This window comes from Aplidium turbinatum, chromosome 15 (assembly GCF_918807975.1).
Source record: "Aplidium turbinatum chromosome 15, kaAplTurb1.1, whole genome shotgun sequence".
Lineage (NCBI taxonomy): Eukaryota > Metazoa > Chordata > Ascidiacea > Aplousobranchia > Polyclinidae > Aplidium > Aplidium turbinatum.
This window is the reverse complement of record NC_137486.1, coordinates 7,268,102-7,329,049: the sequence shown is the minus strand read 5'-3', so window position 1 is coordinate 7,329,049 and position 60,948 is coordinate 7,268,102. Positions and strand designations below refer to the sequence as shown.

At 37.8% G+C, this 60,948-nt stretch overlaps 2 protein-coding genes and 1 long non-coding RNA gene across 4 annotated transcripts in view; 1 reads left to right on the top strand and 2 right to left on the bottom strand.

Annotated features, from left to right (window-relative positions):
- Nucleotides 1-22,975: 22,975 nt before the first annotated feature.
- Nucleotides 22,976-26,106, bottom strand: LOC145783871 (uncharacterized). Of its 2 annotated transcripts, XR_014290967.1 has the most exons (5): nt 25,726-26,106; nt 24,900-25,053; nt 23,902-24,154; nt 23,378-23,489; nt 22,976-23,108 (listed from the first exon to the last, which is right to left on the bottom strand). It is a non-coding gene; the product is annotated as an uncharacterized LOC145783871 (long non-coding RNA). The 2 variants fall into 2 exon arrangements; XR_014290966.1 differs by lacking the exon at nt 25,726-26,106 and having other exon boundaries at nt 24,900-25,288.
- A 6,317-nt stretch (nt 26,107-32,423) lies between these two features.
- LOC145784763 (uncharacterized) lies at nt 32,424-36,246 on the bottom strand. The gene is made up of 5 exons (XM_082596611.1): nt 36,043-36,246; nt 34,665-34,847; nt 33,678-33,838; nt 33,081-33,205; nt 32,424-32,611 (listed from the first exon to the last, which is right to left on the bottom strand). The coding sequence occupies exons 1-5, from the start codon at nt 36,244-36,246 to the stop codon at nt 32,424-32,426; spliced, it is 861 nt and encodes a 286-aa protein (XP_082452737.1).
- Nucleotides 36,247-54,340: 18,094 nt separating this feature from the next.
- The window catches only part of LOC145784206 (protein YIF1B-like), a 19,870-nt gene continuing 13,262 nt past the window's right edge, over nt 54,341-60,948 (top strand). Inside the window, exon 1 of the mRNA XM_082595981.1 lies at nt 54,341-54,455. Coding sequence (XP_082452107.1) covers nt 54,434-54,455 — 22 coding nt within the window. The 5' untranslated portion in view covers nt 54,341-54,433. The remainder of the gene's footprint in view (nt 54,456-60,948) is intronic.

The following is a 60,948-nucleotide window of genomic DNA, read 5'->3' as shown; positions in this document are numbered from 1 at the left end:
CATAAAAAAATGAAAATAAAACACAAAAGTAGAAAAAATATAAAAATTAAATTTTTATCTCTACATTAGTGGGGGGGGGGTAATTTTGTATTAGTTACCCCCCCACTCCAATTGGTGGGGGGGTAATCACCCCTGCGGCCCCCCCTCTAACGGAGCCCATGCTTAAAGGCCAAAATACAATGCAGTAGTGCACGGTGTGACGTGTGATGTTTATTAAAATGGAAATAATCAATGACCCATTTTATTGAAATACGTTCTACATGAACAATAAAAAAAAATATTCAAGACAAAATCATGAAACAAAACATAAAATAACTTCAGCCTATGCAGAACTAGGCTACTGTTAGTACTGTATTAAAAAGACAAAATGAAATTATTTTATCAAATCTGTAAACTTTTGCAGAAAAATGAACATGGCTCAGTTTACAGTAGGTTATTGTTCAAATTGAAAAATATCCATGTCAGGCTACTGGGCCTATTTAAAAAAATGGCCATTGGGGGTGAGCTATGACAATTCTAAGCTTAGCCTATAATCTTAAGACAAATTTTCTTTTACGTAGAAAAAAAAATCACACTCCAATAATTGTAAAAAGACTATCATTCAACTAGTCTATATAACACCTAATCAAATATACAATTGCAGAGTAGCCAATAGGGCAATAGCCTATGATGAAAAAATGAGTCATAGCCTATTTCAAATTTCAACAACACGCGTTCATGGGAAGAAAATTACCAGTTAGTTTTGCACTGGATTTACGAAGTGAGCAAATACTATTATATTGGCTCAATGAGGTGCAATAAACATGGGTTTCTTTCTGCGTCCTATCCGAATTCTTGAATTATTGTGGTCTAAGGGTCTAAATGCCCGGCTTGGCTTGAAAAGTTGTATTGTTTATTTGAGCTAAAAGTTATTGCTAACTATCGGGAGCAAAAGTATGGCGAAAAGTCACTTCAATCTCCGCTCAGATAGCTCAGTTTGTTTAGCGCCTGAATTCACGTAAGTTACAAAGAAACTTCTAGATTAAGCGGCGCTGGTTCGACTCTCAGGGTGTGCGCTTGAGTAACGCATATCAAGGACAGCTCTCCATTCGGCGGCACTTAATGGATGGAGTAATTCACAGACAACAATAATTTCGACAATCGAAAACTTCACTCTGTCAAGCTCGGTGACCGGGCTTGTATCAGTGGTTCAAAGCCACTATATGCATAAGTAGGCTAAGTGAAACTGCCAGGATTAAGCTCTCGAAGAAGCTTTCTCAGTTCGACGGTAAAAATTTCCTCAATCAATCACCATATAAACCCATTTATGATGACTCTAGCAAGGATTTAGGATAGGCCTATCACCACGTTTCAACTGTGCATCTTTTACATAATCGTGGAATGACTTTTTTGGCTAGACTCAACAGTCGTTGACATCCAAAAAGTTCGTTTATAATTGAATTCCAAAATACTGGTTCCGCTGCTGTCTACAACCAAAACGTGCCTTAGCCTACTTGTGATGTGCTTCTGTATTAGGGTATCTTGGCAAACAGGGCGTTTGGCATTTGCAGACTAGGTAAGCTATTGTAGACATCACACCAGATCACACTTGGCTACCGTATTAAAGGTGTTCGGTTCTACCTTTTCCAAGATTCTGATTCCGTTCTGATGCGGAGAGTACAAGTCCGATAATTTTGGAAATTTAAAGATCCTGACCTAATCCTGCCAATTTCTCAATAATTCTGTAAACACCTTTGATTCCTGGCGACCTTATTATCAGTGATGTACGCGCATACAAAAAATATTGACGCCGTCAGGCAGCGTAAACGCAAACGTTCAAAAAACCATACGCCATATGCGTCAACGTAACTTGTAAAAAAAAGTTGGCGGCGTCAGCGTCAGTGCATACACTAGCGTATACTCATTTTGTTTGCTAGGTGCCAAAGATTCACACGGTATAAACCACTCGAAACAAACAAGTTTTATTTTGAATTTCCTCGAAGAAACACAAGCATCTGAAAGTGTTCATCTGACATTTTGCTGCGTTTTGGTTTCAATATGTCTTTGCCCATTGAAAACATTCTTTCAACTTATTCAAAATTTGGAAAGTTTGATAAAAAAATTCAAACAACAGCTAAGACATTAAAAAGTATGCGTTGACGCTATGCGCTAAAAAACCGCGAAAACTTTACGGCGTAGCCTTAAGCGACAACTATCCAAAAAATGTGGCAGCAAGCGTTAGCGTAAACAAAAAGTCTACCGGTACGCCGCAAGTCTACGGCGTAGAATTTGCGGCGTATACGTACATCTCTGCTTATTACACACAAAACAGTCCCTTTCCAATGAAAAAATGAATTCTAAATGACATGTTAATGTGAATTACAGTAGAATCCATACCAATGTCATTTTAAACTTGGGTGCACACCGAAACTATAGCTAAAGCCTCACTTCATGTCATGCTCAGGCTACAAATAAAATATGGTAAGTTCACCAATAATTTTATAAGCTGTTTTCAACCTCTGATTTACGGCAAAAACTTTTTAATCCTGTCTCAGGTTGGTTTTGAATCTTCATCTTCGGACTGACAAACCCTTATTGATTGGTTATTCCTGGTGGTTTCGTATTTTTGTTCGCATTGCTGATAACAAAAGCCTACCACAACATTTCCAGCTCTCATTCGCAAAAAAATTGTATCTGTTAGACTGTTTGTAACACGTAGCTACGTTGTCGGTTATCTTCCAACCAATGGATTTATAAACTAATGCAAACGGACTGTTATTATCAATCTTTGTATATGATACATCAAGGGCTCCGGACACTTCCTGAGAGTGGGGGGGGGGGGGTAATTTAAGCAGGGGCGGGAACGATGTTTTGACATCAACAGGGGGCTTATTGGATTATCGCATCACATATACTTCTAGGAGGTCGCCACCCAGACCCTCCTTCGCATTATTAAAAGCTTCAGTTTCTTATACAGCGTCTTAGGCGGCATGGTTCGCGCCGAAGGCGCAAAATTTTTACCTTTTAGCACGATTTAAAATCGAAAAATTATTTCAACAAATCTAAAATCGCGAGCAAAAGCTCTTTAACATTTGCCACATGTTTTGAGGTTTTTAGACAATTTTGACTGGAAGAGGTGTCGTACGCAAAAATTCGTCTCTGTATTCTTCCTTGGCTCAAGTCCTCCACATTTTGCACTTCAGACGCTAAATGGTTAGATTTAAAACATCAAAAGCGTTAAGGCCAAAGTTTTCTATAACTTAATTTACAATTGCATGAATACAACACGATAACCTGTGCCATAACATCCGCAGTGAAAGAAAAAGTTTCAGCACCTAGGGCAGGGGTTTTCAACCAGGGTTCCGCGGAACCCTAAGGTTCCGCCAGTAAGTCTAGGGGTTCCGCAAGTTTACATTCAAATCCGAGAGTCTATTTTATTATTACTGTATATGGCTCAAGTTTCTCATTGAATTTTTTATCAGAATAAATGTAATTTTTTACAGTTTGTATTTTTATTGTAGGCCTACATAAATAAATGTGAACATGAGTATTTTAATTTTTTTTTTTTTAATCAAACGATGTTTTTGCATAAAGCAATTAAATTATTGAACCGGGGTTCCTCGAGCTTTTGGAATGTTTCATTGGGTTCCGTTCCACCAAAATCTAGAAAACCACTAATCTAGGGTCTAGGTCAGGGCTACTCAACTGGCGGACCGCGGTCCGAATCCGGACCTTCTGGATGTTGAAGGTGGACCTCGGGCTTCTGGAAGAATAACCTCATTGCCACATTTTAGGGCCTCTTTAAACAGATTTTCATTAGGGAAAAGCAATTTTTTGTGATTATTCATGGAGCTGGGGGCTTCGCCCCCACACTCCCCAACGCTTTGTGTCTTCTCTGATGTGCGATCCACACAGCTACATTACAAAGAAACACAATACATTTTTTCCTTTTTTATTTCTTTGTTTGTGTCAGACAAAAATCCAAGTCGTGTTACATACAACCTGAAAAGTGTTTCGGTGCTCGTAGGCTACATATGAAATACTCACCGGACCGCAAAAATATTCAACTTGTCAAAATGGACCTTTGCTAACATTAGTTGAGTAGCCCTGGTCTAGGCCTACATTCAATTCAGAAAAAAATAAAATAAAAGCTAAAATGCATTAACTTTTACAACAACCGAAAATATAAAGACATTGAAACAATGCAACTGTAGTGGGTTTCGTTCGTGAGTGGTAAAAGCGAAATTAAACAGTTTGTAGCAGTGAGAAACTATGACGTTACACATAGCGCATTGTGATGCGCAGCCTATATTTTTGACAGGATACATTGGCCATAGATGACTTGGCGTTTGCGATTCGGAGTTTTCAAGCAAAAACCTCAAAATTTGTGCAACAAAATAAAAATATGAAAATAAAATACAAAAGTAAAAAATATATTAAAAATGAAATTTTTATCTCTACAATAGTGGGAGGGGTAATTTTGCATTAGTTACCCCCCACTCCGATTGGTGGGGGGGTAATCACCCCCGCGGCCCCCTCTAACGGAGCCCATGTGATACATTATGACTCAGCTCTTCGGAGTTGAGAATATTTTATTTTGTTGTTACATTTTATGTGTGATTGTAATATGCACCATCTTGAGTCTGATGCAAATACAAGTAAGATAAATAAAATGGCGTATTACCAGAGCCACTATATATATTTCTTTATCACATATCAGAGCCACTATATTTGCATACCTTCCAAGAAAGTTCTGTGAGCTGACCCTATCTTTCTTAGGTGGCGCTCTAAACAACGACCTCAAAACATGACTTTCCAGACTATGTAGGCTGTAAAGTAGGATAGTGGCTCTGGTATTACAGTAACATTTCTCAAAACTGGATAAACCTATGAAAGCAGCCAGATTGTCGATTTTCTTGCAAATTTTGTCCAGGTGCTAATTCGTCACATATAACCTACGAGTATGGGCAGAATTTTCTTTTGTGTCTATCAGAATTGGTATATTTTTGTATTGCATTTGTGCAGTAGGGCACCCAGAAAAAGATTTATGAGGGGGCTAATTCAGAAATGTCAGCCAAGTGATTTGCAACAATAGGGACAGTGACAATAAGCCTATGTCTATCCCTTTGATTAATATTTAAAGGCACTCACGGCCCACAACCCACCGGTTGCCGATACCTGTGCCAGGGGTTCAGTGGAGCGTTCAAGCTCCCTCGAAAAAATATTTGATTTAAATATTTGACTACGAGGCAGAGCGAACCATCACTTATGATCGCACAGAGTTTATACTCTACTGTACAGCAGTAGTTTAAATTCAAATCCGAGAGTCTATTTTATTATTATTATTGTTTAACCCTTACGAGGTTGGGCTCCCTGGAGTCTTGCTCAGTTTGGGGGGGGGCTGTCGATTCTTCTTATGCTTTAGGAGTGATATCTCTGTTATTTTTTAAGGTACGGCTTCAAACTTTGGGATTCACTTTGTAAAGTTATTCACGCTGAGCATATCCGAAAATTAAACCTATGTGAATTTTAGAACTGCTCATAGACGTTGAAATGTTGAGGTGACTTATGACTTTTGGATTATTTTGCGATTAAAGCAATTGTAGCGTGAGTTTACACATTATTTTTTGGTAGAGTAATGAAGAACATGCATTGCCATGTTGTGATTAAATTTTTTTTACATAATCTCAATTTGAATCTATATTTTTCATGCAAAATAATAACTTTTCCCACGCTCAAAATAAAGCTCGCTTCTTGACTAAAAGAACAATGCTTCATCAATTACATGCAGTAATGAGATTTCTGAACGCGTGTCACACCAATTTGGATTATGATCTTGTGACCTCGGTTCCAAGAACAGCAACTCCTACGCTTTATTAACAAAGCTAAAACCTCAATTGCTAAGGTAACAGGGATCAGTTGTCAGTAGATGTAACAGAAAATATATTTCGCACTTATTCAGTGCATCGTCAGTTCTGATCTGAACTGACGATCAGAACTGACGATGAAACTGATCAGATCAGAACTGACGATCAGAACAGATCAGAACTGACGATCAGAACTGACGATCAGAACTGACGATGCACTGAATAAGTGCGAAATATATTTTCTGTTACATCTACTGACAACTGATCCCTGTTACCTTAGCAATTGAGGTTTTAGCTTTCTAGATATGGAACAGGGATCGTTTCAGAATAAGACTAGGTCAGAAAGCGAGGCAGACTCCGACGCAGCTCAGCATCAGCCAAGAGCAGTTAGCTACAGCTTTATTAACAAATGTAGACCAGCTGAAGAAGCAGGGTGGCGTTTATCAAATACTATTATGTAATCCACGAAACGAATGGAAGATCATGCAACAAAAAAAGCGGTTTAAATGCAATGTATTGTAGTTGCAACAGCGTCTCTCAATGTAAGTTCAATGTGAACTCGGCTACATACAAGGCTAGTACTAGGAGTAAGATTACCCGATAAAGTCGATGATGCTTTACATAAACAGAAGTCAGAAAGAAATTCAAAATAAAACAGTTACGGTTCATTAATTAACAGAACGTCACAACGCTTTTCATCAAAAGGAAAATCTGTAATGCCTCGGGTCATTTTCTTGTGGATTCAATAAGCTCTCTAAGATTCATATGCCACACACTAAAATCCAAACAATATTTAGATTTATTCAAAGTAGTATTTATTATGCGTCAAATCATTGTGAACCTGGAGAAATACTTTACAAAGAATTAGCTGCCTTTTTTTTTTGCCTAATGGGCGTTTATGCGATAAAAATGTCAGTTTGGCAGCAAAATATTGATAAGTATTTTGATTTGGTTACAGCAATACCGGACTGCAGCAATTGGCACAAGGCTCTTGCAGCAACGTTTTTCAACTTGATTCAATGGTAAAGCAACCTGTGTTCTGTCAGGTTATGTACACACAAATTCAGAAATATTTAAGAATATGCAATGAGGCACATTGAAATTACAAGTGGCTGCACATTTACAGTTCGATAATACGAGAAATTGAATACAACGCTAATACAATCATTTCGACGTGGATTCAACATTGCAAGACGATGTAAACATGCGCGGGTTTGCAATTAGATTACTTCTCTTCTGTCCTTGTTTGTATAAAAGTCATAAAATCAGTCGTTGTATCCGTGCTAAAATTCAGCTATGCTCAAACCGCATTATATTGATATTTTCTAAATAGAAAATGGATTTATAAAATATGAATACAATACTGTTTCAGCATATAAAAATGCTAAATTTTACATCGAGTATTACGATTAGTTTTATGACCCACTTTTTATACAAAAAAGGATAGATGATTTTGATGAGCAATCTAATTGCAAAACCGCACATGTTTACAAGTATTCAACGTCTTGATATGTTGAATCAACGTAAAAATAGCTATCTGTCTAATAAAAGGAAAAAAGGAAAATCTCTCATTGAGCTCCACGTTTTATTTAGGCTGTGGTTGAAGCCAAAGTTTATAAAACCGCAATCATTCAAATAGTTTATTCTGCGCAAAAGCAAACTTGACATACTCGTATGGAATGTGCAGGGCATAAAGGCTTTTCACAGCATTGACATTGGCCACGGTTTTTTGGTAGTTTATTTTTTGTGGCTTTGGCACCTTCTCAATAAGCAAACGCAGTAGTTGTCCACCGTGGGGACTTCGCTTTGCACGTGAATGAACCAACCCATCCTTTGGTCGATGATATCGGTGCCACCCTTTGTGAAGTCGTAAAGCTTATACAAGCCTGGCTTCTTTTTGCCGTCATCCTTGGTAATCCCCAATAGAGGTTGCATGGTCGTCAACATCAACACATTCCGCATGCCAGAATTCTTCGTTTTTACTACATAAGAATGTAGGCTGAGATCAGCCTCACTCGTCTGCCAATAAATTTCGTACGAAGATTTCTCCCTACCACTCACTTGCTTCACTTCCAGGGGTATTCCTCTACGTATAGCGTTGAGGGTTCCAGCTGACGTTATACCCCTCTCAAGCAACCACTGCGCGAGTGGTATGGAGGTGTAAAAGCGGTCATACAAAATATTCCGACCTTGAAGGTCACCGTGTTGTTCCAGGCTCATCACCATTCCTTTTACCAGTTCTTCTGTTCCACGAACGTAAAAATTAAATGGCTTTTCCTTCGGTTTACCTGAATAGACCGATGCCGCAAATGTGTATGGGAATCTGCTGGCGTTTACCGACTTGAACAGAAGGCCATATTTCGCAGGCTTGTTTGGATTATATTGCTTGAAGGCAATTTGTGTCCTCATGGGGTATAGCGTTTTGTCCAACGACAAGTAGTCACCTGGAATGACATGTTTGCCGCAGTTTTCGTTAAACATTTCGAAAACGACTCGAAATGCGGCCAACCGGTCATTCTTCCAACGTTGCGGCCTAGTATTTTGGTCGTCGAACGAAATGTTCGAAAATAAAAATTTAAAGCGGTTCTTGCTCATTGTTGCACTAAACACGGGATGTCCTTGCAGTTGATTGAACAATACATCCGTGGAATGACCAGCCTGTCCTAAAAGCCCCCGAAAATACTCCAATTCAACAAAGGCCAGCATCTCCTCGTTGTTGGTTGGGCCAAAATAGCAGTACCTGCTGTCATCTAAAATTCTCTCTCAATTGAGAAATGGGTGTGGCAATTTTTCTATTTGTTTCTTGAACAATAATGTTCAAAACGTTTAAAGAAAAAAATAGTTCCCATGCTTGCCGAGGGGTCTTGGCTTCTTTGGCTTCTCCTCTAACACCAATCGGGCCAGATATAATGTTAGCCCGGCCCCTTCTCCCATTGTGCACCGGTCTCGCATTAGACCAAGTAATGCTGACGCCGCCCTCTTGTCTGTTCTTTGGCTTTTCTACAAAAGTTGTATAAGACTTCAGTGTGTCAGGAAAACTCAACAGCATCGTAGTTGTTCATGTCGAGATAGGAATCTATGCTGTTCACCAGTCTTTTCGATGTTATAATCCGTCCTGATGGCGCAAACTCCGGTTGAACATCGCCCATGGAAGGTAACTGGTCGTCAATCTCGATCGGAATCGCTGTTGCGGAAGTTGACGGAGAAGAATCCGCTTCTTCATCTGAATCGGAGTGCCATAAATCCTCCAAATCATCCGCCTGGCTTTCGTCGTCAGAATCCAGTAAAACATGTTGCAATATTTCTTCAGCACTGAATCCTTGCCTTGCCATGTTTTATTTAAAAGTGAAAAGGACGTAATTTTTTTAATAATGGCATTGAAATACTAAAGAAAATGTATAATGAAACAAATTATTAGTCCCATAGAAACTAGTTAGAAAAAAACTGTTACACAGAATTATAAAAATCGAGAATAAATCAAAACTTTGCAATATAATAAATTGTCAGACCGTTGTTAAAAATTGTGAAGTGCACTTTACATATTTACTGATGATGAAACTATATGAATGCTATGGTTATCTATGGTGATTCAGATTAGCTTTTTGAGCAATGCTTCACGTTTATGATAAACTACACGTAGAAGGGAAATTCAACAGGCGTTTGCACAATATCGTCGTTTAGCGACGTAGATTCGACGAAAGCGGCGTAATAATTAGTAGGCCTACCTGGTATCAATATTGGCTGTTTCTGCAATGTTGCGTTATGACCATGAACGCCACGTGGCTTGAAAAACAACATTATAACGCTGAATGAAACCATGTGCATGAAACTGATAATCTATCTAATAAAATTATCTCTGATGTAAATTCAACGATTGGGCAATGGTATGTCTCAACAAAATTACCAAATATTCCATCATTTTGACGGCTAGAATGCATTGTTGAACCTAAACCGAAAAATATAGATGCGTTGTTCATTCATAATTTTTGATATTTGTTTATATGTTTAGTGAAAATAAGCTGTCATTCTTGTTATTATATTGAAAACGAAAAGAGCAGTTTGCAAAACGTCTATATTACCATGAATGCGGTTTCATCTATTTTGATTGTCCCTTGCTGTAGGCCTACTCAGGCAAGTTGTAATTATCACAATCTAACTTTTCCAAACTGTGAGCACTATATCTCGATGCGCATTTGTGTATTGTGAGAAAATTTTGATGGTGTCCAAAAATCAAATACTATTTACAAAATAACTCGGTCTCTTACAATATCCTCATATGTCACATCAACAAATACTTTCCTGACTTACCAATAGGCCTAACTAAGGTAATAAAGAAACATTCTACTAACGGACAGTTCAGTGATAAAAAAAATCCAAAAGTTTGATATTTCTTGCAAATGCAAACAATATAAGTTTTTCATAAAAAGATGAAGTTCAATAGCATTACAAGAATTCCATCACCATAATTCAAAAAGAACCTTTCCATTACTTGGGTTGACCCTTGCGATTACCCCGCATATGGGTTATGTTATGTACCACTATAGTTCACCGTACTGCCGATTGCCTAAAGCATGAAAAAAGTTGCATCTGTCTGCGGTTATAAGTTATATTTTTTTCTAAATTCAACTAAAACAGCTATTCGCATTATGAAACAGTTGAATAAGTGCCATAAATCAAACTATGGAATAAGTTTGTATCTCTATAAAAACGCCTGCCTGCAAAATGATACCATGTTCATAAAAATTACTAGATGTACATAACGCAATATACTTTATGATATTATATTTTCTGATTATACATTTCCAGTCCTTGTCACAGACTGCATAATGCTTACTCATTCACTTTCAATGTAACTGAAAGTAGTTGTTAGATAAAACCAAAAATCACACGCGCTATCAAGTAAAAGCGTTTTATTTTACATTGATTGGATTGGCTCAATATGAGATGGCTACTTCTAAACTACACTTATGAAGGCAGAGTCTGCAATTGCTTGAATTTTTGCAGGTGTTACCTACAATAAATAATGCGATTAATCGAATACAATTCTCACACAACTCGTGAATATGTCTAGTCAATCAGCGCTGACATAATGCTGGATGATGCATTATTGTTTATTGAATAATTTAGTAAATATGCGTAACTTCATTTGTTTGTTATTGTGAGACGAAACTAGGAAGAATGGAAATAGAAATGGATAAAATAAAGGTATTTTTATTCAATGTAAACGCGCTGCCGCATGTCATTATCTAACTAAAATATCTCTCGCCGCTAGCCTATGTCGATTCATCGTTTTCTGACGTCACGTCCATTCGATAATAAACGATTTCTTTCATGCATTCTCAGTTCAGTTTGGCAGTTACCCGCCTTTCCGTCGATTCAACGTTGCAAGACGTCGCATAAGTTCATATCTTTAGTTTGGTAAACGGAGATAAGATTTCATTGTGACATTGCTATGCAAACTTATATTTCACATGAGACAACTTGACAAGTAAATACACAAGTTTTCACAATTTATGACGAGTTATAGCACATGGAAATGTTACGCTACAATTGCTTTGCGAGGTACTGCATCGCGGTTTAGTTTATCAGTGACAGTGAACCTGGTACAAGAAGCCTCGAATATATTGATTCAACTAAGCTGCATCACGTATAAACGTGGTGGAACGATCGTCCTTTTCACAAAAGCGTGATGTTCTGGTTTATCCTACACAAATGAGAAGCGTATTGCATTTCAAATCTTTACATGTCGACTTGGAAATAAATGTTTACAAGTATATGTGAGAAGCTTTGGGAACATCGACGCCTTTTCTGCTTTTGATAGTGTGTCGGACAAAAGGAAAGATTTGAAACCAAAATCATAATATGTTACAGAGCAGCTTCTATAGTAGGCAATAACGTTGTAGCCTATGCTTTGTTTGATTGAAAGGACATAATTGTCTGCGAAAAACTATTCTCGCTCTAGATGCATTGGCACCAAGTCTTATGTTTAATTTTACGCAATTTCAACCGCAAGCGACGGTAACTCATCGTATCAAAGTTGAAGCTTTTCTTGTATCGACGTCGCTTATAAGCCGTGGTGAGAACAAAAGGTCCACGCATAGTGTCAACTTCCTTCACGCTGTGAAGCAGTTAGGATTAACGAGACATGGGCCAAATTAATTACTTTCATCCAGCTGGTGGGAAAATTTTGAACAATAGAATATGAAATATTTCAGAGGATGTGCTGAGAAATGCCTTATATCTCTCAATTTATAACCTTTATTCGCTCAAAATTTCAGCTCAATAGAGGTGAATGAAAGTTAGGAAAAGTCAAGAAATCTCATAGTCGCAGCCTCAGTGGTTTTAGAGATACAACTGTTGATGCAAAAAAGTTGAATTGACAGCCCCCCCCAACCTTCAAACAGTTAAATATAATCAAATATTGATTAGGTTTGCCACTACAGTAGAATTCGCCTATAGTGACACCTGAAGGGACGCGGAAAAAGTGTCACTATAAGCGAAGTGTCACTATAGACGAATGATGACGTCATTGATAACGTCACTTGTGCAGTATCTGCGCATGCGCATCCCATGTTGGTTTAATTCAAACCCAGTCAGCAAATCAATCCTTTATGGTTCAACCTCTGCATACGTTAAATCAATGTAAAAAGATGGATTTGCTGGCTGGGAACTGGCGAATGCTGATAAGGACAAAATATGATTCCAACTTAAACTGGAAATACACCGTAAAGTGTCCTTATACGGAAATTTTTGAGGCCAAGGGACATAAACGTGGTGTCACTGTAAGCAAAGTGTTCTTATACACGAAGTCACTATAGGCGAAGTAATTTCTATGCAAAACATTTATGGTTTGCAAACGGGACTTTGCAACAGGTGTCACTATAGGCGAAGTGTCACTATAGCCAAAGTCACTATAGGCGAAGTGTCACTATAGCCAAAGTCACTATAGGCGAATTCTACTGTACTAATAAATTTGCTACACTTTAACACGTCCGCTGCGATCCTGAATTTTCGTTGTTATCTTGTGGTGCGATTACCTTTAACTTTCTGCTTTCCCGCCAAATTTCGTCGACATGTTTTCTTCGCTTCAAGGAGTTCTTTCAGACAGTTTAATCGTTTGTATACCGCTGGGTCAAATCAAGTTTCTCATTGAAATTGTTATGAGAATAAATGTAATTTTTCCAGTTTGTATTTTTATTGTACATAAAATCTGAACATGAGTATTTTAATTTAATTTTATTAATCAAACGATGTTTTTTGCATGAGGCAATTAAATTATTGAATAGGGGTTCCTCGAGCTTTTGGAATGTTTCATTGGGTTCCGTTCCACAAAAAAGGTTGAAAACCACTGCTCTACAGTATATCTATGATGCCACAATTGTGCTTATTCCTCCCGTACTTATTCATATTATATCCTGTAAGCAAAAGGTATAAATGGAAAACATGCGAAAACTTCATTTTTGGTGGCGGGTTTTTATTTTGGAAGGGGGGAGCTTGAGCCTCTTTAGCCCCATGCTGGGTGCGTTACATCATTGGCGAATAATCCAGTCAAAAAGCATTAAAAATCTCAAATTTTTGATTTTTCTTTTTAGGCTTGGCCAAAAGTAAAATAGAAGGCTATCGTACCGTAGGCCTATGTAAAGTTTATGAAATAAACATTTAAATAACATGATGCGTTCTACTGGTGCAAATTAAGCTGTGCAAATTAATGTGCAAATTAATTAAACATATAAAATGAAAATTTAACTTGTAGGCTAGATCTAATTTCTTGTAGAGGTCATGATGAAATCAGAGAAAAAAGTGCCTCAAAAAAAACATTGTCTCAGAATACTATATTGTAGTTTGGTTTATTTCGTTGAACATAAAACAATAAAAAATGTGCCAAGCGGGTGGCGCAATGCAGATCGCAGTGTGGAAATTAACCTTCTAACAAACACGTAATTTTTATTTGGTGCAGTGTGAGATTGCACAACTAGAAGCCGCCATGGCGCATGGACGTTTAGGCTACAATACAACCCATGGATGCTTAATTGCTTAACCATAAAGTGGAGGCTAGCTTTCCCGTGATTTGTCACAACCTAATATCCGCCATTTTCAAGTTTTCGAGATAAACGACTTTTTGTGTTTATAGCTGTAAAATTAACAAGGTAAAACACTCGAAGTTGACTTTTGGAAGGCTGGAGCGGACAAGCAAACAAAATTTTTATAAATAAAATTTAAGCCAGGTTTTTGTTTGTTTATTAAAATATGGCGTATATTTGGTTTTGCCAGATAACTAGTTATAAAAAATGTATTAGGTTTGTATGCTAAAACCTAATATAAGCTCGGTGTTGGCTTTAACCACCTTATTGGTTTATTTAATGTTGTGCTTTTGTATGGAAAAGCTTAATATAAACTAAATGTTGGCTTTGACCACACTATAATTTTATGATTTTGAATAGTAAAGCCTAATATAAGATTATTGGCTACTAAATTGCCTTGGCAGATTTTTTACTTTGACGTTTAGTGTGAGTACAGTACCCTGAAATAAATAAATTGTGGATTACTTTGCTCGTAGTAAATATTTTAGAAGCATTAACATACATTATAATTGAACTAAGTCGTTATGTTGATGCCTCCTTGATTTTTCAAGGAAATTTTTGCTACTTGCTGTGATATGTTGGTTTTAAATCACAGTCATAACATTTCAGGAAGATAATGAAATTTATTTGTCGACCGGATAATGGTGTTATTAAAATAACCAAACTTCTAGTTAGGCCTGCAGGTGGAACCGCAAGGCGTCGTTACCGTTTTAGTTATTCCATGGATAGTTTCTACGTAGAGCCTAAGCGTAGGCTAGCGGTAGGCGTACTAAAAATAGCAAGAGTCAACAATACAAACCTAAATCAAACCTAAAGTAAGCCTTTGAATTTCTCACAGAACTGTGTATCATTTCGTCACTGTAATCTGTAGATAACTTTGCTGATATCAGAGAAGCCTGCTAGGTTAAAGGCTATCGCCGATTTAAAATCAGTTGCTGGTAGCCTACTTAATTACCATGCATTTATTTAAGGCCACCCTACTACAGTACATTGGCTACACAGCATCTGGATTGGTTGATTAGAAATGACCAAACACACTGGGTAGCGTACTCCCAGGCCTCTGCTTTCAAAATTTTAATAAACTTATGCAAGCTAAGCTATTTAGTGTAGGCTACCGCAAAGTCAACTAAGCCATCAGTTCACCAGTAGGCTACCGGTAGGCTACGAAAAGTCAAACTGTTCGGCGAAACGTAGCCTAAATGATACGGCATTTTATGAAAAGCTAGTGTGCTTGGACGAACATTTTTAAGCTGCATAATTAAGCTTACCTAGTGGAGCCTATAGTGCTTAACAACATTTCAACCCAATCTACTTTATCGAATGCTTTTAAATCCGCTTGACGCAACTCTAAGAGATGTAAGATGTGAAGTAGCCTGGCCTATTCTGCTGAAATTTTGCCGGTCACGTGACAATTTCCTGTTACTTGATTGGATAGACGAATATGTTAGGTTTTAGAAAATTATTCTTGCACAGATTGGAATATGTTAGGTTTTACACACCAATTATCTCGTAAACCATACTACATTGGAGCACAATTTTTTGTCAGGAGATGCATGAAGTCTTTAAACGTAGAAAAATGCAAAAAAGTTATTTTTGACAAAATGGCGGATATTAGGTCTACCAAAATCACGGGAGAGCTATAAGCTTGAGTGGTTGACAGAAAAACGTCGTTGAAGTCGGGTTTATTCATTTCGATGTTGACACGTGGAGTCAAAAACATACAATGTAGAGCAAATAATTTAAATTCATCATTTTAGCAAAAAGTAAACAACTCTTTAAGATGTTCTAGAAAAAATACCTAATATGCTATACCAACAATGCAGTATCGGAGCTTGAAAAAAGTTGAAGGAGCAGAGTTTAACAAAGCAAAATTTATAACATAAAAAAAACAACGCAAAACTAAATGCCTGACAGAGTAAATTGGCTTGGTTGGTTTGGTTTTGAATCTTTATCCTCGGACTGACAAAGCCTTGATAAGTTATTCCTGGTAGTTTCGCATACTTGTAGAGGCTTTTGACGCAGGGTCGGTTACCGAGATTGACAGAGTGAAATTTCCGATTGTTGAAGTGTTGTTGCCGGGGAATTATTCCATCCATTATGCCGTTGCCGAATTATGGCGTTTGCCGAATTATGCCGAATTGTGCCGTTGAATGGAGAGCAGTCCTTAAAATGCGTTGCTCAAGCGCCAAAGGTGGGCAAAGTTAGCCTACTTTCAAAAGTAACTGAGTTACAGTTACAGTAACTTGGCCAAAATAGTAACTGAGTTACCGTTACAGTTACCGATTTTAAAAAGTAACTAGTTACCGTTACTAGTTACTTTCAGTTACTCACAAATCTGAACATAAAATTCTGCACCTGGCCAGCTCTGCACGCAAGTCCAGTTTAGCCGCAATGTTTGATATATAGTGTTAGAGCCATCCATGCCAACATAACAGCACTAGTACAAAACCAACAATATTTTATTTAAAAAAAATTACTCAGAGTGGCTTAGCCTATCTGTTTATTTTCTTTGAGAAATAGTAGGGACGGTACATTACGGGACGCGCAACTCCGTTGTTCCTTCAACATTAGAAGGGTCAATTGCCAATTTAACATATTTTTTACGCTTTACTGCTGGCTTGCTTTCAACTAAAAACCTTAAATTACTTTAAAACCAACTTCGCTCTTCTTATATAACCCATAAAAAGTAAAATATTTTGTAAATTACAAAAAAACGTAACCCTTCTAGTGTTGCGGATAAGCCAAAAGCGGATGAAGTTTCGCATCCCTATGATCTACAATCCCTAGAGAAATAGGAGCATTTCAAAGTGCTCGTGACTTAGGCCTGCCCTTTTAGGCTTTAAAATGTCCTTGCCCAATCGTCATCGTTGTGTGAGCTTCTGGGGCCGGGAGTCTATCTTTTTACCGCCCCAGATTCCCGATGTTTCTGGACTAGCCTACATTGGAAGGCTACTAGAGAGCAGCCAGTCTTTGGTTTCATCATCCATGACATGCAGACCTTCCACTCCGTTAGGTGGCTTGGAGATGGTACAGTCATTGATGATGTCCGCCCCGATAGTTCAATTGGTTAGCGCGTCACTTCTGGAACGAAGAAGATTCAAGATCAAGCGGCGCTGGTTCGACTCTCAGGGCGTGCGCTTGAGCAACGCAGGGTAAGGACTGCTCTCCATTTAGCGGCATCTAATAGATGGAATAATTCCCCGGCAACAAGACCAACAATCGAAAACTTCACTCTGTCTATCTCGGTGACCGGGCCTGCGTCAGTGATTTAAAGCCTTTAGTCTACAAGTATGCGAAACTGCCAGGATTAAGCTCTGCAAGAGCTTTCCAGTCCGAGAATAAGGATTCAATAAATCAATGATGTGGTCTGTTCCTCGGCACCACATTCACAGGAGGAGGAAGAGGCCATTTCCCATTGGTGCATGGTTGAGCGGAAAATCCCAACGCCCATACGGAGACGGTTGAGGCGCACCCATGCCTGTCTTGGTAGTGTCAGGCCGATGGGGCGTGTGTCGGCGTCGGGGATGAACGAATATAGTCTGGTGATGAACAAGTGCTGCAATGAAAACAATATTTCCACTGCAGCACTTGACGGAATGGGCGTGTTATGTTTTTAAAACAGTTTTTTCATCGGTCCGATTGTGAATCTGGATCCGCTTAACTTGTCCTCAGGGTCCGCTTCCAAATACTCCTGTAACAGATTCAACGCGCATTGCTTTCGTTTCTTGGTTTTTGCGTAAAGTGGTGCAAAAATTCCTCCGTGGCTCTACCACCATCCACTTCAGTGTCGCTGCTACCCCCTCTTCAGCAGAGCAGTTTGCTTCTTCAATTGCTTGAAGCATGTTCTGTTTTATTTTGGTCTTCAATTTAGCAGTGAGGCTTAATTGTCAAGCATTAAACACAGATAAGCAGTGCTTCCACTTCTGACAATTGATAAATCCTCTTCAGTTTCCTTTTTTGTCCTGAAAAATCCCCTTTTTCTCAATCGGAAATCCTACAAAATTTCCTTAATAGGCGAGGTTATTTTTGACCTTATTTAAGTTAAAAAAGGTATCAATACAACTTTAAAGTTATTGGAATCTCAATTAAAGTTATTTTAATCTAAATTTTTTTGAGTAGCACCGATATGTCGAAGCAACGATGTTTTATTAGAACAGTAGGCGGAAGCAGCACATATTTTGCAATAACATGGTTTACTTCCTTCGTTTACTGTCCAGCTAAAAAACTGCTTGTCAGTTAGTCGGTTCTGGGACATTTACCGCCTGGAGTCCTGGACATCATTTACCAATTACCACTCTCATCTTTCCTACCCGAAGTAACGAATTATCCATCAATTAACCCATTAAAAGCCGCCACAAGTTCCCGTTGCTCTTTTTAGGAAATATTTCAGCCACAAAGTTGTATTGTCATAACTTTTGAATTAGTTTAAAAAAATTTGATGATTTTTACTTTTTTGATGCATTTTTTTGTTTGCCTTTTAAAAGGACACCGGCCACATAGTCAAATGTAAATCTCGCGATACCTTAACATAAGAAGGTGTTTGTTTCGGTAGAAATTTGTCAGATCTTACTTGAAGGACGTTTCAAAGTTATTGTATGAACATATTATATTCACGGTAACCATCGGCGTAGCTAGTGGGGGGGGTGTCCCCCTCAGTGGGCAGTCTCCCCCTCGGTCGTAAGCTTGTGGCAGTAGAATATTTTTAAACGTAAACGAAAAAGCATAGTCAAAATCTTTTTTGAAATGGATTTGGCTCGTATTCTATTTGCTGGTTCCTACTTCACGCGTTCAGGGGTGTAAAATCATGGTCCACCGCGGGCGGCACTAACCATAGCGATACGCCACTGACAGTCGTCGGCTCCAGCTCGTGTCTGAGCATTGGTTTCGTCATCAAATCGAATTTGGCTTTGGATGGTGATGTCATATATGGCTTTGGAGGCCAGTGTATGATGGAAAAGACGTGGGCAAAAGTCACATTGTATGAGGGGTAAGGATTGTATGGAGGGAGGGACGTGGTAGTTTTAACTTTTCTAGTGTTCGTTTTTCTTGGGCTTTTTGTATCCCTTTTTTTCGAAAATTTCCGTGCCTTCCTTAGATCTTTTTCTGCAGAGTAATCTGTCACTAGCAAGGTTTTCCCATGAATCCAGATCAATGTTTGCATGGTTGAGGGAGACTTTCAGCTAATCTTTGTATCTCATTTTTGGTCTTCTGGAGGGGGGTTTCCTGTCTCTAGTTGTCCCTCCTCGTTGTTCCTTCTCATGACATGTCCTGTCCAGCGAAGGCAGTGTTGCAATATGGTGACTTTTGAACTGGGCAACCTAGCGCGATCAAGGATTGCATCTTTGGTGAGACAATCTTCCCAACGAGTGCCTAGCATTTGACCCAGTTTCCTCTGCTGAAAATTTTCAAGACTTTTGATGTAACGGCGGTATAATGTCCAGGTTTCACAAGCATAGAGAAGAGTGGATAGAACGACTGCCCGGAGGACTATAATTTTTGTGCGGATAAATATAGCATGGTTGTTGAAAACACGATGGTTAAGTCTTCCATAGGCACAATGTGCTGCTTTTACACGATGTTCAATATTCTTTGACAGTGTTACAAACAACCAAAAAAATGTGGCCATGTGGCCGGTGTCCTTTTAAAAGGCAACAATAAATATAAAGCAAAATAAACAAATAAAAGAAGCAAAACCTTACACAAATTAGAGTGTAGTAGGAAGCACAATATTACAGAGTATCAAACTATGAAGAAACATAATTCATATCTATTACCAATAGGCAATAAAACATACATGTTCCTCCTCACTTCACTTTATCGGGCTCTTCTCATTTTTCAACAATTTTCAAACTTTCACAAAATTCAGAAAAAGTACTTTGTTTGCAAATATTTATCAACACCTTCCAAAACAGACCCTAAACAACTACTAGCAAGTCCAAAATGATTCAATCAAAATAAGATGATGCAATACTGATGCATTCAAAACGATGTCCTTTTAAAAGGACACCGGCCATGAATGGGTTAACTAATTTATTTTTTGTGTTTAGTTCGGTTTTCCTTGATGCGCTAACTTGTTCAACTCTATATATACAGGCTGGGCTATCTTTTTTTTTCTCCTTGTCAGTAACGTCTTCACAATCATCTGAGACTGATGAAAAACTTTAGGATACTAGGCTTATTCATGATACTGACTCAGTCTGACTGTGCACGCTATACATGTTGTATACACACTACACAGCCTAGCTTAAATTGCTCTATTATTATGACACCATACCGTAATAGGTTAGCATAAATAGGCTGTAACATGCTGTAGCCTAACTAACTTTTCTAAACCGGAAGGATACCATTAGCCTAAGCTTATCATACCTAACTGTACGTCGAAAATCAGTGAATTTGTCATTGCTACTCAAGTTCAACCGGAAATCAACGGATTACCTAATTTTAACAAAAAGAATCGAGAACTTACTCACTCACTGCACTCAAGTCCAATTCCCAAAATGGCGAGAATAGAAATCGAGCGACGAAAAGGCGAGAATGGGAAAGAGAGTAAGAGGGGGTTCCGGATGGCGAGTGTCGACGGAAACCAGCTGATCATCGTTATTCCAGTCGTTTTTAGAACTTTTCAAAGGGAATATTAATGAAAATTTCTTTAAAATTGCTAAAAACAACAATTCCCTTTTTAAGACCAAATTTCCTTGTAAAATTGTTAAAAATCCCTAAAAAATCCTTCCGATCATCATTTCCTTCTTTTATCTTTCGAAGCGTTGAAAAATCCCGATTTCGGGATAAAATCCTTCAAAGTGGAAGCACTGCAGATAAGTCTAAATTGTTGGTGGAATGCAGTCGCAAGCTGAAAGTCGCTGTCCTCGAACCAATGACCAAATCTAGTTTGTATTGCTTCCACAAGAACGTCCACCAACGGCAAGCAAACAGCAACGCTGTTGCTGGTTTTGATGTCAGACAATCTTTTTAGAGGCATTGCAAGCGTTACATTAAGGGCGCGTTCACACTATAAGAAAACATCGTGGCAGCAACGCAAAGCAAACGTTTGACGAGAAAAAAAAGTGTCTACACTACAGTTATTTCAACGCAGGCAAAGCAAAACAAATACCCATGCCTTTATGACGCAACAATGCTTTTTTCAGCTGCTGTAAAAATTGTTTGATCAGTGTCAATCAGCGCTTCCACTTTTGTGGTAATTACCACAATTGTGGAATTTTCATCATGCTTGTGGTAAAAATGTGGTAATGAAAAATTTGTGGTATTTTAGTGGTAATATGGAAATTTTGTGTGGAAATGTGGAAATTATAAATTTTGAAAATTTGACATAAAATATTATCAATTAATAAGAGCATTTAAACTGTTGTCTTCCGAAATCAAACAGATATGCAAAAAAACATTTATAATAGCATGCGGCTAGCATGTTCAAGGTGTCAAGTACAGTACTTTGCTTACCATACTTATTTCGGACGTTTTCATAACTGTTAATAACCGGTACTGTTAATAAACTGAGTACCGGTAGTTGTTTTAGACCATACTTTACACTAATAGTGTAAATATAGCTAAATAATAGCGTTGCCAGAGAAGAAATTCTGTCCTAATGTGAGAAAAGTTTAAAGCTGTTGAAAACAAAAACTTGCATTTTGGATTTTTTTTTAGTTCTGGGAAAAGAGATGAAAACCCTAACCTTATCCCTAAGTCTAACCCTTACTTTCACCCTTCCTAACGTTAATCCTAACTCTGGCAACACTACACCAGATTGTAACCATGGCAACAAATGGGTAAAAATAGCCACTTTGTTAATGGAAAAGTAAGTCGAAATACGGTTAAAATCGGGAAAAAAATCACGGCAAAAATGTGGTAATCTGAGGACAAATGTGGTAATACAAGTGGTAATCTAGCTTTGTAAAAGTGGAAGCACTGGTGTCAATGGTGCCACTACTAGTGTTTTTCCACTAGATCTAGTGTTTTTTTTCGCTTTCTAGTGTTTTTTAGCGATATGTTGATGTGCATAACTTTGGACAGTGTTCAAAGTAGCCCTACCTATTGTTTTGTTTGGCTGTATCAATGTGTTTGTAGTACTTTTCAAAGTGGACTATGTCGCACCCAATGATGACCAAATTTGAGATATTTAAAAGTGTTCAAAGTAGCCCCACCTTATGGTACGCTTAGTCGCTTACATTTCCGGTGTGGATTAGGCTATAATGGTAAAAGACGAGGGACCATTTTATTTTGCTCCTGCAACCTTTCCACTCGGGCTTTGAAAGTAAAACACAAGGGCCTTATCCAAACAGGTTATTTGTGCAGATTAAATTATAGCGACATAGCGATTCTACTATATTTGCTCGGTCTGAATTTGGAAAACCATTAATCAGTGGGCAACCTGGACTTCCAGCAGATAAACCGCTACACGGTACAAACCAACCATCAATGCCGTTTGTATATTTTGTAGATGAAGCTTTTCCACTTAGTCAAAACTTGATGTGACCCTACCCTGGTTCAGGCCTATCTCATGATAAAAAAATATTCAACTACAGGCTGTCGCGTGCGCAACGAATTGTAGAAAATGCTTTTGGCATATGTTTTCGTCGTTGTCTTCTAGTTAGATGTTTTCGTCGTTCTCTTCTAGTTACTTCTGCTGATGCAATTGTAAAGGCAGCCGTTGTTCTTCGCAATTTTCTCCGACGTGAGTGTGGTACACAATATTAAAGTCCGAATTCTACTGACCATGAAGATAGGAGTGGGACCGTGCACCTAGGTGAATGGAGAACAGAGGGCATTTCTCAAATGCGTCAACTGCGTCGCATCGGAAGACGAAGCTCATCTGAAGCCATGAATGTACGCGAATCTTTCAAAGATTGTTTCAGTGACGTTGGAGCAGTTTCATGGCAAAATGAAAAAGCTCTAAGCCCCACGTAGCTTAAGATGAATTGTAGCATGAAATAACCATTTTCAAGTTTGTTTTATCACAATGTATTTCAATGAAAAATGTAGAAACATCAGAAATGGCACACTAAGACAATAGGCTACTAGTTACAATGTAATGATTCCACTTGTTGTGTGTACTTTTTAACCAGCTCCATCACTTCGTTTTGGAAATTCATCCTGATTAGTTTTGGCATTTGTCTGGCCTCTTTTGCTACAAAGTCAAAGAAAGAGCCGCTGGAATCATGTTCTTTTTCTGCAAAAATGAAAACAGATAACAAATTGTGTTAAATTATTTCATGTGCTTTCAAACTTGTGTGGAGTTCTCGAGGTTGCAATGCCAGTTCAGTACATTTGTATTTCTGACCACCAAAGCGGAAAAATAAACTTCATATTCCTAGCCGTGGTCTAGCTAAAAGTTGAGTCGGCCCACTGAATAGAAATTAACTACAGAACATTTTGAAGTTAATTATGGCAAAGAAAGGTAGGCTATTGTAGTCTCAAAACAGCAGAAAGTTTGGTTACCTGCTTCCTTCTGTATGTCTTTTAACTCCTTCATGCGAAAGCTAGCATTGAATGTCGTACAATCGGTTAGTTTGCGTTTGCGACCGCCAGTTCTTTTCTTTTGTACAAGTATCTGTGAAAGACGTAAAGCAATATGAAGCCTAAGCTATAACATGTTTGCATTGTTTGGTTGGTTTTTGAATCTTTATCCTCAGACTGACAAAGCCTCAATATGCCCATTTCGCATACTTGTAGAGGCTTTTCAAACAGGACTGGTTACCGAGATTGACAGAGTGAAGTTTCCGATAGTTGTTGGCGGAGAAATATTCCATCCACTAAGTGCCGTTGAATGGTAAGCAGTCCTGAAATGCGTCGCTCAAACGCACACCCCGAAAACCGAACCGACGCCGCTTGATCATGAGTCGGGTGCTTACTGCTTAGCCACTGACATCTGTTAACAGGTCCATAAACACACACAACATAACCCACAAACGATTTGCGATGAATTCAGCATTTACAGGCGTAGCCTACTTCAGCTTATTTACCTGAACTCATACGCTGGTTCAATGAAATTGGCGATGATTCTACTGAAGAAAGCTCGCTGTCCTCAAGAGAAAGAGTGACATTTTCACTTGGAGCCTCCGAGGATTGGCTATTGTCTAGCAATGAATTAAAAACTGACTGAGCGTCAGCTTGTATGTCTCCAGCAATGTGGTACCGTAGTCAGCTTCATTTTCTGTAAGAGGTGATTTTTCTTGAAGCTCCTCTGAGCTTCCAAACGTCAGATTTGAAGTAGTTCTGTGAAAACATTTGTATGATATACTTTCAGTGCCATTGCCCATTGCCATTGCCATTTTTGATAGTGCCATTGCCATTTGATAGTGCCAATGATAGTGCCAGTGCCATTGCCATTATGTGCCAATGATATGATATGTGCCAATGATATGCCAGTGCCATTGCCACGATGTCAATAGTGCCATTTGATAGTGCCAGTGCCATTGCCCATTGCCCTTTCAGTGCCATTGGGTAAGGCTATGCGAAACAAAAATATTTCGTTTCGAAGCTAAATTATTTTTCTTGATTTCGTTTCGAAATAATTTCTGAGTAAAGAAATTCATTTCATTTCGAAATCCAAGCCATTTCGTTTCGTTCTGTGTTCGAAACGAAATATACAAGAATTTGGGAATATAAAAAGTGCCAAAAACTCATACATCAAAGTGAATTCGAATTAAGGCTGTTTGAAACAAAAGTATTTTGTTTCGAAGTAAAATTCCTTTTCTTGGTTTCGTTTCGGAGCAAAAATCTTTAAAAAGAATTTTGTTTCGACTTGAAAAAGTTTGTTTCGAACAGCCCTAGTATTGGGTACGCAGGCAACAAAACATTTCAGTGAAATAGCAGGCTTATCCTTGAGCAATTAATTTTCAGTTATGGCAACATACGTTTGTATGAAATACATATTGATTGAGATAAATGTAGGCTACATACAGGTACAGATCGATTTATTTTGCACCACATAGGCTAAGTAATGCCTGAAAATACTTACTTTCTATATGCCATGACCGGGTCAAGAAAACTCATAATGTTGAGCAAACTCCACGGCTTGCCAGTGGCAGCTGCATCACCCGATCGAAGGATTTTTTTCCTCATTCTTCTATATTTATCCCGAAGTGATTTCCACACTTTAGAACAGTCTGAAACTAAACAAGCATATTTTCATCTAACATGATACAATTGATACATATTAATGACTTATCCATACACAGAATTGTCCTGCATGTTCGGTCCTGTAATAGGCTGCCATGAACAGTTACATGGCTAAAAAAACAAGTATCCCATCAAGCAAAACATTGAGTAATAAGGTGAATCTGATGTCTCTTAACTAAAGTAACTGTGGTTAGTCAATGTTAGGAGAAATGCAGATGATACATTTTACTTGGATGAAACTAGTAAATAAAAACAGTCAAGTTTGGTAAGTAACTAAAATTTATTTTTTTGGAGAGCTTTTGCCAGCTAAAAATGTTGGGTTATTCAAAGAGAATACGTTGTATATATTTGAATAAGACTACTGGTCTACTGGTAGCCTACTGATGAAGCTGTCTTGATGGAATCAAAAGTGAAAGTTTCTGGCGAAAGTTCTAAATCAGTGGTTTTCAACCTTTTTTGCATTGTACCCCCCTTAAAATAAAAATATTCAATAAAAGAATCAGGGTTGTTGGTATTTTACCCGACCCAAAAAAACCCGGGTGGGTTTTTTTAATAAAACCCACTTAAAAAAACCCAAAAAACCCATAAAAAACCCAGAGCATCATATTTGTCCAGTTTTCATTAGAAAATTAAAAAAATTTACAAAAACACTACAAGGCACTTACAACAAACTTTAAATTAGGACTTAAGGATGTGATTGTGAAGTAATTTCCAAGAATAAACTGAAAACGCAGTGGATATTGCACAGTACACAAAAATCAAGTAATGTCACTTTGTGTATACTACACTAAAACTCATTTATGCAAGAAGGCCTTATAGTTAAACTGGTGAAAGTACTACTCTACTGTAGTCTGTATATATGATGTGAAATGCAATTTAGGAGGCTATTTACCAATTACAGATTCTGGATTCTAACGCATGGCTGTTTCAGAGCATTTGCCTAATTGGCCATGCAATCGCTCAATTGCTCATCCATTACTATATATAATATATATATAAATGATAAAAAATATTTAAACATGATGGCATAAATGCTCCTTGCCTTCAAATCTAAACAAATGATGCAATAATGTGATTTCTACCACGGTAGCATCAACTTGGTATAGAAATCAGTGGATGATGCAACATCCAACTTGATCTTGAAACTAATGGATGATGCAACATTCAAGCAACAACAGCCCTAGTGCATTATTTTATTGAGTTATGCAAGCATGTACTGTGAGTGAAAAAGTAGTTTTGAGGTGAAATAAGCATGAATCTACCTTTTTTTGCATCTTTAAAAAAAAAAACAATAAAACCCAAAAAAACCCGGGTTTTTTTAAAAAAACTCGGGCGGGTTGGGCTTTTTTAAAAAAACCCGGGTTTTTCTCAACCCTGAAAAGAATATTTCATGCAAAATTGAACTAAATTTGATTCATACCGACATCCAATCTATGGTGTGACTCGTTTTTCTGCGTTAATGCAAATTTTTGAAATCAATACTATGGGATAAAATACTAATGTCACCATTATCTGAGATGCAATCTTTTTGTGTATGATATGTACAAGGTAGATGCAATCTTTTTGCGATGTACCGTAATGACTGCTTTTGTTACATTCCACCAAATATTTCTATTTCTTATCAAGCTATGTTACAGAAAAAAATACTGAATAAACTCTACATTTTTACCAGTTGAATGTAGGCTATAGCAATCGTTCGTGCATTTATGGAAATCTGTTTCAGTGAGATGGTTGGTGCTTCATTTTTTTTACAAGCTTGTCAATGTATGAAACTGTTGCTAAAAGTATTTATTTTCATACAAAGTACACACTGAGGTTTTTCAATGTCTTTAAGAACAATACTGACAAATCCATATTTGACATAGGATTCCAAATAACCTCGTATACAAAAAGACTGCATCTCAGATAATGATGACATTAATATTTTATCCCACAGTAGGCTATCTAACATAATCCTCAAGCAGTGCTTGGCATTGGACTGGACACTGCAATCCCCAATGTGACATACATGTACCAAGGGGGTGCTGGTTTAGCATCGGCCGCCTTGGTCAGTGACGTCATTAAAATGTGTGACGTCATGCAAAAAAACGCAACTACTTTTAAAAAGGGTGCAAAAACGCGGAACAGAAGTAAAAGCGGAAAGGCTATTGATTTTTTAATATTTGTAGTGAATAGTGCCTTCTAGCTTTCTCATTTCTGCTCGGACTTTAACAATATTCCTATCGTTGGAAAGCATAATGCCTCATCTACCCGAATGGATTAATTGTCAGTCTAAAGTAGGCATTACATTTATGTAGCGCTAACTTAAACTTTACTATTTTGTACCAATTCTCCGCAATTCATTTTTTACAATAAAAATACCAAACCAACACAAATTAAAAGATTATGTCTTGGTTTATTCATATGTTAACTTTCACATTTATATCTAATCCACAAAACGAGCAATCGTTGTTCAAACGTAACCGCTCGACGAAGCTTTTTTCCAATGCATTTTTCAAGGCGATTCGATCGTGGTTCAGTAGCCTATAAGCCGCCCACAGTTTGCAGTGATCGATGAATACTGCCTCCACCAAATGTGTTGTAGCTTTCTCATTTCTGCTCGGACTTTAACAGTTTTACCATCGTTGGAAAGCACGATACTGCATCTATCCGATTAAATTGGTTGCAAGTTTAAAGTATGCATTACATTGACCTAGCGCTAACTTAAACTTTACTATTTTGTACCAACTCTCCGCAATTCATTTTTTACAATAAAAATACCAAACCAACACAAATTAAAAGAGTATGTCTTGGTTTATTCATATGTTAACTTTCACATTTATATCTAATCCACAAAACGAGCAATCGTTGTTCAAACGTAACCGCTCGACGAAGCTTTTTTCCAATGCATTTTTCAAATCGATTCGATCGTGGTTCAGTATGAGCCGCCCACAGTTTGCTGTGATCGATGAATACTGCCTCCACCAAATATGCTGTAGCTTTCTTATTTCTGCTCGGATTTTAATAATTTTACTATCGTTGGATGGCATTATGCTTCATCTACCCGAATGGATTAATTGCCAGTCTAAAGTAGGCATTATATTTATGTAGCACTAACTTAAACTTTACTATTTTGTACCAATTCTCAGCAATTCATTTATTACAATAAAAATACCAAACCTACACAAATTAAAAGAGTATGTCTTGGTTTATTCACCTAACAACTTTCACATTTATATCTAATCCACAAAGCGAGCAATCGTTGTTCAAACGTAACCGCTCGACGAAGCTTTTTATCAAAACAATGCAAACACAAAGCGATCAGTTTCGAGTGTTCATTACAAGCCGCCCACAGTTTGATGCGATCGGTGATAGTGCCTCCACCAAATATGCTGTAGCTTTCTCATTTCTGCTCGGATTTTAACAATTTCCCTATCGTTGGATGGCATTATGCTTCATCTACCAGAATAGTTTAATTGCCAATCTAACGTAGGCATTATATTTATGTAGCGCTAACTTAAACTTTACTATTTTGTACCAATTCTCAGCAATTCATTTTTTACAATAAAAATACCAAACCAACACAAATTAAAAGAGTATGTCTTGCTTTATTCACCTAACAACTTTCACATTTATATCTAATCCACAAAACGAGAAATCGTTGTTCAAACATAGCCGCTCGATGAAGCTTTTTTGACAATTTTACTGACGTTGGAAAGCACGATACTGCATCTACCCGAATCAATTGGTTGCATGTCCATTGTCTAAGGCAGTAGCGTATTTAGGGGGGAGGATAAAGGACGATGGCCTCCCCCTAATGATCAGGTAAAAAAATAAAATACAAATTTTGCAAAAAAAAAAGTTGTAGCGCACTAATTGCTTGGATGACTCATCCTAGCGCGGGGGGCGGGGTATACTTTTTGCAATGTAATTTATCAACAGTTTTTCTTCCTTTTCTTGACAATTGCATGGCACAAATTCACGATAGATTCAATGAGCACTGCTCAGCTTTTAAAGTCAGCACATTTCTGCCTTCATTGATTCATAAAGATGAGGACTGCACGATCGACGAGATTTTCGATTTCTACCATGGAATGCTGGATGTTGAACCAAGCAATTGCTTTGCAGCTACTATTGAATTGCGAAGATGGAGAGCGAATTGGCTTGCAGTTTCTGTGGATAAACGACCTGCGACTCTTGTGGATGCGTATCAAGCGGCTGAACAACTCGGCACTTATCCGATTATCCATAAATTATTACTTCGAATCTTTGCTACGCTTCCAGTTACAACTGCCTCCAATGAGCGATGTTTCAGTTCACTAAAGTACCTGAAAAATTATTACCGCACGACCATGACCGAGCCACGTTTGGATGGTCTTGCTCAGATGTATTTAAGCAAGGATATTGTACTCGAGTATGACGCAGTCATTGATATATTTGCCAAGCACAGCCATCGCATTAAACTGTAAATTGTCATTGCGAATCGCAGAGAATGTTCAAAAGGTATTCGAGGTCGGGAGGACTAACCTATTGTTTATGTTCTGAAGTGTTTCATATCTTTTGTTGGTTCATTGATCGGAACAGTAACTTACTTCTGCGGATTCGCTCTTGATTTTGGACCCTCTCTCCCCTTATCTGACAGTTTCAGCTAACCCCCTCCCCCCGTTCTGACGCATCATATGACATTTTGATATACCCCACCCCTATTTAAAGGCTCAAACAAGTCTAATTTCAACCCAAGTAGAATAAATTTAAACCAATTAACTGCCATTTTCATCAAGTTTGAGCTTTCTGTGTACTACCGTTGACTACCCCGTGTGTACTACCCCCAGACCCCCATTGGACTCCAGCCGCCGATTCAGCCGCTGCGCGGCTGACTGACACAATGTCTTGGCCTCCCCCTAACAAAATTTCTAAATACGCCACTGGTCCAAGGTATACAGTACATTTATCTAACGCTAATTTAAACTTTACTATTATAACATCAATTAGGGAACGTTCAAATATTACGTAACGCCTTCGAGGGGGAGGGGGGGGGTTTATGCAAAGCGTTACGTTAGCGTCACATCGGGGGGGAGGGGGTTCAAGCAAAACGTTACGTAACGCTTTCGAGTACGGAATGGTAGTTTTTTGTGCTGAATTCGTAGTGAAAAAGCGTTACATGGGGGAGGGGGGGATTTAAAAAAGCGTTACGTTGGCGTTACATGGGGGAGGGGGGGGGGTCAAAAATTCGGAAACGTAATATTTGAACGTTCCCTTACTCCAAAAGTGATATGACATTTGGACAACACCATGAACTCCAAACAGACTTAAGCAATGATATCCATATGCAGACAATAGGCAAAAAGTGTTTACTAATTCCTTTTAATTGAATCTTGCTTGAACATTTTTAATTATTTCAGACATGTTGGATCAATGTGCTTGGCCTACGCAGTTTTTGAAGTCAAGATTCAGTTGGTCAAGCAAAAATAGTCGGCTACACATTTAGCCAAACGCAGCAGCACCACTTTTCAAGATTAAACAATAGAAACCCGTTAATGATGCAGAAATCAGTAGTCTTAACAGCATCAAATTTTACGTCTTGAAGCAGTTTAACATCGCCTGTCTTAATACGAGAAGTAGAATGGGGTGACTTTGGTCCAGTTATGAGACACCGCTTACTTTAATTTTACAATGGTTCTGGGAGAAAACTTTAATTAACCCATATTGAGGGCTATCAAGAGCCCTTACATGTTACCAAGTTTGAAGTCATTTGGTCCATGCGTAGAGTTAGAAAAAAAAAAAAACTATAAGTGGTTTTCACTCCAGTGTTTTAAAAAAACTATAAGCAGTAATCTTTTTTCAAGACATGCTCATTGCCAACCCCAAAAAGGGGTGTCACTGGCCCCTTTCAGAGTTTTTAAAATACTTTCAACAATCAGCACTCGTGATTACGTATAAAATATCAAGTTAATCGAACGAAAATGTACCACTAATATATGGCCTGGCACCTGGTTTCCGTTTGTATTTCCTATAGGCATGTCAATTTTTGAAATATTAATCTGCACTCCATCAAGCCAAAATTGATGAAAATGGATCACTAACACAACTAAAATCCTGTAATAAACGACAAAAAGTGGATTAACATCATACAAAAGTGGCCAAAGTCACCCCATATTTTCTACATGTCAAGGGGTGACTATAGCCACCTAGGTGAAAGAAGCAAATGCTCAGCAGCCAAATTACATAATTAATACTGAACCTAGAGCTAAGACCTACTTTCTGTCAATGCTTGGCATACCCAGTATGGTCAGACACTGGCGTGCCAGGTAAAAGTTTGCAAAGTTATTTTTTGGTGTTATTTGGCGGCCATATTGGATCCTCCAGAGTGAACAACTGAATTCACATTTTTCTTAAAAAATTCTGAAAACACACAAAAGAGGATATTTACAAACCTATGCAAATTACCAAAATATTGCAGAAATATTTTAAGTTGCTCAAGTTAACCAGTAACCTTTTTTTTGTTTGGTATAAAGTCACCCTTGATGGCCAATGTCAACCCATTTTACGGAATGATTTGTTCTTGATGAGAAACATCTGAAGTAGCATCTATCCATGATCGAAAAATGTTTGGAACTGCCTATTTCATCCAAAAATTTGTTAATTTTTTAAATTGGTACACTATTGTTTTTGTGGCAAAAATGGGACCCCCTCAAACTTAAATAAACGAAAAACTACTCGTTTTTCCTTTACAGTACTTTGCTAGAGGAGAAAGTTGCCCGACTTCCCTCCCCCTCTCGGAGCACCTGCTCGGTGCCCATGAGATTAGCGGGCCCCTAATCAAGGCACTTCTAACAAAAACGCACTTTGTATAAATATACGACTTAGTTTCTTAAATTTCCAGGACCTCTCGGAAGGGTTGCGGGACCCTCAAATCATCTCGGGTCCGAGTCCAAAAAATATACCTCCTTGTCAATGTACTGATTATATGTCTCGGCTTTTGTTGTATTGCATCTGTGATGTGTCATTGTCTGTACAGTGGGCTATGTTGTCGCAACGCGTTCAAGACAAAAGTGTTACAGTATAAATGTCATAATGGGACAAACTGATGTTTCTCACAGCTAGAGCAAGAGCAAGACGCTAGCCGTTTTGGTAACTTCTTCACTTCAAAGTACACGCAACACAATTCAAGTTTAAACTCTCTCTCCTCAGAATTGTTTAGAGAGTAGCCTATAGCATACCTACCCAAACAAACGAAACAATTTCTCTGTTATGGCTGTGAAAGCTTTGTCGTTTTTAAGTGTAAAATTCGCACAACATGGACTACTCTTTGTATTGTTGAGTAGCCCTAAAAAGGGCTGTTTTGGTAGCCCTAAAAAGAGCTTTTGAATGGGCGTTGGGGATACTACAGCAGCGGATATGATTCGGCAATGGCTCGAACAGCTTCTGGAAAGTACTGTTCCCGTGCGAATTGGTGCCTCCACATAAATTCATCCAAATAGCCAGGAATCATATCTCTGCTGGTACCCCCCATTCTTTTTAGCTTCCTTTTGCTGTTGAGCCACATGTTTTCTACGTGATTGGTATGAGCTCCTGTGGCAGACACGTATCGATAACTGTGATTAACTGTTTGGTGTACATATCCAAGATCTAAAAAATGCAATATGAAGTGCTGTATAATTAGGCTATAATGTTTTGTTTTATGAATGATCTATTAAAAATGATGTATTCAAAATGATCTATAATCCTTTTTTAAATTAAAAGATTTGCTACAAAACGTTCCATTCATCTGGCAAGTAGCATGCTAAATGATTGTTTTGACATAAATTCGTTTAGACGATTATTACCCACAATCCCGTATCACTAGGCTACGGTCATTAAAACTTCTTGAAATTCTTTCTATCAAATACACTAAGAAACTTGTGGTTAGTCTACGTGTCGAGAACTGCAGATGATTAGACGCAGCCCCTTGTTATTTATTTAACGGGGACACTAGGCTAACACAGGCCTATTGACTTTATTGCATCTTTGCAATGAAAGTGAAAGAGAAACAAACACTCACTAGATAAATTGGAGTATGCGCCCCATTCGTCGGAATGGATTTCAGTGCCAGGAGCAATGTAGCGTACAATTTCCGCCTCGAGAGTGGCTCGGTCTCGGCGTGGCACCAGTTTGATGAAACATTCCCTAACAAAAATTGGAATTACAACCACTTCAAACATGGTGTTTATTGACGTATCATAGTTTATTGTCTACAAATAACAAGTAGCCTATCGATTACAAGATATTGGCCAATTGTTGTATCAACTGTGTTCGCTAGACTTAACCACTAAGCAATTATTACCATGCAGAATTTTCACCACAAAGATGTTGACTGAAAACTGTTATCATAACTTAACGATTAACAAGGCTGAGTAACCTTCTTCTTTCCGATCGAAACAGGCAATGTAAAATCTTGTTGGGCTAAGCATGTTTCAGAGGTTGAAGGCGCCAAAATAACAGGTCGTTGACCGTAAAAGCTCAATTGCTTTGCTTTTTATTTCGAAATTGTTTAGTTAGAATATAATTCTTACCCCATACCAGAATGTTAGTGATATTTTGGACTTAGATAAATCAAACATATCAAGAAAGTACGTGACATGTTAGTATTGTCACCTACTTTGTTGTGGTATCAATTCCACCGAACATCCACTGTTGGGGCACTGGACGCCCTTGTGCGTTCCCAGGTTTCCGTCGTGCGACGAGAGATTCGTCAATGGCCACGACGTGCCCCGGTCCACCGATCTGATGGATATTTCGCAACAGATCTTCAGAACAGACCTGCAACGTTACCAAAATATATCACTATTGAAACTACCTCAAAGGCGTAATCGAGAGCTAGGCTAGAATCCCCTTGAAACCTTAGCAACGTAACGATTGGGCAGTGGCGTAGATCAGTGCTACTCAAACTTTTTTATACAGCGTACCGGCAGAGGTCTTATTGTCATTCGGCGTACCTTCACACATTTCAAAAAAAAAATAGCTATAACAAGGCCAATCTTAGTTTTGCAAGTGTACATTGAGCAAATTCACTAACAGTTTAATCAAAAATCAGTGAATCAAATCCAAAATAATTAAACAGTCAATCTAAAATTTCTAAAACGATTTATTATTCTCTACTTTAAATTGGAGGGTTACAACTCCCCCTTTGGCACGCGTGTGACGTCACGACATTGAGAATAATGCTTTCAGTTTCTATGTCCCTAAAACAAAGTTTGCCTTATTTTAAACGAAACTGCATTGAAAGAGCGAGTTTTGCCAATACCAAGCATTCAAATATCTCAGCCAGGAATTAGCAACAAGAAAACATAGAGACTTAGCATTATTACCGAAAAATGCCCAAGAAAACATGATGTTATCCTTTTGCTATGCCACCGTACAGCACCATTTTACAGGAATATTTATACCCACATTTTTGTTGAAAATGCTTTCAGAATGCACCAAATTCAAAGTAATTTTTAACAAATTTCTGGGGGAGGCCCCCAGATCCCCCGCCGCTGAGTGTCGCCTTTGGCGAAGACGCCGTCGGGCTTAACCCCCCTTTTAAAAATTCCTGGCTACGCCACTGGTACAACATATAACCTATAGCTGCATTAAATTAACAAACCTCACGTAGAAAAGCCATCCACTGCACCACTGTTGCTTTGCTAACTCTCGCATAGCGACGAATTCCTCTTTGTAGTAACTCGTCTTCGGCCCAAAGAAAAATTAATTCAATGCCAGTTGTGAGGTTCAAATTAGATTTTTCAAAAAACGAACCCTTGCGAATAGAACTCGTGGTTCTGCAAGTCTACACAGAAATGTAATAAATAAAAATGGTTAAATATTGAAAAAAAATTTCAAAGATATAATTAAACTTTTAAGGTTAAATATAACTTTGTCTCCGGTAGGAGAAGGCGGGGCAAGTTGAGCAGGTTTTTTTTCAAATCTAATCTTTTTTATTTCACTAACTTTTTCGAAGACTCAAGTATTGCATTTCAAAAACATGCTAATAAACCAAGTTTTAAGACAGAAACTGGTTGGTTTTATTTATTACTTTGCACTGTATTCAAGTTTAAGTAACGATTGCACAACTTGCCCCGGATTATTTTTCCGGGGCAAGTTGTGCAGCACCATGGGGCAAGCTGTGTAGCACCATGGGGTAAGTTGAGCAACAGTAGGGTCTAGGGGAAAGTTGAGCAACATATTACGGCCAGCAAAAGTACAGACAATTTAACAAATCAGCTATTTTTACATTCATTCACTATCTCCAGACTTTGAAACTGTGTTAAAATGGTTAATAGGCTACAACATTTGTAAATTAACAAAGGCGGTTTACACGAACAGTTGCACAACTTGCCCCGTCATCAATTGCACAACTTGCCCCATTCACACTTTTTTTTAAAGAACAAAAAATTTCAAGTAAACTAACAAATGCACGAAGAAATTTTACCTGCGAAAATACAACTACATCATGTCTACTGACCCCTACTGCTAAAGTTTGACTAGTTCTACTGTGCATCCCAAAAATCAAAATTTTGTTTGCATGCGAATTCAGATCCTAAGACCTAAACACCTTATATCGTTGATCAAGCCTGACCTGCCCAAAAATCTGATAACTGCGATTCAAGGCTTCAAAGGCATTATAGGTAAAATATAATAACGGCGTTAAAGATTCATTACGCTCTTTATTTCCTTTCAAACAGGGACTTGCACAACTTGCCCCGTTGCACAACTTGCCCCGCCTTCCCCCTATTTCTCTTCATGGGCAGTGAGCACCTATGGAGAGAAGTAGAATTCAGTGAAACGTCTGCGTTGGCATGAGCAACAATACAACATAACAAAGGTCATTAAGCGGAATCAAAGTAACCATAAACCGGTAGTGTTTAAAGTGCAGCCCGCGGGCCGCATGCAACACGCGAGAACACTATCTGCGGCCCCCGACTGGGCATTGTACATTGTAAAATACATTTATCAGACTCTTTGGAAACTGATTTAACTCTTACCTTTTGTCTGCAACGCCACACTATTCCATCCGCGACACTACTTTTCACTCCATCAAACATGTTGCTTCCACATTTAGGGCAAATGCATCTTGTAGCAAGCAATCTGTACTCCCTAAGCCATGCAATTGCATTGCTTGTGGAAGAAAACACTCCCATTGAGTGCATATCACTGTAATTTAGTTCATGCAAATTTCTGGAAGCCATTATTTTTGAATGTCCGAAGCATGTATAATAAAATGCAAAAGAAACCTTTATGTGCAGTCTCAAAGATTCATACAATCAAAAAAAGTAGGCCGGTTTGTGATGTCACAAGAGAGCGGGACATCTGACAACTTAGTCTAGTCACCCAATCAGCAAATCCGTGACTTGTTAAATCACATAATTTTTTTGTCGATTAGATGTTTATATTGTAAAAATTGAATTGCTGAGAATTGGTACAAAATAGTAAAGTTTAAACCATCAGTTAATGGCTCCAGTGTTTATTTGTGAACTAGGGTTAACTGATTCGTATAGAAGAAGCATAATGCCATCCAACGATAGTAAAATTGTTAGATTCCGAGCAGAAATGAGCAAGCTACAGCATATTTGGTGGAGGCAGTATTCATCGATCACAGCAAACTGTGGGCGGCTTATACTGAACCACGATCGAATCGCCTTGAAAAATGCATTGAAAAAAAGCTTCGTCGAGCGGTTACGTTTGAACAACGATTTCTCGTTTTGTGGATAACATATAAACGTGAAAGTTGTTAGGTTAATAAAACAAGACATACTCTTTTAATTTGTGTTGGTTTGGTATTTTTATTGTAAAAATTGAATTGCTGAGAATTGGTACAAAATAGTAAAGTTTAGGTTAGCGCTACATAAATATAGTGCCTACTTTAGATTGGCAATTAATCCCTTCGGGTAGATGAAGCATAATGCCATACAACGATAGTACAATTGTTAAAATCCGAGCAGAAATGAGAAAGCTACAGCATATTTGGTGGAGGCACTATTCACCGATCGCATCAAACTGGGGGCGGCTTGTAATGAACACTCGAAACTGATCGCTTTGTGTTTGCATTGTTTTGGTAAAAAGCTTCGTCGAGCGGTTACGTTTGAACAACGATTGCTCGTTTTGTGGATTAGATATAAATGTGAAAGTTAACATATAAATAAAGCAAGACATACTCTTTTAATTTGTGTTGGTTTGATATTTTTATTGTAAAAAATGAATTGCTGAGAATTGGTACAAAATAGTAAAGTTTAAGTTAGCGCTAGATCAATATAATGCATACTTTAAACTTGCAACCAATGAATTCGGATAGATGCAGTATCGTGCATTCCAACGATGGTAAAATTTTTCAAATCCGAGCAGAAATGAGAAAGCTACAGCACATTTGGTGGAGGCAGTATTCACTGATCACAGCAAACTGTGGGCGGCTTGTAATGAACACTGGAAACTGATCGCTTTGTGTTTGCATTGTTTTGGTAAAAAGCTTCGTCGAGCGGTTACGTTTGAACAACGATTGCTCGTTTTGTGGATTAGATATAAATGTGAAAGTTAACATTTGAATAAACCAAGACATACTCAATTTTAATTTGTGTTGGTTTGGTATTTTTATTGTAATAAATGAATTGCTGAGAATTGGTACAAAATAGTAAAGTTTAGGTTAGCGCTACATAAATGTAATGCCTACTTTAGATTGGCAATTAATCCATTCGAGTAGATGAAGCATAATGCCATCCAACGATGGTAAAATTGTTAGAATCCGAGCAGAAATGAGCAAGCTACAGCATATTTGGTGGAGGCAGTATTCATCGATCACAGCAAACTGTGGGCGGCTTATACTGAACCACGATCGAATCGCCTTGAAAAATGCATTGAAAAAAAGCTTCGTCGAGCGGTTACGTTTGAACAACGATTTCTCGTTTTGTGGATAACATATAAACGTGAAAGTTGTTAGGTTAATAAAACAAGACATACTCTTTTAATTTGTGTTGGTTTGGTATTTTTATTGTAAAAATTGAATTGCTGAGAATTGGTACAAAATAGTAAAGTTTAGGTTAGCGCTACATAAATATAGTGCCTACTTTAGATTGGCAATTAATCCCTTCGGGTAGATGAAGCATAATGCCATACAACGATAGTACAATTGTTAAAATCCGAGCAGAAATGAGAAAGCTACAGCATATTTGGTGGAGGCACTATTCACCGATCGCATCAAACTGGGGGCGGCTTGTAATGAACACTCGAAACTGATCGCTTTGTGTTTGCATTGTTTTGGTAAAAAGCTTCGTCGAGCGGTTACGTTTGAACAACGATTGCTCGTTTTGTGGATTAGATATAAATGTGAAAGTTAACATATAAATAAAGCAAGACATACTCTTTTAATTTGTGTTGGTTTGATATTTTTATTGTAAAAAATGAATTGCTGAGAATTGGTACAAAATAGTAAAGTTTAAGTTAGCGCTAGATCAATATAATGCATACTTTAAACTTGCAACCAATGAATTCGGATAGATGCAGTATCGTGCATTCCAACGATGGTAAAATTTTTCAAATCCGAGCAGAAATGAGAAAGCTACAGCACATTTGGTGGAGGCAGTATTCACTGATCACAGCAAACTGTGGGCGGCTTGTAATGAACACTGGAAACTGATCGCTTTGTGTTTGCATTGTTTTGGTAAAAAGCTTCGTCGAGCGGTTACGTTTGAACAACGATTGCTCGTTTTGTGGATTAGATATAAATGTGAAAGTTAACATTTGAATAAACCAAGACATACTCAATTTTAATTTGTGTTGGTTTGGTATTTTTATTGTAATAAATGAATTGCTGAGAATTGGTACAAAATAGTAAAGTTTAGGTTAGCGCTACATAAATGTAATGCCTACTTTAGATTGGCAATTAATCCATTCGAGTAGATGAAGCATAATGCCATCCAACGATGGTAAAATTGTTAGAATCCGAGCAGAAATGAGCAAGCTACAGCATATTTGGTGGAGGCAGTATTCATCGATCACAGCAAACTGTGGGCGGCTTATACTGAACCACGATCGAATCGCCTTGAAAAATGCATTGAAAAAAAGCTTCGTCGAGCGGTTACGTTTGAACAACGATTTCTCGTTTTGTGGATAACATATAAACGTGAAAGTTGTTAGGTTAATAAAACAAGACATACTCTTTTAATTTGTGTTGGTTTGGTATTTTTATTGTAAAAATTGAATTGCTGAGAATTGGTACAAAATAGTAAAGTTTAGGTTAGCGCTACATAAATATAGTGCCTACTTTAGATTGGCAATTAATCCCTTCGGGTAGATGAAACATAATGCCATACAACGATAGTACAATTGTTAAAATCCGAGCAGAAATGAGAAAGCTACAGCATATTTGGTGGAGGCACTATTCACCGATCGCATCAAACTGGGGGCGGCTTGTAATGAACACTCGAAACTGATCGCTTTGTGTTTGCATTGTTTTGGTAAAAAGCTTCGTCGAGCGGTTACGTTTGAACAACGATTGCTCGTTTTGTGGATTAGATATAAATGTGAAAGTTAACATATAAATAAAGCAAGACATACTCTTTTAATTTGTGTTGGTTTGATATTTTTATTGTAAAAAATGAATTGCTGAGAATTGGTACAAAATAGTAAAGTTTAAGTTAGCGCTAGATCAATATAATGCATACTTTAAACTTGCAACCAATGAATTCGGATAGATGCAGTATCGTGCATTCCAACGATGGTAAAATTTTTCAAATCCGAGCAGAAATGAGAAAGCTACAGCACATTTGGTGGAGGCAGTATTCACTGATCACAGCAAACTGTGGGCGGCTTGTAATGAACACTGGAAACTGATCGCTTTGTGTTTGCATTGTTTTGGTAAAAAGCTTCGTCGAGCGGTTACGTTTGAACAACGATTGCTCGTTTTGTGGATTAGATATAAATGTGAAAGTTAACATTTGAATAAACCAAGACATACTCAATTTTAATTTGTGTTGGTTTGGTATTTTTATTGTAATAAATGAATTGCTGAGAATTGGTACAAAATAGTAAAGTTTAGGTTAGCGCTACATAAATGTAATGCCTACTTTAGATTGGCAATTAATCCATTCGAGTAGATGAAGCATAATGCCATCCAACGATGGTAAAATTGTTAGAATCCGAGCAGAAATGAGCAAGCTACAGCATATTTGGTGGAGGCAGTATTCATCGATCACAGCAAACTGTGGGCGGCTTATACTGAACCACGATCGAATCGCCTTGAAAAATGCATTGAAAAAAAGCTTCGTCGAGCGGTTACGTTTGAACAACGATTTCTCGTTTTGTGGATAACATATAAACGTGAAAGTTGTTAGGTTAATAAAACAAGACATACTCTTTTAATTTGTGTTGGTTTGGTATTTTTATTGTAAAAATTGAATTGCTGAGAATTGGTACAAAATAGTAAAGTTTAGGTTAGCGCTACATAAATATAGTGCCTACTTTAGATTGGCAATTAATCCCTTCGGGTAGATGAAGCATAATGCCATACAACGATAGTACAATTGTTAAAATCCGAGCAGAAATGAGAAAGCTACAGCATATTTGGTGGAGGCACTATTCACCGATCGCATCAAACTGGGGGCGGCTTGTAATGAACACTCGAAACTGATCGCTTTGTGTTTGCATTGTTTTGGTAAAAAGCTTCGTCGAGCGGTTACGTTTGAACAACGATTGCTCGTTTTGTGGATTAGATATAAATGTGAAAGTTAACATATAAATAAAGCAAGACATACTCTTTTAATTTGTGTTGGTTTGATATTTTTATTGTAAAAAATGAATTGCTGAGAATTGGTACAAAATAGTAAAGTTTAAGTTAGCGCTAGATCAATATAATGCATACTTTAAACTTGCAACCAATGAATTCGGATAGATGCAGTATCGTGCATTCCAACGATGGTAAAATTTTTCAAATCCGAGCAGAAATGAGAAAGCTACAGCACATTTGGTGGAGGCAGTATTCACTGATCACAGCAAACTGTGGGCGGCTTGTAATGAACACTGGAAACTGATCGCTTTGTGTTTGCATTGTTTTGGTAAAAAGCTTCGTCGAGCGGTTACGTTTGAACAACGATTGCTCGTTTTGTGGATTAGATATAAATGTGAAAGTTAACATTTGAATAAACCAAGACATACTCAATTTTAATTTGTGTTGGTTTGGTATTTTTATTGTAATAAATGAATTGCTGAGAATTGGTACAAAATAGTAAAGTTTAGGTTAGCGCAGCGTTTCTTAACCTTTTCTGACTTTAGCACCCCTCTAAACAGGCCTGACCAGTCTAGCACCCCCTAACTATCATTGACATAAGACTACTACAGTACCGACCAAAAGTTTAGTACAGGCCGAAATTTTAACATGCCTTCAGATCGCTGGAGATATATTTTGTAATGAAGTCTCTTGTTGTAAACTGAGCAGTTGTTTTAACGCAGTTGATTCAGGATTTGGTATTTGGCTTTCATTCACCAACAGAAATTCAATTATAACCATATGTAAGTGAATCAACTCCCTTAAAACAACAGCACCGTTTGTTAGGCGACAAAAATATACAAAATATACCGCCAGTGATCAAATAGCATGTCAAAATTTCGACGCTGCCATTAAACTTTGGCCTGCACTATTGAAAGGAAAGCGAAGTACAAATTAATCATTTTGTTTATTCTTCAAAACTAGGCCTACTGTCGTCATTGGTGATAAAAGAAATAGGAAAACCCGAGAATAGTAAAAGAACATGGACAAACTTAAGCATATTTAAGTTACCCAGCTGGGTATCTAGTTACACATGTATCAGTGTGATTTCTGTTGTTGCTTATGTGTGACCAATTTCTCTATTCGAGGCTTCGTGTTTGTCAAAGCCACTCTCATGTCGTGGAGCAACCCATGTTGAAGGCGGCTCCGGCCAATTGGTTTGATTTGGAGCATGGTGGAGAACGCCTTTTCACACAGGTAGTTAGTCGGAAATGGGACGATCAATTCCATTGCTGCTCGTGCCAATGCAGGATGTGCCGTCAACTGGTCACACCAGAAATTAGCAAGCGGAAGGACGAAAGTTTGTCTCACAACTCTGATTCACCTGCATGTCAATCATAGCTCCTCCTTTAGTCTTAGCCTATGATCACTCATGTCTGCCAAGAAGGCTGCTGTATCCACTCTGGATACCTTGCCATGGTGGTTTCTAGAAGCGAGAGGTGAGCAACAATATTACAACAAAACACCCACCAGATAAGTTTGCACAATCTACTCAGGATCAATTTGAGTATTTGACTGGGAGATGACTACAATGACAGCAAATCATGTAGGCTACTTCGAAACAGCAATCATTGATATGACAACTGCTGATACTGGCAGAATAACAAAAAAATGCAGAAAATTAAAATGGCATTTTTTGATATTATACTGCATGCATTTAGCACCCCCTATAGTCTATTCCAGCACCCCCAAGGGGTGCTAGCACCCCCGGTTAAGAAACGCTGGGTTAGCGCTACATAAATGTAATGCCTACTTTAGATTGGCAATTAATCCATTCGAGTAGATGAAGCATAATGCCATCCAACGATGGTAAAATTGTTAGAATCCGAGCAGAAATGAGCAAGCTACAGCATATTTGGTGGAGGCAGTATTCATCGATCACAGCAAACTGTGGGCGGCTTATACTGAACCACGATCGAATCGCCTTGAAAAATGCATTGAAAAAAAGCTTCGTCGAGCGGTTACGTTTGAACAACGATTTCTCGTTTTGTGGATAACATATAAACGTGAAAGTTGTTAGGTTAATAAAACAAGACATACTCTTTTAATTTGTGTTGGTTTGGTATTTTTATTGTAAAAATTGAATTGCTGAGAATTGGTACAAAATAGTAAAGTTTAGGTTAGCGCTACATAAATATAGTGCCTACTTTAGATTGGCAATTAATCCCTTCGGGTAGATGAAACATAATGCCATACAACGATAGTACAATTGTTAAAATCCGAGCAGAAATGAGAAAGCTACAGCATATTTGGTGGAGGCACTATTCACCGATCGCATCAAACTGGGGGCGGCTTGTAATGAACACTCGAAACTGATCGCTTTGTGTTTGCATTGTTTTGGTAAAAAGCTTCGTCGAGCGGTTACGTTTGAACAACGATTGCTCGTTTTGTGGATTAGATATAAATGTGAAAGTTAACATATAAATAAAGCAAGACATACTCTTTTAATTTGTGTTGGTTTGATATTTTTATTGTAAAAAATGAATTGCTGAGAATTGGTACAAAATAGTAAAGTTTAAGTTAGCGCTAGATCAATATAATGCATACTTTAAACTTGCAACCAATGAATTCGGATAGATGCAGTATCGTGCATTCCAACGATGGTAAAATTTTTCAAATCCGAGCAGAAATGAGAAAGCTACAGCACATTTGGTGGAGGCAGTATTCACTGATCACAGCAAACTGTGGGCGGCTTGTAATGAACACTGGAAACTGATCGCTTTGTGTTTGCATTGTTTTGGTAAAAAGCTTCGTCGAGCGGTTACGTTTGAACAACGATTGCTCGTTTTGTGGATTAGATATACATGTGAAAGTTAACATTTGAATAAACCAAGACATACTCAATTTTAATTTGTGTTGGTTTGGTATTTTTATTGTAATAAATGAATTGCTGAGAATTGGTACAAAATAGTAAAGTTTAGGTTAGCGCTACATAAATGTAATGCCTACTTTAGATTGGCAATTAATCCATTCGAGTAGATGAAGCATAATGCCATCCAACGATGGTAAAATTGTTAGAATCCGAGCAGAAATGAGCAAGCTACAGCATATTTGGTGGAGGCAGTATTCATCGATCACAGCAAACTGTGGGCGGCTTATACTGAACCACGATCGAATCGCCTTGAAAAATGCATTGAAAAAAAGCTTCGTCGAGCGGTTACGTTTGAACAACGATTTCTCGTTTTGTGGATAACATATAAACGTGAAAGTTGTTAGGTTAATAAAACAAGACATACTCTTTTAATTTGTGTTGGTTTGGTATTTTTATTGTAAAAATTGAATTGCTGAGAATTGGTACAAAATAGTAAAGTTTAGGTTAGTGCTACATAAATATAGTGCCTACTTTAGATTGGCAATTAATCCCTTCGGGTAGATGAAGCATAATGCCATACAACGATAGTACAATTGTTAAAATCCGAGCAGAAATGAGAAAGCTACAGCATATTTGGTGGAGGCACTATTCACCGATCGCATCAAACTGGGGGCGGCTTGTAATGAACACTCGAAACTGATCGCTTTGTGTTTGCATTGTTTTGGTAAAAAGCTTCGTCGAGCGGTTACGTTTGAACAACGATTGCTCGTTTTGTGGATTAGATATAAATGTGAAAGTTAACATATAAATAAAGCAAGACATACTCTTTTAATTTGTGTTGGTTTGATATTTTTATTGTAAAAAATGAATTGCTGAGAATTGGTACAAAATAGTAAAGTTTAAGTTAGCGCTAGATCAATATAATGCATACTTTAAACTTGCAACCAATGAATTCGGATAGATGCAGTATCGTGCATTCCAACGATGGTAAAATTTTTCAAATCCGAGCAGAAATGAGAAAGCTACAGCACATTTGGTGGAGGCAGTATTCACTGATCACAGCAAACTGTGGGCGGCTTGTAATGAACACTGGAAACTGATCGCTTTGTGTTTGCATTGTTTTGGTAAAAAGCTTCGTCGAGCGGTTACGTTTGAACAACGATTGCTCGTTTTGTGGATTAGATATAAATGTGAAAGTTAACATTTGAATAAACCAAGACATACTCAATTTTAATTTGTGTTGGTTTGGTATTTTTATTGTAATAAATGAATTGCTGAGAATTGGTACAAAATAGTAAAGTTTAGGTTAGCGCTACATAAATGTAATGCCTACTTTAGATTGGCAATTAATCCATTCGAGTAGATGAAGCATAATGCCATCCAACGATGGTAAAATTGTTAGAATCCGAGCAGAAATGAGCAAGCTACAGCATATTTGGTGGAGGCAGTATTCATCGATCACAGCAAACTGTGGGCGGCTTATACTGAACCACGATCGAATCGCCTTGAAAAATGCATTGAAAAAAAGCTTCGTCGAGCGGTTACGTTTGAACAACGATTTCTCGTTTTGTGGATAACATATAAACGTGAAAGTTGTTAGGTTAATAAAACAAGACATACTCTTTTAATTTGTGTTGGTTTGGTATTTTTATTGTAAAAATTGAATTGCTGAGAATTGGTACAAAATAGTAAAGTTTAGGTTAGCGCTACATAAATATAGTGCCTACTTTAGATTGGCAATTAATCCCTTCGGGTAGATGAAGCATAATGCCATACAACGATAGTACAATTGTTAAAATCCGAGCAGAAATGAGAAAGCTACAGCATATTTGGTGGAGGCACTATTCACCGATCGCATCAAACTGGGGGCGGCTTGTAATGAACACTCGAAACTGATCGCTTTGTGTTTGCATTGTTTTGGTAAAAAGCTTCGTCGAGCGGTTACGTTTGAACAACGATTGCTCGTTTTGTGGATTAGATATAAATGTGAAAGTTGTTAGGTGAATAAAGCAAGACATACTCTTTTAATTTGTGTTGGTTTGGTATTTTTATTGTAAAAAATGAATTGCTGAGAATTGGTACAAAATAGTAAAGTTTAAACATTCAGTTAATGGCTCCAGTGTTTATTTGTGAATTAGGGTTAACTGATTCGTATAGATGAAGCATAATGCCATCCAACGATAGTAAAATTGTTAGAATCCGAGCAGAAATGAGAAAGCTACAGCATATTTGGTGGAGGCACTATTCACCGATCACATCAAACTGTGGGCGGCTTATGCTGGACCACGAGCGAATCGCCTTGAAAAATGAATTGGAAAAAAGCTTAGTCGAGCGGTTACGTTTGAACAACGATTGCTCGTTTTGTGGATTAGATATAAATGTGAAAGTTGTTAGGTGAATAAAGCAAGACATACTCTTTTAATTTGTGTTGGTTTGGTATTTTTATTGTAAAAAATGAATTGCTGAGAATTGGTACAAAATAGTAAAGTTTAAGTTAGCGCTAGATCAATATAATACCTACTTTAAACTTGCAACTAATGAATTCGGATAGATGCAGTATCGTGCTTTCCAACGATAGTAAAATTTCTCAAATCCGAGCAGAAATGAGAAAGCTACAGCACATTTGGTGGAGGCAGTATTCATCGATCACATGAAACTGTGGGCGGGTTATACTGAACCACGATCGAATCGCCTTGAAAAATGCATTGGAAAAAAGCTTCGTCGAGCGGTTATGTTTGAACAACGATTGCTCGTTCTGAGAATTGTTACAAAATAGCCTACAAATATTTAAAAATTGTGTTGGTTTGGTATTTTTATTGTAAAAATTGAATTGCTGAGAATTGTTACAAAATAGCCTACAAATATTTAAAAATCAATAGGCATTCCGGTTTTACTTCTATTCCGCGTTTTTGCACCCTTCCTAAAAGTAGTTGCGTTTTTTTGCATGACGTCACAGATTTTTGTGACGTCACTAACCAAGGCGGCCGATCCTAAACCAGCACCGCATTCTCACGGCTTATGTGGTTGTGGTAGGACTGTGTCTTCAAATCCCAAAGACATGAAAAGTCCTGTCCGGTCAAAATTAAAGTTTCCAGTTTCTGGTCATTGTTGAAGAATGTGCTCATTTTTTTGCTGAGAGTACCGTAACAACTAGTAGGCCTAGCTACAATGATTTTATGATCTAAATGATACCGTTTCTAAGTTACTGTTCTAACTACAGCTTCTAATTAAAATAATTTGGATATATTCCTGATTCACTGGTCATGAAACTGAGCACTTTGGGTACAAGCTTGCTGTCCTAAGGTAGCCTAACCATACTCATTTTATGATAATTTTGCTTAACTACTGTCCTAGGTAAAGCCAAAATGACTTACTGAGACTCAGCAATTGCCTTATCTGCTACAGGTTAAACTTTCCTAGGCTATCCAATATCCCTGTATAACTACCAGCTTCAAACAGAGTAGTTGCCCAGACTCCAGCCTAAGCGAAGCAGACACCCGAGACTCAGAAAATCAACTTTCGAGCCAAAAACACGCATGACGTCACGCAGAAACCAAGCGCAGCTGAGCAGAAAAAACGCTCAGGATCGATCTTTGTCACACGCTCACTTTGTGAAACTGAAGCAAAGCAACCGCGAGTGAGTGACACCAGGCGACAATAAAACAAACAAAAGGTCCGCTTTGCTGCGGCGAAAATAACTGTAGTGTGAACGCGCCTTAAATGAAATAAATTTCAACTTCTTGAAGGTAACTAACTAACTGACTATAAGCATCAAGAAATTGCTTCTAATCGCTGCGTGTTTCTTGATGCTTATAGTCAGTTAGTTAGTTACCTTCAAGAAGTTGAAATTTACTGCATTTTTATAGATATTTTCAGGTTCCTGATGAGGGCTTAAGTTAAGCCAAAAACGTTTGACTGTTAAATTATTTGTAACTACTGTATGTAAAATATATTGCTATAATGCTCAACCCTGTTGTATTGTTGTGTCTTGCCTGTCTTTGGTCCATATTGATTAATCGCCAATAACAATTAATTTAGCCAAATCAGTTATCAAAATTCGCCAAAAAAGAGCCAAATTATAAATATGAAGCCCAACGTCTTAAAAAATTGCCAGATTCTGGATTTGGCGATACATTCGCCAATATGGCAACCCTTCTCCACAAGAAAAAACAAAAGTAGAACCGCGCATGCGCAGTGCAGCGCCGACACAGCTGCGAGAAAAATGCATTATTGCGCAAACCGCAGCAAACACGCACAAAGCAAGACACAAACACGTGCAGAGAAATAAACGGCAATTAGAAACTGAAATTTCAACGCAAAAGTAACTTGTAACTGTAACTGTTGAAAAAGTGCTAAAATAGGAACTAGTTAGGCCTACCACGTTTCGTTACTGTTGAAAAATAGTAACGAAGTTACCGTTACAGTTACTCAAAAAGTAACTAGTTACAGTAACTAGTTACTTTTGTAACTAGTTACTGCCCACCTTTGTCAAGCGCACACCCCGAGAGTCGAAACAGCGCCACTTGATCTTGAAGCTTCTTCGTTCACGCGCTAACCAACTTCTTATTCGTTCACGTAGGTATCATTCTTCGTTCACGCGCTAACCAACTGAGCTATCGGGGCGGACAAAAATACAATAGGATGTTGGGGGCTTGCTCCCAGACAATTTTGACAAATGTAATCTTGTTTTGGTTATTTTTTTACGCCATTTTTGAAGTAATCTATTATTATTTTTTATCAATATGCACACTTTGTATGAAGACAAATTACATCAAATTAAAATGGCATTGGGGTAAAAGTTTTGATTAAAATTTGTTAGACTAGGCTACAATTTCAAAAAAATTTCATTTACGACCACGGAAGAATTTTTATAATTTATTTCTTGAAAGTTTGTATACCCTAGTGTGGTGCATAGCCTTTCAGCAGGCTAGTAGCTACTTCGAAATGTATCTCAGGAGTAATTTAATTGTTAATTAACTATTTGGGAAGCCACTTTAACATGAAGAAATTCTGCCAGATCCCAATGACACCACCAACCATTTAGAACATATTTTAAGAGGCTACCGTCCAATTGTGACCTTTCTAGCACTCATCCAAAGAGTTAATTCTTGCTTTGAGCTTTATTTAGTTGTTACAATCAATCACTGGTTTATTTTTTTTCTCAAAATATCACGACAAATACACTGGTAGCCTACATTAAATAGAAGTGAGAGAGGAAGGAAGCGAAAGACCTTATGAGGTCACCAAATCAGCTTCCACCCCGGTGGCAGTAGGTTACCGTATTTTACAAAAAATACTAGCTACAGTAGAATTCGCCTATAGTGACTTTGGCTATAGTGACACTTCGCCTGTAGTGACACCTGTTGCAAAGTCCCGTTTGCAAACCATATGTTTTGCATAGAAATGACTTCGCCTATAGTGACTTCGTGTATAAGAACACTTTGCTTACAGTGACACCACATTTATGTCCCTTGGGCTCAAAAATTTCGGTATAAGGACACTTTACGGTGTATTTCCAGTTTAAGTTGGAATCATATTTTGTCCTTATCAGCATTCGCCAGTTCCCAGCCAGCAAATCCATCTTTTTACATTGATTTAACGTATGCAGAGGTTGAACCATAAAGGATTGATTTGCTGACTGGGTTTGAATTAAACCAACATGGGATGCGCATGCGCAGATACTGCACAAGTGACGTTATCAACGACGTCATTATTCGTCTATAGGGATACTTCGCTTATAGTGACACTTTTTCCGCGGTCCTTCAGGTGTCACTATAGGCGAATTCTACTTTATCAATGAAAATTATACTGAAAACACTTAGAGAAAATAATGAAACGTTGAATAAGGTTACAATCGCAATGTGGCGGTTAGTAAATGCAAGCCAAATCATGAGAAGATTGCATATGCAGGGGCGCCGGAACGATTTTTGACTGGGTGGGCAAGATTACGAAAAAAGGGCACTTTTGTTTACTAAAAGGCCAATTTTTTTTCAAGTTTTAAGATAAGACATAGCGATAATGCTAATCTATCAGCTCACTATGTATTGAGTAATGATAGCCTACAAGTGTCCGGTATACAAAGAAGGGCATCATGCTATTTTATAATGATGTAACCTACTGTCAAGCCTTAAAGCAGCCTGCGGCCATGGCCGCTAAGTAGAGCTTGAATGAACCGCAGGTGCTACCTCCTCAATCGGCCAAGTTTGGCCGCCGGTTTCTCCTAGCCAATTATTTAATTTCGCAATACAATGATCGTGGATTAACTGTCGAAAACATGCAGTATCAAAGAGTGACGCAAAGTTAGATCAGCGCGTCATAATCGCCACTGTTGCATTGTGTGGAGAATATTTGTTATTGATGGAATATCTATCTGCGATCGCCAGCGCTGTAAGTCTTGTTTGTAATTCCCGACGTTTATTTTAATAAAGTCTTAATCCGAATTGCTAATTTACATCGGCTGGCAATATTGTCGTTTTTATGTCGATTCGATGTTGTCGGACATTGAATCGTTGTTAAAAAGGAGAACAAAGTTAGTTGACATCAATGGGAAGACATTTTTTGATCATATTTTGCAAAAATTATGCTTCTTTTAGTAATGTCTTCTAGTAATGTACATCATTGAAATAGCTAAAACCTCAATTGCTAAGGTAACAGGATCAGATGTCAGTAGATTTAACAGAAAAAATATTTCGCACTTGCTAGTGCGTCGTCAGTTCTGATAAAGGGCAGTTAAAGCCTACAAGTAATGTTTTAATCATTGAAATACTTATTTTATTACCTTGCCGTCATCGTCAACACATGTCGAACGTTGTTTTTCGTTGCTAAAAAGAATTCTAGGGGAGTAGCAAACTTTTATAAAATCAGCCACATTGGAGACACTCGTGCGAGTGTCGTTTGAATAGTACTGGATTACAATCCCGATAAAGCAGTTATTGCGTGGTGCAGCGATTCTATTGTAGGACGTCGCCCAGGCCCAGACTTCAACAACCTAAGTGATCATTTTAGCATTGTTGCAAGTTTAATTCTATTTACTTGTGCTATCGTTATTTTTATTTTGTATTTTGGCCTCCAAGCACGCAGATTTGGCCGCCGAGAAGGAGCTCCCGTTAGGCCACGATGGCTGTCGAAAAAAAACGAGTTTTAAGGCCTTTAGGGGAGACCCAGGAGAGTTGAGCCGCAAGGAGGGTTGATCCACCCCCAAAAAATGCAATTTCTAGTATTGAAATCTAATATTTGGGTTCCTCTGCGTGACATATGCAACATTACTGCCATTTTGACTCAATCAATTTTGTAGTTATATCTAGTATAGCTTGTAGAAGTAGTACAATGTGAAAATCAAATCTAAAAGTGGATTGCTGAGTTACAAGTCTTTCAGCTTATAGCCACAAAGTAGTGGCAGATAGTTTCCTTGTAAGATGTGTAATATATTGTCAATGTGATGCCTTTTTATCATGATAAGTATTATCAACTTTGCAGCGCTGTTTTAATAAAACTCGCAAGTTTCACCGAACAAGGTGACATAAGGAGAGTTGAGCCATTGGTGTCTAGGAGAGTTGAGCCATGGCTTTTACATAGTTTAAATAGGCAATGGCTCAACTCTCCTCAATACTATTGGTTTACTTATTATCAAAATCAGTTTTTTGTTAGTAGATTTATTAAAAGCTTGCAATTGACCAGAATATCGTGAATGATCAAAAGACTTGCTCACAGCAGGGGGCCAGAGGGCAATTGTGAACTCAAAATTTCCCTTTTGAAACGTGTGTGACGTCATGATAATTGGATATTAATGATAACAGTATTGATTATCATTATTGATTCAATTATTTTGCTGTCAAACAAGTTCCAAAGAGGCACTTCCTCTTCTACACTAGCCTATCGCTTGGAGTGACCGCAAACGGCTGAAAAAGCGCTTGGGTTGCAATTCGAGGGCAAATTGTGAACTCATGCGCTTGGGTTGCAACCAGAGGGCAATTGTGAACTCAAAATTTCCCTTTTGAAACGTGTGTGACGTCATGATAATTGGATATTAATGATAACAGTATTGATTATCATTATTGATTCAATTATTTTGCTGTCAAACAAGTTCCAAAGAGGCACTTCCTCTTCTACACTAGCCTATCGCTTGGAGTGACCGCAAACGGCTGAAAAAGCGCTTGGGTTGCAATTTGAAATGGGTAAACTACTTTTGAGACCAAAAAACTTTTGGGGTCCGTCATTGATGGCGGATAATGTTACCGCAACACCACCATTTTGAATTAAATAGTGAAAAAAATAAATCTAACAAGTGACATTGTAACACTGTGTACTGAATAATATTGGATAATTTATTTTGTATTATATCTTTTGTGTTTAGATGGTTTTGGTAAGCAATGGCTCAACTCACCTTGAGACTATGATCAACTCTCCTCGATCGGCGGGAGAGTTGAGCCAACTGACTTTTTTATTTCATCGACAAAATACACATATATGCAATGATGTTAGATTAATTTCCTTTTTTGTGAATGAAGGTGAATGGTTACCCTTCAGTTTACCAAACAAATTATTTGTGTAACCTAAAAATTTCGATAGAGATTTACCAAAGTTGAAAAATCGGCTCAACTCTCCTGGGTCTCCGCCCCTACTGTGTTGCAAAATTTTGTGCCGTAAATATTATTTTGAGGAAAAAATGAAAGATTATAATTAGGCTAAAAGCGAATAGCAGAAATTGTTATATTGCAAAATGTGCAGTAGCTTACATGACTTTAAAAGGGCACCATTGCCCCCTGCCCCTCCATCTGCAGAAAATTTGAGGGCAGGGGGAGCATTCGCCCCCCCTGCCCCCCCGCTTCCGGCGCCCCTGTGTATATGAACATGACATAAAAAACAAAAACAGAGAAATCAAACAAAACACAAATTAGATCCCAAAAGTTGTCAGACATGTGACTGCTTGATCTTGAAGAAAGAAGAAAAAACAGAAGAAAAAAGAGTAGGCTAACGTAGCGTTATGGTAGGGGTGGTAATCGAACCCATGTCATGAAATGACTACTTTCTAGCCCGAAGCCAACCAGCTGGCAGAGAATTCACCGTTTGATTTGCTTTGTATCATCTTCTTTTTGCCCCTTTTCACATCACGCAAACATAGCTTATCATTGGTTGATTGGTTCGGGGTTTCAAAGGCTGTGGCAGAATTATTATCATGTTAAAGTGGCTACCGGCTATTTAAGTGAGGTTTTCATTTAGAAATATTACATCTTTTGTTAGTTTTTTGAAACATGAAAAAACATTTTATTTCCTTGACCCTCATCTATGCATGCCCAATATCGCGGAGGTGAATAAAATGTGGTTGAGAAAGCGAGATTTTTTATATAAAAACAGGAAAAAATGTAGGCTATCAGATACATGTGGAATGGGGAATACGTGGGATGGTTAAAACGGTCCTGCCTACACACACAACAAAAGAACAGATATCAAAGGTGTTAGGCTAACATTTTGTTGTAGGCTAACGTATACTAGGGCGTTCAGCGGCATCTAGTGGATGGAATAATTCCCCGGTAACAAGACTTCAACAATCGGAAAACTTCACTTCGTACCTTCAGACTAATCTGCTAATTTTAATGGTTGTTGGAGGCCTGTAAAATAGCACATAATAGCCAAAATGTAGCCTAAAGCGCCGAGTGCAACCCATATACATATAGCAAGAAGATTGTAATTTTTTCAGAGGCTACAGTGAAATTAGCAGTGCTTTAAAATAATATGATAACATTTTTTATTTTTAGAAATCGTGTTCAGCTTCATAAAAAAGTTTTTGGAGTGTAGCCTATTTTTGATAAAAAAGTGTTTTTTTTTTGCGTTTGAGAAATTTGCGCATCGTCCTCTCCACTCTACAGGGAAATTTTTCTTACCGGATCTGGCAACACTAGTTATCTTAGACAAAGTTGCCAGTTGCGTTGCTTTTCGTCAGAATTGGGATAATTTGGTTTCCAGTCTGAAGGAAAATTTTAGTTCAGTTATTTGCAGATACAGTATGATCAAGTAATTTACTTTATTTCGTTTCATTTTGAACCGATTTTCTTAGAAAAATTTTCTCTTCACTTGATAATTTTTGGTGTGATGACTTAAATTTGCACAAACTTTCCAAATCTAAAACTTTCAAAAATACACGGTAACTCTTTCTTCCACAAAGATGATAGATTCATTTTGCTAATGCTAGGTCCTGCTAGGAACTGAGACCACCTGGGTTCTGGTCTGTCTGATCCATCTTCTTCTTATTTGGCTTTCGGAGTGTGCCCTTAAGGAACGCATGGAAGAACAGCTCTCCAATCAAGGGCACCTTGTGGATGGAATAATTCCCTGACAACAACTATCGGAAACTCCACTCTGTCAATCTCGGTGACCGGGTCAGCGTCAGTGGTTCATACCGTAGCGGGCGTAGCCTCTACAAGTATGCGAAACTACTATTCTGATTAACCTCTCAAAAACGTTGTCCCAGTCCGAAGATAAATTCATTATATGGCCTGTATTTTCTTTTTAAGCAAATTTACTTCTGTTGAAAACCTTTTGTGTGGTAAGCTCAGAGGCCAGGCTTGCAAGGTACGTCCCGCTAAACTTGGCTTGTGCCAACAATAAGATAATTATTGTACCTTAATTGAAACATGCTTTAAAAGAACGTCAAAAGTGCTCATGTCAACATATATGATAATATGTATCTTTATATTAATAATGCTACTTTGTTTGATGCAGTGATATAGCTACTAATTGCTACTACTGAAAGGTGCAAACAAAGAAGACGTGTACCGGTACAGTTGTCCTTAAATATCACTCAAAAAAAATCATGGATGCTCCAGTTGGTCATAGTGAGTTGTTATTTCTGTTGTATTAATATGTGCAACTACAGTCTTCGAAATTAGCCTCGGCAATCGGCAATTGCCGAGGCAGATGCATGAATGGCACATTAGCCTCGGCAATAAAAATGCTGAGGCCACACGAGCGCTTGTAAGGACCACAATATTACAAAAATAACCCTAATTTTCTTAGATCACACCAGACTAGGAGGCTGATTCATTCTTACTATTGCTTGATGTTTTTATTTGGGTTACTTTCTACCGTACTTCGCCGGCGCTTAGACACGTGCGCATCTGGGAGAATTGAATCTTTTATAGAAATATCACCCCATTGGCATTGATTCAACGCCAGTAGACGTCAAATTATTGTAAGCATTTACTCCTTATCGCGCTTCGCCTTCCGTTATCTCGTCCAGCTGTATCAGAAGCGACCGCGCCGCTTTCACAACGAACCACACAACATCAACAGACGTCGAATACATGTAAGTAATAGGTTAACGGGTTAACCTTTAGAGTGAGCTTTGCTAATTGCGGTTTGCGATAAATGTCTGGTTGCGTAACAACAACAGCAGGTGCAATTTTATGTGGTGACAATGCTCATGTGAATTATAAAAAAAGTTTGCAACCTTATAAATGCTGGCTTAATTGTTACGCAAAAGTTATTCTTTCATCGAATTCTTGTTTTTTACCAGTGTCATTGCCAATATAAATCATGTTAAAGGAAGATACAGTTAAAAAGTGGAATTTACCTGCTATATATAGGTTATGAAACAGAGGGGACAGAAGGAAAAGTTAGTGTAGTATTTTGCAAAATTTGTAAAGAATTTTATGACGGAAACAAATCGGAATTAGAAAAGCTACGGGGCGAAGTTAAAAAAGTAGTACAAAATTGGATAAATGGTACTTCGGCAGTAAAGAAAAGTAATACTTCGGCAGTAAAGAAAAGTAATACTTCCGATCATATGACATCGCGCGTTCATGAACGGGCAGTTTTGCGTCTTCAAGCGTCTTAAGCAATGACGTTGTCGTCGTCATTTCTTATTGGGCATTGTTGTTACGCAATACAACCGGTCGGGAAAATTAAATTGATTTGTGCTGACTCGAACGTTGAAGCAACCCAAAATTAACATACTCCCCCCCCCCCCATGAGTTATTTAACATGAATTATCGTAACAGCGTGCGTATCGCGTTGCTCGCTTTATCGCTACTTTTGGTATTATTACATCACAACAAATCAAACAATGCGGTCTTGATAGACTACTCTATTATATTTTTCGCTTCTCGTTTTACATGTTGTGGTAGCCTACAATTTTTTCGTAATAAACGTTCACAGCAATTGCCAAGGCAATTTCAACTTTTGCCATTTGGCCTCGGCAACGTTTTTGCCAAAGTAAAAATATGCTAATTTCGAAGACTGAACTACCATATCTTAATTGGTCTTGTTTACTCTGTGAATGAGGAATTATATATATACAAGCAGAAAGTTACAAATATTTTTAACATTATTGTCAAATTATACAATGGCCTATATTAGGTATCATTGACCCATTTATTAATAAAGTGCCATGTCATGTGTATGTACATTGTACATATAGACTGGACTATATCTTTCGCAGTTATTATATATTTGTGTATATTTATATTTGTATTATAATTATATATTACAAATATAAATATATACAGTAATTATATATTTGTATCATATATATACCTTATATTTGTATATAATACTCAGGGCTGCGATTTTTGCCTTTTTCGGTGATGAGGTCACTCGACACGCGCCATCACTATTCGACAAACGCTGTGCCTTACAGAAAAAAAAAAAAAAACGAAAAAAAGGAAAATAAAAAGGAAAAAAAACTGAGAGAGGACTAAACATCGTCAGGTCGAGAAACAATCGGGGGGGGGGGGGGCATCACGTGATCCAATCATAAGAGTGCTGACTTACGTAAACTTTCCTTCGCCAGGTACTTCAAAGCAAGGTCTAAAAGCGACGCTTCACACGAGAAACTCCCAAGGCGTCAGCGCCGCCATTTTGAACACTGCGGGAGAATGCTTTGATCGAAGTTCCAACGCCTGGCATCAAACATTTCGCAACACACGTTTCGTGCTATTCGACACAACGGGTTTCTTTTATAGATGAAATAACCTAGGCTACGTTGAGTTGTCAACGTCTATGCCAGTTTGTATTTCGCAGTTTGAGCTAATTAACAATATTGCTCTGGTAAAATGACTGTTAGATACTTGCTATGAAAGTTTTTCACATGTAGAAAACAGCCTAGTTTCCGACCAGACGTTCAGAAATACAGATGAAAAAAGCCGCTATTTTTATCGAAAGGAACATTTTGAACACTGCGGGAAAATGCTTTGATCGAAGTTCTAACGCCTGGCATCAAATATTTTGCAACACACGTTTCGTGCTATTCAACACAACGGGTTTCTAACTTTCTTCGAAGTAGGCTACTTTTACTTGTCAACGTCTATGCAAGTTTGTATTTATGTCTGACTTATGCACTTGTTGTTCCAAGAATGGAGAATTTTTTGCAATGTGAATAAAGAATAGTAGACAGATAAACACGGTTGCAACTCGAATTCCTTCCACTAAAAGGGTTTCTGTGATTACGTAATGGGCGATTTTGCACTTGCATTCACAAAAGCACACAACCTAGCTAGCAAAACCCGTCGTTTTTACATTGATTCAATGTCTGTAGACGTTGAATCAAAAAAACGAGAAGCGAAAAATATACTAGAGTAGTCTATCACGACCGCACTGTTTGATTTGTTGTGATGTAATAATACCAAAAGTAGCGATACGCACGCTGTTACGTTAATTCACCTTAAATAACTCAGGGAGGAAAAGTAAGTTAATTTTGGGTTACCTTTAAAGTAAGTTAACAGCACAAATCGATTTAAATTTCCTGGAGGGTTATATTGCGTAGGCTACCCAGACAGCAAAAATCATCATATTACATTGATTCAATGTCTACAGACGTGAAGTCAATGCAAAAATAACGAATTTTGATGCCTGCGTATCACTGCCCAAGAAGAAATTTACGTTTGTTTTACATTAATTCGATATCTAGCGACGTTGAATTGAATTATCATAAAAATACGTTAATTGTTCAACCAGGTACCGGTAACAAATTAATAGCTCACTGCCAGATGATTGCCTCGATTGACGTTTACACTAACATAATTTCGGCACAATTGGGACACTGCGAGCAAACACGAGTCTGTTTGATAAAGAACTAGCTGTCAGAATCGGAATTATCAGATACTGTATCGGAGGATGAGGTTGTCGCTTCGTCACTAGAATACTTGAAGACGCAAAACTGCCCGTTCATGAACGCGCGATGCCATATGATCGAAAGCATTACTTTACTGCCCAAGAACCATTTATCGAATTTCGTACTACTTTTTTAACTTGACCCCTTAGCTTTTCTAATTCCAATTTGTTTCCGTCATAAAATTCTTTACAAATTTTGCAAAATACCTCACTAAGTTTTCCTTCTGTTTGATAATCTATAGCAGGTAAATTCTACTTTTTAACTGTATCTTCTTTCACTATAATTTATATTCGCAATGACATCGGTTAACAATAAGCATTCGATGAAAAAATAACTTTTGCGTAACAATAAGCCGGTATTTATAAGGTTGCAAACTTTTTACAGTTCACAAGAGCATTGTCAGCGCATAAAGTAGCTTGCGTGATGCTCTGGGCTACCGCCGTGTGACACGCGATGAAGAAACGCATAAAATTTCGTTTGATTAAACACTAAAGCATACGGCAATTGCCGCCGTAATCCAAGGTTTGTTGATTTGGCGACGGCAATGTTTTTGCCGTCGTAGATACAAGCTAATTTCGAGGGCTGTATACATGTCCGGTAGGTACATAACTTAGCGCTTGATACTCCTTTGCAATCACTCAACCAGCGTGCGATCAAAAGCTTAAGTAAGTGACTCTGATACCACACAACTTGTGCGGTAACTCGCGGCCAAACGCTTATAATCTGACTCCTGTGACGTCATATTACTATTCGACAAACAAACGCAGAATTTTTGGTCGTTCGACAAGAAAGAAAAAATCGCAGCCCTGATAATACTGTATATGCACACTTTTGATTTGTTTTGACAAGTCTGCTTCTAGTATAATATAAAATCAAAACTGGCGTTTTTTGCTAATCAGCTGACATTCACATATGCTAGACATATATCAGCTCACTCATTGTGCAATATTCAAACACATTATATATCCATGGCGATTTGAACTGCTTTTTGAATCAAAACAAATACGAATTAAAAAGCACTCATTTGTTAATTATAACCTACAACTTATCATCATCATTTTCACTCAGCCTGTGAGAGCCCACTGCAGAGCGTAAGCCTTCCCCTTTTCATGCCAATTTACATGATTATGTGCTAGTTGGTACCAATTGATTGTATTGCATTGTTTGTCAATGTCGTCCCTCCATCTTACTTTTGGTTTTCCTTTCTTTCTTTTGGTTTCTCGTGGTGTCCATGTTGTTAATTTTTTAGTCCATCTATTGTCCTGGTATCTTGCTATATGACCTGCCCAGGACCATTTTAGTTTCTTGATTGTGCTCAATATAACTCGTAATTTTGTATGATTTCTGATCCATTCGGCAGTCTTTTTGTCTCGCCATGTTAAACCCATCATGATTCGTTCATGTGCTCTCTGCATAGTTCTTAGTTTAAGTGTTAATTTCTTTGTAAGATTCCAAGTTTCTGCACCATATGTAGCGGTTGGAAGGATGCATTGATCGTAGACTTGTTTCTTGAGAGAAAGAGGCAGTTTTGACTTAAATATCGAACTTGCTCTTCCGAAGACTTGCCATCCAAGTGATATTCGTCTTTTGATTTCATCTTCTTTATTGGAGTTGGTTGTAATTTTTTGGCCAAGATATATATAGTGATCAACTTTTTCGATAGTCGCTCCGTCCAAAAGAATATTGCTGTCGGTGTCTGCCAGTTTGTTAAACATAACTTTCGTTTTGTTAAAGTTCATATGAAGGCCAATCTTTTTGCTTTCTGTATTGAGTTCACTTAGCATTGTTTGTAGTTGTTTAGGTTGCTCAGATATAAGGATAATGTCATCAGCAAAACGTAAATGGTTTATGTATTCACCATCAATTTTGATTCCTTTTTCTTCCCAGTTAAGTTGCTTAAAAATTTCTTCTAAGGTTGCTGTAAAAAGTTTTGGAGATATTGTGTCACCTTGACGTACCCCTTTTTGAATCTGAAATGGTTCAGAGTCTTTGTGCAGCCGAATTATACGGTACACAACAACTGGGCGAGACAAAGTGGGCGATACCCACTTGGGCGAGACCAGGTGGGCGACGAGACAAGTGGGCGACGGACCAAGTGGGCGACGAGCCAAGTGGGCGACGAGCCAAGTGGGCGACGAGCCAAGTGGGCGACGAGCCAAGTGGGCGACGGCCAAAGTGGGCGACGGAAGCGAAAGTTTAGCCGTTCGGAAAAAAAATATGACTTTTAATTTTTACTTTAAAATACAATGATTGATTTGTGGAAGGGAGGCAATGAGAGTTCTCACGCTGAGTTTCACGAAGCATTGGAAGTAACATTTTCATTATTTTTTGTAGTCTAGTAATAGCGCTTGCTGTTTGATGTTAATTTGCATTGTGACATCATCTTGACACATTATTTTGCAATTTGCGGCGTCAGGGTTTATCGTGAAGCTTAAGAGAAACCTCTCAGAAAAGAGACAAACGAATGGCCAAAGAGTGGTTTAAGTCAGTTATAATGAACGTTCCCTAACCGTTATCAAAGCTTGTCAGTATGAAATATGACTTTTAATTTTTACTTTAAAATACAATGGTTGATTTATATATTTTTTGGACATTTTGACCGAATTCACTATATATATTTGTTTCGGAAAAGAAAAACAGCGCACAATTAGTGTTCTTGACGCTATAAATCGTATGTGCGCGGAAAATCCAATGTCTCATAGAGACTTGATATTAACTTACATTTACAATGTTGTATGTGAAAGTACCAATAAAACTTTAATGGACGGGATCCACCACAGACTATGTGGGACTTCTCAAGAGGCATAAGTCATAATTTTAACTTGGGCACTTAAAAGTCAACTGATATTTTTAATCCGAATGCTCTAGTCTAGACGCTGCGTAGCCGCATCAGCAGTTTACAGAACACATTGTGACTGACAGTCATTACTAGGGCCATTTTGTTTATGACCTAAAAATTGAAAAATATGACTTTATTTTTAGAGCATCAAAGTTATGCTAATCTCCGTAGTTAATGATTCGTATGTAAGTTTTTACATGTATTTTAAACAATAACACACTCGAACAACTAACAAAAACTTCTGTTTCGCTTGAAAATCACTACAAACATTCCAATGTCTAATGCATGTACCTGCCAAACCAGCTACTTAGTAGTTAAGATCTCAGCACTGGTTGACCTAGTGACCTACCGCAAATGTTTATAATATTCAGAGACTGGA

What these genes read in the sequence shown, in the direction of transcription:
- LOC145784763 (XM_082596611.1), bottom strand. Translation starts at nt 36,246, where the DNA reads ATGGCTTCCAGAAATTTGCATGAACTAAATTACAGTGATATGCACTCA. An exon ending in GGAATTGATACCACAACAAA is followed by an intron (nt 33,206 to 33,677) that starts GTAGGTGACAAT and finishes AATTTTTGTTAG; the next exon opens with GGAATGTTTCATCAAACTGG. An exon ending in CGCATACTCCAATTTATCTA is followed by an intron (nt 32,612 to 33,080) that starts GTGAGTGTTTGT and finishes TGTCTGCCACAG; the next exon opens with GAGCTCATACCAATCACGTA.